Raw genomic sequence first — 60948 nt, forward strand, 5'->3', positions numbered from 1 at the left:
GTGTGTAGAATTTCTGTTCCACGTCACATATCATAGAGCTATATTAAACACTTGTCTTTATTCAAATTGTGAGTCTTGGTTCTGATATGGTCTCTGGTCCCCTGGTCAAGGGGACTCATTTTCAGCTGGCATTTTGCTGCCATTTTGTTGAAAATATTGAACAACTTTTCTGTGCTCATCCACAGTAAGACTGGCTTGCTAAAATATTATCCATGCAACAGCTGAAGAAGAGGCAATGTGGTCTGTACCAAAAAAAGAATCTGTTTCAGACGTATTCACACTTGGAAAACAGCTCTTGATTTGTTGGGTGAGGAACAATTATGTGTTCCTAGTTGGTTTGTTCTGGGTGAATTTCTCTGCATATCTATGCATGCACAAGTTCTGTAACCAGGAAATTCCATTCTATAGATCTTTGATTACCCAATTCAAAATGTTTCCACTACTATTTAATGGCCACTTCCAAATTTATAAATATACCATTGTTTTAATCTGAACCATAGGGCACATAACTTTTCTAAAAATATTTTCCTCAACTGGATATGGAATGAGAGTTGCCAATGATTTGAATTTTAAAAGGCAAATGAAGGCAGCCTGAAGCAAGAATCAGCTCCTGCATGCAATGCGGCACAGACCATAAATTTATAAGGAGTGTTCCCAGCTCAAAAGCAGAGAAAAGAGGTTCAGTTCTCAAACTTTCAGCCGTGGAGAGAGAGAGAAAAGTCATTTTCGCCACTTCTCCTTGAATTTTAAAGATGATTTTCTAAAGATTTAAACATAATATTGACATTTTATGGAAATGGGTTTGTATGTATTAGGCCCATCTCTGAAGGCCTGCTTTTCCATCATGCAGGAACAATAATAGTATTTTAATCTAGAATCTAGATCCTTCTAGATAATCTAGAATCTCCTTCTGCTGTTACCCACACCCAATGAAAGTATTAAACCTAATTTCTCATTTTACAATAGCAACTGTCATGGAATGCAGTTACTATATTTTGGTAATCTGAATGAGGCATGCTCATTTACTCAGGACTTGTGGACATGTAGATATGTGAAATGTGTCATATACACTTTCAACAAGGCCTGCTGGGATCAAATGACAAACATCACTTTCCACAGCATATTCCCTAAATCAACTGCCATGTAGATTTAACAGAACACCCATATCAAGTAGAGGGGACTGCTGGGTGGTACATCCAGCTCCAACACTACCCCTTCCACCTGCAGTGGCAGTCCTATGGTCTGGAATCAAGCCCTGACCATGCTGGTGCTGACTCCACAGGCCATGTACAACTGGCTATAGCATGAGAAGGAGGGAGAACCTCAGAGAACAGCGATCGGGTATGTGTTGACTGCCTGCTCCAGCTGAACAAGTTCTCAGGAGCAGTGGCCTCTCAACTCAGCTGGGTGGACCATGTACTTGGTTGAAAAAAAAGCCCTGTGGTTTACAAGATGTGCTTGCTAGTCTGCATTCTACCAGATGTACTTTGTAGCAATGGAATACGCTTGCAATGGAAACTCAGCATTACAAAATATTAATTTGGAATAAAGAAATAAATACATAAAAGGTTAGAATGAAAGTATTTTTTTGCCACTTCAGTAACCAGTTGGCTTCTTTCACCAAATTTCCAGAATCATGAGTGAACCAAAGAAAACATTATAAAGCAAAACATAATACTCAATTTACGTACTCATGAAATAAACACGCACGTATGGTCTAAATTATACCTGACCATATAGCCTTACCACTGGGTAAATTATCTTATGTAACATGTTAACAACTGGGGCTAATTTGAACAGTGTTTTATTGCGCAATATCCTCCGTTTTTGTTAAAGTGTTTTACTCCCCCCACCTCAAATGTCTCAACTCGACAGTAGGGGGAGGAGGAGGTGTGAACAGAACATAGCCAAAAGGCATGTGTTAAAAAAACTCATTCGGTTTTCTCCCTGCCTTGGCGCTATTGTTTCCCTCAAACATCTGACACTGGGCTGCGTTCCTGAACTGGCTCCCCTCTTCCGCAAGGAAGACTAACATGGGAGAGGGGATAAGAGGAGATGAGGGGGAGACGAAAGATGACACAATAAGAAGATTATCTCTGAGCACCGGCAAGCAGGATTGCACCCTAGTGCCCTGAGGGTATGGGTGTACAGGACGTAACACAGCACCCTGATACAGTTTTTTCACTCTCATGCCCTCACTGTTTGACCTCATTCTCTGCCTCCAGTAATTGTTATCAAGAGCTCAGTGTGTCCCCCTACCCTGCTCTTCCTGTTGACTCATGTTACACACATGTATCCATGACTCCTCCACCTGGAGCAATGACCCAGTGGAGCAGAAGACCACGTATGAAGCTGAGACACCAAAGAGTCAAGACTGAGAAATATGTGCAGGCCATGCAAGCCTAAGTCTGAGTCCAATGCTATACAGTATAAGTTAAAACAAGTCTTGAGGACAGTCAGAAAAATGACTGTTTTCTTAAGGTCACATGCTCCTCTATTGAAAAAAAAGAAGAAAAAAAGCTCCCAGCCAAATTCTGTGTTTGTTTCATCAGTGCCTGTTCTCTCTGACTCACAGAAGACAAGCTGGGAGCTGTGTGCTTTTAGTGATGTGTGCTATGTGCTAATCAGTGTTTGCTTAGACTGCCAGAGTACCAAAGTTATGAAGGGAGTACTACACTTACATTTTGCAATGACTAAAATGAAAAGAAGACAATAACAAGGGGGTGTCTGGAACAGAAATTATTCATTGAGGGCTTACTGTTTTTTGAAAGCTTGGCTACCATTAATTGTATGACATGTATTTCTAATAGCAAATATAGAAACTCAAAAAACAATCACTTGAAAAATAGATCTAGTAAGAGAGAAATCCTGCACTGAAGACAGGATGTTTTACAACCATTAAACAACCTAAGAAGATGATGACGACAAAGAAGATAGCTTCTTCAGCTATCTTGTTCTTTTTCATCGTCTTCTTCTTAGGTGGTTTAATGGTTGTAAAACAAGCTTATTGGTGCATTACAACCACCGACTAGACTGGAGTGTCTGGAGTAGATTTGGCAGAAAAAAACAAAATTCTTTCAACTAGACCAGTTTCCTTTAGTTGATGGTGTAACAAAACATTTATATATTATTATTATTATTATTATTATTATTGTTATTATTATTATTATTATTTACTGTTCCAATCTTCACGGCATCATTTACCTTGTAATAATATAGTTCTACTGTTTTTGGCTACAAAGTTACAGTGTATGCAATTTCCTGTAGGATGCATGCCCATTTTATGCAAACTATAGTTAAGTTTTGTATGACCAATTCTTAAATGAGTAATGTATCTGCTTGTACTTGGTTTATGTGACGTTGTTCTGTTGTAAACTCAGTGGCATTGTAAATGAGAGTCTCTTCCCTAAATACATCTCTGAGATTTAAATAATGGTTGAATTAATGTTTTCTACCTTCCGATTACAGCCCCCCATTCTCCCAGCAACAAGGTGTTTTATTCCATACAAGGGTCTAGCTGTTTCACCATCATTCCAGTATTCTTGCAGATTTTGTGCATGTGAAATTTAATATAAACATCGGACTAAGCTTTACTTAGTCGAACTTGTAAGTCTAGGTTTTGGAGTCTTAGAGTCCGTCTGACTAGTATATCTACTTTCATTTCACTCTACACCAACATGGGCAGGTACCCAGAAGATAAATGCATATGCAACTTATTTGGGTCTATATAATATATCGAAAATATCAAGCAAATATCCTGCCTGCATGGGCATTTGCCAGATCTAAGGCTAGACAATGCAGAGAATCTGTCAGAGTCAATTACTGCACTGTTTATTCTGTCTTCTTATACCCACTTCAGAGCTACAGTTATTGCCAGCGGCTCAGCAGTATATGCAGTACAGCCAGGTGATCCGATACCCGCTTCTTTATGGCTGAGTTATGTAGAGGAATAACTACTGCAGCACCTGCTCACCCAGAAACAGGATCCTTAGGCCCGTCTGTGAATAATAGTTAAAATATCTGAGTAGAGTTGGTCAATATATCTCTGAATTATAGTACAAACAGGTAGGAAACTGGATTTTTCTTTCAATTTCTGTTGTAAACTGAAGTCTATGCTTGGTATTGGGAGAAACCAGGGAGGAATTGTAGAAACTGGAACTGTAGGCATATTCTGTACATTCAGCAATCATACGTTTTCCTACTTTGGCATCCCCTACCCGCCCAAATAGCCTTAGTGGGGTGCGAATGTCCGTGCCCCTGCAGATTAACCCATTATGCATGCATTAGTTTGACTCACCTGATTCGTAGGCACTTCTCCCATTTCAACCTAGATTGCTATTACTGGGGATGTCTTAAATGAACCACTGCAGATTCTAAGAGCTTGAGCTTGTAAGGTATCTAATGTCCTGTGGTTAGTTTCTGCTGCTGACATATACACTATCGATCCGTAGTCCAAAACTGATCTCAAGAGTGCCCAGTATATATGTAGCAGAGATGTTCTATTTGCTCCCCATTCCGATCCTGTATACAGTATATTGATAACCTTCTTACATTTATTTTATTTTAATTTATATGTCCATTCCAAGTGAACTTTTCATCAAACCAGACTCCAAGAAATATAACCGCTTTCCCTCGCTCTAATGGTTGTCCATACATTTTTAAGGAGATATGTCTGTGATGTCTTGAAAAACATATCACTTGTATTTTTGCCATTGATAATTTAAACCCCCCATTTGTTTTCCCATTTCTCTACCTGGTCAACTGCATCTTGCATTTTCTTTATCACATAAGGGACATTTTCATCTTATCCAGAGATCCTTATCATCATTATACTCCGGTTTCCTCCGACGGTCCAAAGACATGCAGGTAGGTTAATTGAAGACTCTAAATTGCCCCTAGGTATGAGTATGTGACTGAATTGTGTATGTGCCTTGCGATGGACTGGCGAACTGCCCAGGGTGTATTCCTGTCTCTTGCCCCAATGCATGCTGGGATAGGCACCAGCACCTCCCACAATCCTGACCAGGAATAAGTTACACTGTACTGTTATATCTTGTGCCTCTACCATTATTAATACATACTAACCATTGAGCATCTATAAATTCCTCAATAACTAAACACTTGTATCTTTTTTATAGCTCCCCCATAATGTACTATGTGCATTAAAATTCCCACACCGTGTAACATTTCCTTATATCACTCCCCCTACAGTTTCATATATCACGATTCAATCTATTACATGGGTTGTAATATTTTTTTTCTAGACTATCCCTCCCCGTGCTTTAATCATTATTGCTTCATGTTCTTTTCCTATATTGACTACCTTATAAGTCAATCATTTTTTATGAATGTAGCAACTCCTCCTCCTTTCCCTGATACAAATTTCTTGAATTCCTGCCCGTTAGCTATTAAACTTATTGCATTCCATTGAAAGGTGATTAAAATCATTAAGATAAGCAATCCCATGACAGTGAGCTATGATTATCTCAATTCAGAATGTCCTTCACTGTTTCCCAGTGAAATCCTGTGACTCCAAGCTGATTTCATATAACCGTAATGCTTCCAGTTTTACTTGTTGACCACGTCTACCATAAACAACACAAATTAATTATTGTCCACAGTTAGTGTTTCACCCTTCACCTTATCACAACCATTTTCCTACACTATTAATCATGACACCCGTTCGTTTAGCATCTTCAGATACCTTCTTCACCGAACAACCTTAACTTTCTGCACGTCCGTTGCTCTCATACTGACCTCGCATCCACGATAAGCAGTTATGTTCTCCTCCACAGTTGGAACATTTCAACTTTGCTCCCTCTGCACATTTTCCATATTCATGTTCCCCGGCGCATCACCAACATCTTTGTTTGCCCTTATATATTGCCACAACATGTCCACATATCCACACATCTAAGGTCAGACATCGCAGTTCATTTACCTTATGTATACTCGAAACCTTTCCTTATCAAAGTTGATCATTACTGATAAGCTATCGTATTTCACTCCATTTCTCACTGTCGTCAGATGTTAAGCCTATATTACTTTTGCATTGGTCACATTGTCTTTAATTTCATCTATTGGTACATCTGTAATAACTGCTCTAACAAACTTTCTTTCGCCAAACTTTGAACAGTGTACATTCTTGCTGTCTATCTTATTCTTCCTTAATGTTTTTTCTTGGTGTCTACCATCTCTACATATAATCAGCAAAGATCAATCTCTTCAGGCCCATCTCCCCAACTCGAAGCTATAGCGACATCTCGTGATGTTTCGAACGAGTGCATGTATATTTCTGCTGTCAAAGATAGGTGACGCGCTATCCACAATGACAACCATTGAGCCATGAACTCATGTGACACACTGGTCATGTGATCACCGTGAACAGGAACTGAAGAGGCAAAATAGGTAGGCTATGTGGAAATGAGGCTAGTTGATCAATGCCTTATGATTCATTTTATGTTTAAAACTTGGGAGTTGTACAATGAATATATTTGGTCTAATCTAATATCTAACGGACGTGTATTTGCAGCTGATTTTACAAGCAACGTGGATTCATTACTGCTTTGCCTGACGATGGAATGAGGACTTGCCTTTTGCGTTGATGCGTCCGGTTCATCTATTTTCTCCCACAAAAAATAATTCGGTATTTTAAAATGTTCTTATCGTTCGGCGAAATATATATTCATGTACAACCAAATTGATTGGTGTAGGCTACTGCCATTTAGAACGAGGCATTGCGTAATGCTACAATGTACCATTAGCGGGCAACCGCTGACATCTCTGCAAATGTTTTGCAAGAGTTAGCTGGTCATCAATACTCCAAACTAAAAACGCATTTAAAACATTATTCCGTACATTGTTCAGAATTATGTTATGCCGTATAAGTAAATCTCTGACTTCCAAACAAGTTTCCGGCTGTTGTGAACTTCCCTTTTACACGAAGTGTCAAATTAGGGTTGAGAATCTGTTGTAATTATTGTTGCATCCAGGCGTGATGCAAGGATTTTTTGTTGTACCCCGCATACTAGCTAGGTCTATAATTGTAGTAGCCAAGTTATCAAGCTGTAATGTAATATTAGAATTCAGAAAACACTAAATTTTTTACAGTTAGTCTACATCCAATAATGTCAGTCTCCGTTTATCTGTCTTCTCAACACAATATATTGTGCATTATGACAAACAGTTCAGCGCAATCATTTTTAATCGTGTCAGTCCCCCTTGTGAGTAAAACCTTTGTGAATGAGGAAGCATTTCTATTAATAGGATTGTATACATTGTGTATCCTGTCCAAACTAACAATCCGCACAATTTCAAATATTCTTTGTTGAATAATAGGCTACTCACTAGGAAGTAGCCTGTGTCTCGAAGCAAAAATGTGGTTGAAAACTCGCATGTTGGGGCTATGTGATGAAAGCAGACTGGAGTGACTGATCGTGGGCTGTTTTGATGCGCTTTCATTAAGCCGATGTCCTCTGATTTGTTTTGATATAGGAGCTTGTCCTCCTGCTACATTACACCTCCACCTATAAGGTGAGATGCATTTGTAGTAAGGACACATTTTCCGCTGCAGATGCTGCACAGTACACCGTTATGCCCCGATTAAATATTTACATTTGCGTGTGTAATTCTCCCCCTAGTTTTAGTACAGCTTAGGCAGCGCTGTCATAATGTCATAGCAGTATGAAACGTGCAATTGTAACATTTGTAACGTGAAATATCATTGCATAATACACTACACTTGACAATGTAGACGTGACAGTATCGAAGTTTATTAGCAAGTTACCTTGAATTCCCTTTCTGTTGTTAGGACCGGAGCTCATTTTGGATGAGGTTCCGCTCTGCCAACAACTCCTCACTTCTCCAATCGGCGCCCGACAGAGTCAGAGAGGCGCACCACCCAGCTCCTGGGATTCTTAAGGTTCGCTTGGGAGCCTCGTGTCGTTTGCCGACATGGTGGACTTTCTAGCGGAGAATAATTTGTGCGGCCAGGCTATCCTCAGGATTGTGTCCCGGGGAAATGCCATCATTGCAGAACTCCTGCGTCTCTCCGAGTTTATTCCGGCCGTATTCAGGCTCAAAGACAAGAGTGATCAACAGAAATATGGAGACATTATCTGCGACTTCAGTTACTTTAAGGTGAATAGCACAATGGAATTTTTAAAAAATTTTATTAAGACATTAGTATTTACTGGTACTTATACATGGTCATTTTGTGGGTTTCTGCCTTTCAGGGCCAAGAATACTATGAGAGCAAGTTAGAAGCCAAGCCAGAGCTTCAGGATCTGGACGAGGAGTTCCGGGAAAATAACATTGAAATACTGTCACGATTCTACCTGGCATTTGAAAGTGTCCACAAGTACATTGTGGATCTAATAAGGTAATTAAATGTGTGTTGTACGTAATTTAATAATAATTTAATCAATAACCATGACCGTATCGAAAATAATAATAGCTTTATTGGTACTGGTTAAACAAATAGAGCAGTCTAACTGTTATGAAAGTAAGGGAATGACAAAAGAAGGCAAAAAAGTGAACATAAGATGTGAGACAAAAAATGTACTGTACTGATAAATAAATAAAAAACCAGTGAAATATGCATGAAGTTCTATAAAATTATAATAAATACAGCGATTACTCTTTGGTAAAAGTCATAGTAAAAACATACTCAAGGATTGAATCCGTTATGTATTGTGGTAAAAGAGTTCCATAATTTTGGTGCATAAAACCAGAAGGCAGCTTTCCCTCAACGTTTAGTTTTATCGGTATGGCTTTGTGATAGTTCATTACTCAACTTACTGAGTCAGTGTCACTCACACCTGTTATATTTTTTCTTTCAGGTATCTGGATGACCTTAACGAGGGAGTATATATTCAGCAGACTTTGGAGACTGTACTATTAAATGAAGATGGGAAACAGCTCTTGGTAATTGTGTTACTTTATAAGCAGCTGAATTTCACCTCAGATTAATGATATCTGTGGTACTTGTATGTATCAATTTGTTCATCCCGAAAAGACACATTGAAACACTGGAAATCTGTCATTATGTGCCCCTCTAACCACAGTGTGAAGCTCTGTATCTCTATGGAGTCATGCTGTTGGTCATTGACCAAAAGATTGAAGGGGAAGTCAGAGAACGAATGTTGGTGTCTTATTATAGATACAGGTGAGGCTTTTTGTTATACTTCTGTTGTCACCATTATATTGCTCCTCATTATTTTGTGTTGCTGAAAGGCATTCATTATGTAACAGATACATTTGGCTTCCACATGTACCCTTTGGGGTAGATATTTGAGTAAAATTAATTCAATCCATAATGAATGACTGTCAGCACATAAGTATTATTACAACAGCTTCACTGCATTCATTCATAGAGAAAATGTTGACTTGGCTTGATTGACAGTGCTGCTCGCTCCTCGGCGGACTCCAACCTGGACGACATCTGCAAGCTCCTGCGTAGCACAGGCTACTCAAGCCAACCAGGGGCCAAGCGTCCCCCTAACTACCCTGAGAGTTACTTTCAGAGAGTGCCTATCAGCCCCACATTTGTCAGCATGGTCATTGGACGCCTCCGCTCTGATGACATCTATAACCAGGCAAGAGCACCGGCGACCACAGGCCTGACCCAGGCCCCAGCTCTAATGCTATCCTAGACTTTGACCACTCCGCCAACTTTCTCCTTGACAATCAACAAAACCCCTAATGCCACCCAGGACCCTGGCCCTGACCGAAACTATACATTTGACCTTGATACAGAATCCATCCCTTAGCCTAGCCTTGACCTCTACACCCACAAAGAGATTTCCCATATTTGCAGTCATTTAGGCAAGACTTGGTGTGGTACATTTTTGATTGACATGAATTAATCAAAGTATCTGTCCTTGCTCCAAATTAATGAAACCTTAGTCTTGATTGCTGCATGCTTAAGTGGAAATTCTGGACATTTTGAAAGCACAAGGAACACTAACTAGAACACACAAATAATAACATGTACCACAGAGAAATGTCTACTGTATGCTTGGATCGTGAAGTATGGCTCTTTTAGATACAAAAGTAGAGGGAAGGTCTGCAGAACTAATATAATTGAATATAAGCTCATGGTTTGATTAGAGTGAGTCGTGTGACGTTTGACAGGGATGTGTGCTCAGTGTATCTCTGCGTCTGGCAGGTGTCTGCGTATCCACTGCCTGAGCACCGCAGCACTGCTCTGGCCAACCAGGCAGCCATGCTGTACGTGTGCCTCTTCTTCACTCCCTCCATCCTGCTCACTCAGCAGGCAAAGATGAGGGAGATTGTGGACAAGTACTTTCCTGATAACTGGGTGAGAAAAAAAACATCACATAGACTTACACTTGGAGTAGACATTGACCATAGATGTTTTTTTTCAACCTGGGTCTTCTTCTCTTAGATTTTTCCATCATCCCTATCGGTTCTGGTAGTATTTTACACACCTGCTTCTTTGTTTTTTTTGTTGTTTTTGGCTGGATCGCAACAGCAGGCCCAGCCCTACAAACACGAATGTCTGTGACTGACTGACTGACTGAGTGAGTGAAGTTACACCATTGGTCAGCCGAGTTATGAAGTTACACCATTGGTCGGCTGGATCACGTGAGTTAGGTCCAGCCATATGCTAGGTTTTAACCTGGTCTTGTTTTTCTCCATGTCAGTAGCTTCACAGTGCCATCAATGGGCATTATCAAGATGCAGGTTCAGTTTAGCTCAAACAAGTCCAGTTTATCTAACCCTCCTTTTTTGGAGTAAAAACTTGAAATTTGTGAAAGTTTAAATTTATTTTCTGAAATAAAAGTAAAAATAATTTTCAAAAAAAAAGTTTTAACTTGCGGAATTGACCTACTGTCTCTAGACTATTCTGTGCACACAAAAATGTATTGTTTACAAGGGTGGCTCACCTATAAGATAATGTGGAAAATCCGAATCCTAAACCTCTTGCAATGGCTGATTATTCATTGGATTATTACAAAGATGTTGTGGAGTCTCTTCACATTGATTTCAGCCCATACTTATTTGAACAGGAATACACAGAAAAAGAGCTGAAGTTAATTTGTGTGCGTGTGGAATAGTTAAGTATAGTGGGTCAATTCTGCTGATTGAAACAGAATTATTTTTGTTTTTAATTTTGCTAAATAAATTTCAACTTTCACATTCATTTTCACTTCCAAATAAGAGGTTTAGATAAACTGGACTTGAACTTGCATCTTGATATGTCCCATAGACGTTGTTGTGAAGCTGTTACATGGAGAACCCCCCCCCCCCCCAAAAAAAAAAAAAAAACTCAACAATGAAGCCAGTGAGTAAAATACTACAAGAACCAATATGAATGATGGAAAAATGCTTTGAAAATAAGGTTGACCCAGGTTGAAAAAACCTTTCAGTTCATATTGGTAGCTATTGGTACTGTGGCTTATATGGTGAAGGCATTTCCATTGACCACAGGTTGATGCAAGTTATAGACTATGTCATTAGCTGACCATTGCAATGAGTCCACAGCAGTGGTTAGCTGCCAGTTCAGTTAGCTATTCCCGGTGTGAGTAGGGCAGTGTCTGTGGTTGCTCAGATTACAGATGAGTTGTTTTCAGTGATGAGGGTTGTTGCTTTCCTCTTATGAGTGGAAAATGTTGCTCAGTGCAAGCGTAGCAGAGGCTTGCAGTTTACAAAGGCATAGTTAAATTGGTGATTCCAAAATGGGATTCCACCACAAAAAAAAAAAAAACGAAATCACTGTTTTTCCCCAGACGTTTAAGTTGTATTAAACTAAATTGGCGTAATTTACTTTAGCAAGGTCTCTTCAGTTGTTAACATTGCTTTTGTACTCTAAACTACTCTTCGCTAACACATTAGGTCATCAGCATCTACATGGGGATCACTGTGAACCTGGTGGAGGCTTGGGAGCCTTACAAAGCAGCCAAGATCGCACTTAATTACACGCTGGACACAGCCAACATCAAAGAGCAGGTATGCGGTGCGCCGCCACAGTATTCATATATTCATATTCATTTTGGGTGGTGGTGACACCTCCCTCTACAGTGACCCTGCCCCCGCTGCCCCTGTAACTCCGCCTCCTCCACGTGTAAGTGCCTCACCCGCCCTTATCTCCGCCCCCACAGGCCAGTCGGTACGCGGCCAGCCTGGACACCCTGAGGCCGCAGGTGCAGCAGCTCCTGAAGGAGGGCTTTCTGCGGGAGGAGATCGTCCTGGACAACATTCCCAAGCTGCTCAACTGCCTGCGGGATTGCAACGTGGCCATCCGCTGGCTGATGCTCCACAACGCCGAGTCCGGTAAGGAGGATTCACACACCACACGCTCATCTGAAGACCACACTGCTTACTGACCGCGTGTCATGGCTCGCTTGGGAACGCACTGCAATAAATGGGAACGCAGTGCAATAAATTTTGTCCCTGAGTAGTACCTGCAGGAAATACTGATCTACTAGGGGGTAGCCCCAGTAGACATGGAATCAATTAGTCCGGTATAATAACTTAATTTAAGATACCATAGGGCTCAAGGAGTTGAGAGCAAAAACTTCTTTGATCACGATTTGATCAGGCTTTGCAAATCACTGGCATTTTAATTTTTGGGCATGCTTGGTTTTGGTGGCTCTTGTTGATGTTTTGCTTTATATAGCTGGAGGAATTTCCCTTATCGCCTTATCGGAAATTTTGAATTCCCGTCAACCCTCTGTGTACTGTGTTATGTTTCAGTCTATGATCCAAACAACAAGAGGCTGCGTCAGATCAAAGACCAGGTGATCAACGACTCCAAGTACAACCCCAAGATCCTCTTCCAGCTGCTGCTGGACACTGCTCAGTTTGAGTTCATTCTGAAAGAGGTGAGTGAGCCCAGCAGTCCAAATACTAAAGTGCATTTTAAGTAAGTGAATCAAAAGGGAGGAAGAAAATGTGGGCTGGATGTACTGGCCATTTATGAATGTGCCCTGACTTTGGGACATTGACTTAAGAATACTTTCTTTCACATATACCACCAATATTAACTTCATTTGCGATCAGATGGTGTTTACTGGGGCTGATTTAAAAAGAGGACCAATAATCAAATTAGCATTGGTTGTGATGTGATCTTGGAATCTAGCAGCACCTCCCTTGGCCTGTATACATGTAACAAAACAATAAAACAGGGAGCCAGCTATAGTTCAGTGGGGGGTCCTACATTACATATGTTGATGGCAGTAAAACGGATTGCATTTTGACAGACAAATTTTTCATGTCTAATTTTGCACCCAAATCATATTTCAGAATGGGAAATGGCTGAATGCCACCTGTGATATGTGAAGCAAGCACTTTTCTGTGGTTTTGATTTCAGACACCTGATAACTTCCAGGTTTCCAGGAGACTTAAAATAAATCTCCCGTCACATATTAAATAATAAATGGAAACTGTGAGCTAAGCCCCCTCAGGCGTACTTATTATGCGCATTACGTGGTTCAAAGCAAAAGGTGGCGCTGGGAAATATGTGCCCTTTCTGAATCACACGTCTGTGTCTTTCTTCCAGATGTTCAAACAGATGTTGTCCGAAAAGCAGCTGAAATGGGAGAGCTATAAGAGGGAGGGCTCAGAGAGGATGATGGAGCTGGCTGAGGTCTTCTCCGGGGTCAAACCCCTCACCAGGGTGGAGAAAAATGGTAAAAAATTCCTAAATACTGCCACTTCCATGGTCAGGCCTAGTTTAGCCTTGGACTCTCCACAGCTGAACCAAGAACTTCAACCAAATCTCCTATTTAGGGGTGCACTGTAATATCGGGGCAATATTCGTATTGGCCATTTTTGTTAAAAATAAACTTATAAGTATCAGCCCAGTATAATGGACCAATATGATGATGCAACATACATGCATCAGAGCTGAGTAGGCTTATCATAGTTATTTGGACCTCATTTATATATTATTTATATACTTTATTATATATTTATATACTTATTTATATCAGCCAAACCCACAAGCAAAGCTAGATACTCAGCTCTCTAGACTCATGCCCTTTGCTGAATAATAAAGTAAGCTGTAAGTAAGTTGAAGTATTTTGTTATACAAATAACATTTGAGTTGATCATCAGTCTGTATGGTGCATGTGATCCACAGAGAACCTGCAGGCCTGGTTCAGGGAGATCTCCAAGCAGATCCATTCCCTGAACTATGAGGACTCCACCGCAGCCGGGAGGAAGACGGTGCAGCTGATTCAGGCCCTGGTGGAGGTAAGGGTCGCTCAACTCAAACAGCAACCCTTTAAGAGAAAACACACCTTTGAGAAGAGAAAGTACTAGAACACTACTTTGCTTTTGGGTTTTTTAAATTAAAATGAAAAAACAAAAAAAATAAAAAAGGGTGGTCTTTGGAGTAAAGGTCTTTTTAATATTTGAAGCTGTGACCAAAACATTCTGAAGAAAGCCAAGGCATTCCTTTTTGTGAAAATTGAGTTTTACTATTTATCTACCCAGTTCATCTTGTTATTGACATTTTTGGGTCATTCTTTCTGCTTTTTGTGCAGGTGCAAGAGTTCCACCAGCTAGAGTCCAACTTGCAGGTGTGCCAGTTCCTGGCTGACACCCGGAAGTTTCTACACCAGATGATTCGCACCATCAACATCAAGGAGGAGGTGCTGATCACCATGCAGATTGTAGGGGACCTGTCCTATGCCTGGCAGCTGATTGACAGGTAACTGCCACCGGATTCACCTGGTCAATGGCGGTCGAGACATGGTTGTTTAGCCTTGACAAGCTGCCTGATGTACAACATAAATACTCAACCAGTACAGTGGAGCATCAGTCATACGTACAGTAGCATTGCATTGTGGGTTTGACAGCACAGCACTCCAGAGTTGTAGCTCAGATTTTTTCTGACACTGAGCCGTCGCCATTTTATGACACTATTTTACTTTCATTTGTAGCTTCACATCTATCATGCAGGAGAGTATCAGAGCTAGCCCATCAATGGTGACAAAACTGCGAGCAACTTTCCTGAAGGTAAACAATAGAATCGATTACATAATTATTATTTTTGCTATTCAACTGATCAGTAGACAGGCTTATCCAGGGTCACCCTGCATCCATAATTTGTTATAAGACACTTCCAAATGGCATTTCGGTTTCTGTATTCTACGTATTGGTCTGCACATTACTGTAAATTTCATTCATGGAAATATGTAAACAGGTATACATGAACACCTGTTCTGTAGTTCGTCTGCTGTAATTCTCTACAGTATATTGTGTTGAATAGTGAGAAACTGTTGAACTATTGCTTCTTGTGTTCACTGTGGTGTGCTGTATACATTGACGCCATTTTCCCTGTGAGCAGCTGGCCTCTGCACTGGACCTGCCCCTCCTGCGTATCAACCAGGCTAACAGCCCAGACCTGCTCAGCGTCTCCCAGTTCTACTCTGGCGAACTGGTGGCGTACGTGAGGAAGGTGAAAAATTTGCGTCAAAGAGGGACGGAGTGTGGTGTTGCATGAATCACATTTTTTATACCGTATGTAATACAGAGTTTGTTCCCATTTATGTTCCTCCGCAGGTGCTGCAGATCATTCCAGAGAGCATGTTCACCTCCCTGGCCAAAATCATCAAACTGCAGATCCATGACATCATGGAGGTGCCCACCCGGCTGGACAAGGACAAGCTGAAGGACTACGCCCAGCTGGGAGCACGATATGAGGTGGGGACGGGGCCTTCCTAAGAGAATTGCCGCGATAATGGCTTTTGACGATGGAAGAATTGTCTAATTAGCTAACGGGGTTAGCTAACTGTTGATCACATTAACATTCACTTCATCACATGGCTGATCGAAAACATCAGCAAAATATTTTTGAGTAACACAGTGGATAAAAATGGCAAAATATCGTCTTCACAGTTCCCCTATTGCAGTCTTTATTTACCTGTGTGCATAATCAGTTACCAGGTTCACCGCTTAAAAACAACAGCGCTCAAGGAAATCATAAAAACCCTCTAAAATATTGCACTTCAGAAGCTCTGACTTTAGAGACGTTTGACCATGTTTAATACGCTGGTGCAATTCCTAATAATGTGACAATAAATCAAATGCTTTTCCAGAAGCTTTTCCCGGTCCATTAGTTGGAAGTAATGGAGCCGTCGGTGTTGAAGTTGTTGTTGTTGATGTCATGATTCTCGTAATATAGCTAATAATAGGTATGATCTCTCTGGCCAGCTTGCCAAATGGAATCTCTAGACCAGTGTCTACAGGGTGGCAGGACACTCTAAGGCCTCTCATCTGCTTCCTATAGTGTATTCAAAACCTCTGATAAAATCTCCTCCCTCTTTTCTCAAAGGTTGCCAAACTCACCCATGCCATTTCAATTTTCACGGAGGGAATCCTGATGATGAAGACCACACTTGTTGGGATCATCAAGGTAAATTAAAAAACACAAGCCAGTTATCTTTCTTACTGTTGCAATACTTTCATATCAGTTTACCTAGTTTTTATGCTAAACTTTTGTTTAAAGTGATGGAAATGTACCTGTTTGTTTATGCTTGGACACAAATAAACAGAAATATGTGTAGGAAAGGGAAATTAGTTTTCATAACTGGCTACTGTGTCAGTTGCAGTTACGATTCAGCAAAAATAAACAGGATTTCCTACATAAATTCATCATTACCTGCTTGTGCAGAGTCTTAGCCCCACAGAATTGTTTCCTTTAGAAATGACTTCATACCCATGGTGGTGTTCTGTGTGCTTTAGGTGGATCCTAAGCAGCTCCTGGAGGATGGCATCCGGAAGGAGCTGGTTAGGAGGGTGGCCTATGCCCTCCACAAGGGCTTGATCTTCAACCCCAAAGCCAAGGTGAAACCTTGTTTTTGCATTTTAATTAAAGTCTTTTTCACATCATCAAGATGGCCAGTATTTTTATGGTAACACTCCTCTGCCTTTTTTTCCAGACCAGCGAGCTGATGCCAAAATTGAAAGAGATGGCGGCCACCATGGATGGCTTCTACCGCTCCTTTGAGTACATCCAGGACTACGTCAGCATCTACGGGCTGAAGATCTGGCAGGAGGAGGTGTCCCGCATCATCAACTACAACGTAGAGCAGGAGTGCAACAGCTTCCTCAGGACAAAGGTCAGTCAGATGTTCCACTTTTAAGTGGCATGATGTGGTGCATCTGTGTAAAGCATGGGGGGAGGGACTTTCAGTCTGCAAAGAATACCATACCTCATTGCACAATCTCAGCTTTTTCAAAGTTCTGCACTGGAACTGTAGCTGGTGTGTTAAAAGTAACAACAGCACAGATAGCTGGTGTCAGTCACATACTTTGTTGAATCACTTTGTGCCAGTTTGTGCTTATTTGAGAATATAATCGGATTACTCCCTATTTCCAGATCCAAGATTGGCAGAGCGTGTACCAGTCCACCCACATCCCTATTCCCAAATACCCCTCTGTGGACGAGTCTGCCACCTTCATCGGGCGTCTCTGTAGAGAGATCCTGAGGATCACTGACCCCAAGTGAGTCTCTGCAGGCGGGAGGGTTGAGCCAGGTTGGGAAGGCCCTGTGCTTCTGCAGCCTCATTGCTTCAGTCCTCCAGCAGCAAGATGCAAATAAGGCCTCCCAACTTGTCGTTAGTCTCTGTTACTTGAATCAATCACAGCTATGTCACAGTCAATTACCTTGTTCAGAAGGTATTAAAAAGAGTGACTGCAGGGATGCTTGGTCAATTGAATGTGAATTGAAGGCAAGAAAATTGAACTGCAGAAGATGCGGTAGTTTCTTCAGAAAATGCCTTTAGCATCAGTTGCTCCAGTAACAATTCAGCTTAAGGCTCCTAAGTGGTTCAGCTGCAGGTTTGATCTTTGAAAATGTCAGTCGCTGACTATAAATTGTAATTTGGTTAAATTTATTTAAATGAAATTGTTGTTTGGCTCCATCCTTGTTTCAGAGTCACATGCTACATTGATCAGATGAACACGTGGTACGACATGAAAGCACACCAGGAAGTGACGAACAACAGGCTGTTCTCTGAGATTCAGGACACACTGGGGACCTTTGGACTGAATGGTCTCGACCGCCTTCTCTGTTTCATGATAGTAAAGGAGTTGCAGGTAACTGATTTTAGATTTTTGTCTTTCAGTGCATTTACATTCACAGAACCCCCTGGACAGAACTACACAGACATGCTGATTTGAACTGTAAGCAGCTTGTATTTTAGGCTGGATATTTAAGCACACTATATATTTTGTGTTGTCAAGGTGCGCCCCACAGTCTGGTATTGAGTCCTGACTATGACTGTGGACAGCAGCCTCACAGGAGATTGCACAGTTGTCCTGAGTGTGTACCCCTGGGTCTATTGGACAGTACTCTTCCAATGCAGAGACCGCTCGAATTGCAGAGTGAAAAAAATGGTGGCTGTGTTGCTATTGTTGCTGCATGATTTAAAAAATAATGTTGCATTTATGGGTTGGGCCTAAGAACACCACTGGGCATGAGACAAGAAAATAGTGGATAAAAGTGTATTATCTACATGTCTGAATATTCTGGACTTCAGCTTTGTGGTGGATGTGCATACTGTAGTTTATGAAAATACAATTACTGTAATGCATTAACTGACATTTGAAACGATGCTGGTTTTTCTGTGTGATCTTTTCACTGGCAGAACTTTCTGACTGTGCTGCAGAAGGCCATTCTCAAAGACAAAGCTGTGGTCGATGTTTTCAAAGCCCTGTTGAATACTGTGAATCCAGTGAAAGGAATTGTGGGTGAGTTCAGTGAACCTTCAGTGAGGTTGTTGTGTTTGCAGACGGGGTGGACGTTGTGTAATGTTACTACATGTTTTTTCCATTTCAAGCAAATGCCAGTAAGGTCTACACCAATGCAGTTGCCAAAACGCAAAAAATCTGGCCGACTTATTTGGACGCAATTCTGAAGGTATTGTGACCCTTCTCTTTCTCTGTTAAAGTACAATCTTTGTAAGCTTGGCTCGGAAGTTATCAAAGCAGAGTTAAGCCAGTTATTCCTCTCACCACAGCAATGTCTTGCATTAAATATACCTATTCTCTAAATGCCTCAGGTTGGACAGATGCAGATTCTGAGGCAACAGATTGCCAACGAGTTGAACTACTCCTGCAAGTTTGATTCAAAACACCTTGCCGCTGCTCTAGACAACTTGAACAAGTCAGTCTTATTTCCATGCTCTGCCTCTTGTTCTTTTAATATTCACTAATACCTACTATATAGAAACCCACAAATAACACCATATTACAACAGGTCTTTGCTAGCTGACATTGAAGCACACTACCAGGACCCCTCCTTGCCCTATCCCAAAGAGGACAACACCCTCCTGTACGAGATCACCGCTTACCTAGAGGCCGCTGGAATCCACAACCCTCTGAATAAGGTCAGTCTTCTTCCTGCCAGCTTTCGTTTTCAATTTGTCTTTGGAGTTAACCAAAACTAGACTCAAAAACACCTTTTCAGGCAGGTCCTGATCTCTTATATCTCAAACCACTTCAGGTTAATAGCAGCTTTGGAACCAAAGGTTTACAGTTACAGCTGCAGTTATACCACTTTCTTTGTTTATCACTTTGATGTAAGAGCCTTTTATTTTTATTGTTGTATCGATTGATACTAAGGGCACTGTGTCAAATAGAGTGCAGTCTGCTTCTAAGTGTACTGAGGGCAGGAATAGCCCAGATACAGTGAAGAAAATGCCTAGGAGCGAATTGTTCCTATTCAGATGCAGCCCGAATACTGTGTTTGAAAATAATTTGATTTGGTTCAGAGAAAACATTAAATATTCATAGAATGTACAATTTATTTATGCTGCATAATAATTTATTTTTAATTATTTTGCTTCCAGCATAATACATGAGCTAATAAATGGCATTTTAATTTAACATTTTTAAATTTTATTTTAATTTTATTCTGCAGCATAACGTAGCTAATTTCTCACTGTTTCATATAAAATGTTCAAGCAAACAAGCTTGCATAAAACCAGTCTCTTTTTCAACATAGCAATAGCAACCAAAAGAAAGCTTCTTCCTGCTGACCTAAAAATGTCTGCTTGAATCGGATGCCAGTCTTAAAATGAGCTGAAGTAAAGGCTCTGAGACTCAGAGCATCCTGCAGTCTGGAGTCACAGCTTATTTCGATCCTAAAATCAGATGAGGTTAAAATAAGACAATTTATGTTTTAGTTGAGTGGACTCAACATATTGCTGATATATTTTTTCCTAAGTTTAGATTCAAAATCATGTCTGCAAGGAAATTTTTCCTAAACAATTTACACAATATTATTTTTCTGTGCAGTACTATAACTGAATGAATGAAACATTTAATTTATATAGCACTTTTCCAGACACACAAAGTGCTTACTGTGATGAGGGGGAACTCACCTCACCCACCACCTATGTGTAGCACGGAAGCCATTTTGAGCCACAATGCTCATCACACATTAGCTGAGGTTGAGTGGGAGAGAACCATTTTTAGCCAATTAAATCAGGGGGTGATTAGGTGACAGGTTGAGAGAGCCAGGTTGGGAGTTTAGCCAGGACACCAGGGAACCCCCTGCTCTTTGCGGTTTGTGATGAGTGATGACTGGTAGGACGTTAGCTCTGCCACCCCGGAGGATGGTGGAGGAATCCCCTTCAGAGGGCTCCACACTGAACTCTGCGCTTTGTGTCTGTCCTTTCACTTGCAGATCTATATCACAACCAAACGGCTACCTTACTTCCCCATCGTGAACTTCCTCTTCCTCATCGCTCAGCTGCCCAAACTGCAGTACAGCAAAAACCAAGGTAAAGCTCCATCCTGTTCCATGAGAAGAACATTTTCCTGCCATATTTTGTGACGGTACACTAGAGAATTTAACGTTTTTTTCTTATCCTGTTCAGGAATGACCTGCAGAAAGGCCACTGACCCTGTGGACTGGCCTCCCCTGGTGCTCGGCCTGCTGACCTTGCTCAAGCAGTTCCACTCCAGATACACAGAGCAATTCCTGGCTCTGATTGGCCAGTTCATTCGCTCTGTCATGGAGCAGTGCACCAGGTACATTACCTTGGCTCAGCTGCTGGCTCTCAGTGCTGTGGCAGGTGTGACCCACCAGTCATGTGATCTTTGTGCAGCATGGTCACAACGTGAGGTTATTTTAGAGAGAATCGGCTCCTTGCAAAAAGGATACATCCCCATTTTCATGTTTCTACAGCTACTAATGATTTTCATGTCATTTCATTATTCATTGGATTTTTTCCTCCCTTGAAGTCCAACTTAACAGACACAGTTGTTCTTCAAACTTTGTCTTTTCTGGGGGGTGGTTTTGCTTTAATTTGTGATGCCAGTTAAATTTGTTGCTATAATAGCCTATAATAGCAATGTCAGTGGTGAAAAAGGCTTTCTTATTTTATATTCATCAATAAATGGAGTTTATATAATCTTTACAGTCAGCGTATTCCAGAGATGCCCTCCGATGTGGTAGGAGCATTGATGTTCCTGGAGGATTATGTGCACTACACAAAACTTCCTCGCAAGGTGAGACTAAACCAGCGCTCCTCAAAATGTTTCCCTGAAGATTTTTTATTTATTTTTTATTTTTTACAAGCATGTTGTGTTTTCTGTTTTTCACCTCAGGTTGCCGAAGCCCACGTGCCAAGTTTCATCTTCGATGAGTTTAGGACAGTCCTGTGATGTGTGGAGGATGAATGGAATTTGAACGGTTCCTCTTTTTCTGAAGACAAGTTCAGCATCCATAATTTAGCCTTCAATGTCTGAATGCACTAATTCAATTAATAAAAAAGTTTCAATTTTTTAAACATGTTTGGAATATATTACTATAGGCTCATGTGCAGTAATATGTCACTTTGTATGTGTCTGTTAATCAATTAAATGGAAATAATTTTCTGAATAAATCCCATTATAACTACTGTTGTAAATTGTCCCCCTTTGATAACTGATGAGGGTTTATAACTAACTGAGATTTTACTGGTGAAACATGACGCAGGCAATAAAGTGCACAACCACTAACTGTGGTGGTAATGTATAATTCAACAATGTAACTGATGGTCATGCTTATTTCGTACAGCTAATAAATTATAAAGTTTAGCAGTGAAAAGTGTGTCTATAAAATCGGGAGGACTTTTATATGTAACTACTCTTTCTAATGTCTAGACAAAATGGATTAAAACGTGAAAGCCAAAATTAAGATATACAGGTACTTTTATCGTGAAAGTAAGTAATTGGAATTTTTAAGTTGTATTCTGGGTGAAGTTCTCCACACTCAACACATGGTGGCTCATGGTATTGCTAATGAGCTCCAATAAAATGTATACATTGCAACATGGGATATGTAGTTATTTTGAATTCCCAACACTGAAGTGAATGAGCAGAGCTCACTACAAGTCCCACGATTCAACACGAAGGGGAGTTTCGGGTCTTGCCGGACGTTTTGCCGGAAATTTTGAACAGCAGGGTATTTCCTAAGGTAGTGGAGTGTTGTATCTTCGATTTGCTCATCATTCGTATAGAACTATTTATGTAGGTATTGATATTTGTTGATTTTGGTTTAGGCATATACTTGTTATTCTACAGCCGATACAGCTTACTTTATGGTAGATACGTTGGCTAATGTTAGCCTTCCCTCACGTTGTATCAGGCGTGGCTAACAAACGATAAAGTGCAAAACTTATTAGTTCCAGTATGATTGATTACTCCAAGATAATCTACGACATGTGATGTTAATTTGTCAGTGAGACAGTTTCACTCATTTCTCTCCACTAAACCGGGCTGCTTGCTATTTACCGGTAATGTCAGCCGATTCAATTGTTGCTAGTGCTATGTAGCTAGCGAATAATTGTGCGATAGCTGGTGAACGGCGTTGAGAAAGTGCTGCTGCAGCTAGCTAACCAACGTTAGTTTTGTGTTTTTGGAATTAGCGAGATTATCCACTTACACTGGTTTGGGAGCATACTTATTGAAAATCAGCCACCTAAAAATTGTCTCTTGTGTCATGCAAATAATTGTATCGATAGTAACAAAATGGGTTTGCGTTTTTATCAATGTGCTTGTAGACTCCCGAAACGTGCGACACAATGTCCATGAGTGTGGTGAATTCCACGGTCTCTGCCCTGAAAGGCTGTCAGAACGATATCGGCACGGCGATGGACATCGTCACTGACGTGGCTCTCGACCTGGTAGAAACTGAAGGTACAACGGATAACAATGATCAGATGTGTTTTTCTTTCGTAGCCACTGAACACGTTTGCTACAACATTTGAAGGAAACATTTAAGGAACATTTAAAATGTAACACTTTTTTGTATCATGTATTCAATAATAAAAAATAAAAAAACAAGGTGGTATAGTTTAGAGAGATTGCATTGCCAGTTTACAAGTAAAGTCGAATACAGGGGCCTATACATGAGCTTTAGCTTAAAGCACCTGGCAACTTATAGCCTTTCTGCATGTGTGAGTCACTTCATACCAAGATATCAAACCATCAAGACACTCCAGTTTTCAGTGCACAGATGGTGTGGCTGGTTAAACAGGGTTTTGCCATTAAAAGTCACTTCATTACAGGAAATGAGGAGGACATCCAGAAACTGGAGGACATGATGCTGGACTGTGCGAGACTGGACAGAGAGATTAATTGCTTTGTTGAAGCTGTTGAGCAGATGACTGCACAGGTGGGATGTTTTCTCCGTCCTGGATCCTAACATTGGTTGCATATCATTAAACACCCCTCCCCAAACCCCCCATGAGCTGCTGTCAGTCATACATACCAGCCTGTGCTGTAGATTAGACAGACGATACCACCAATGAGTGCCATGCATTCGTGCCCTACGTTGACCTTTTCTGAGCAGAGTTTGTGCAATCCCATTTTAAAGGGTTCTACCTCTATGTGAAAGAGCTATTTCAGATAAGAAGTCAAGAAAAATTCTTGAAAGTGTTGTCATCTGCAGAGAGGCTGATAATGAGGTCTGAGAAGTGACTGTACACACACAAACACATAGAATGTTGACTTTGGTGTACTGGCTTTGTCACAAGGACCTGAATGGCCAGCTGTGACTCATCAGCACTTTGTGTGCCTGTGTGAGTCACAGAGGGATTCTCCATCTGTGACTCATGGGCAGGCCCAACCAGTTTCCCATGATTCCTGGGCGAACCAAAGACGTGGGATATGTGGGGTGGCCCGAGAGTCAGCCGCACTTGTTCTTTGTGGCAGAGAAAGAGAGCAGGGCACCCGTGGGCCATGCAGTTCTATAGATGCATGTCTCTATGGTTGATTCACTATTGTCTAACTTTCTCCAGTGTGGGAAATGGCATTTCACCCTTTGGCATGTATTTAGTACACAATAGGATTGTTTCCATTGCTGTTAGGCATTTGCCATTCTGGTCACTGTTTTGACGCAATAATGGTAAATTTGATGATGCAAATGGCCGAGGAAATAGTTTCTGGCCACAGATCTAGGTTATAGCACCATCTGGGCAACCCCAGGTCTGGAGAACTCCAACGGTGTAGAACATGGATACTGAAATCTGGCCCTCATGTATTTTCACCCAGTTAATTGGCTGAACAATTAGTGCTCCTGATTGGCCAGACTGCCTTCACACCTGCCTCCCAGGTAAAGGGATGGTGGAAAACAGTTTTCAGTCTTCAACCCTCGAGGACCATGATTTGAATAATAGAGGCGTACAATATGCTGGGTTTTCTTCAACTGAATTTCTTTGTTGGTTTTGAAGTGATTATTTGCACAGAAAGCCAACACACCTGTGGTGCCAGATGCAAATCAGGTGGTGATTGAACGTGTGACTTTGAATCATGCAAAGTTCTGGCTCTCCAGTCCTGGAATTCTCCAACCACTGTTGCGGTGTCCTGAAGTGTACACACTGATGTTACACTCTGACGTATTTAACACAAACAGTGTATTTGCACTAGGAAGAACTTATTGGTCTTTAGAAACCAGAATGAACAAGAGATATTCAATAACTTTGTTGGTTGAACAGATACAGATAGTCCTCTGCCTGCACACCCCACCTGGCAACATTCCAAATGCCAACGAGTACTATAGTAGCTACTCTATCGAAATTCCCTCTGATGCCATATTTCCATCCCTGTTTGGTGGCAGCTGTGGTTCATTCATGTTCTTTCCCTGTCTCATTGCCCAAGCGCTGCTTCCCTAACTCTCTCCCCTTCTCTCCGACTGCCAGGCCAGGCTGCAGCTGCAGCCAGAGGCCATGTTCACCCTGAAAAACCAGGTGGAGGAGCATTTCGCCAAGCTCCAGGGCTGCTTCGTCGACTCCGACCTGCACAGGCACAGTAAAGTGGTGAGCTTCACCGAGAGCGTCAGGAATTCAGGGGCGCAAGGTGAGAACCGCCTGGTCGAGCTGTGGCCCCGTTAACCCCCACCCTGCTAACACGAGGTCATTCGGGTCTCAGCCACACTTATTATATTTGCACTGCTCAACTGGGTGAGAAGAATGAATTGTCAGTTCCACTCTACAGAGTTCAGCTGTGGTATTTTCTACATTGTGTTGAATCTTTGTTGATCCTATAGACTGGATTAGTTGGAAAGGCCTTTTTGACATGCGTATATTTGTCCCACCCAATACAGTATCCCAAACAAACATGAAGGGCAGCAGTTTCTCCCTGGCATTCTATAATCACAGCAGACTCTGTCTGTAATGAAGATATAACTTTTTATTTGAACAGACTTGTTTCTGCGCATTAATTCAGTTAATTCTGTCTCTATAGTTGGCCCGTTTGAAAATTAGGGTTATATGCGCTTGCTTATTTTGTATAAAAACTTTCTTTTTGTTTTATATTTTAAAAAAAATTCCTCTTGCTTCCACTTGGGGGCAACTCATTTAGGAAATGATGCTGTCTCAGGAAGCGAAGCTCAGTGAAGCCAAACTTTGTAGCTTTGTATTGGTAGAGTTGACCTCTCTGGTTTGTTGTCCCTCCCGTTCGTCCTCATTCCTCCGGCTGGCCCTTAACGGCTGCAGTACAGCAGCAGGGCCGTTTGGTGAATGCGGGGGGTCTTCTGCATGTGAGCCTGTGAGATCCAGAGTCCAGTTTCCCACATGGATGAGACCCAGCGGTACGGGGGGCCCTGGCTTTAGGGAAGGGATCAACGTTAAAATTATTGCCAGCAGGATTGAGAAGCCCTCCCTGTTTATGTAGGCTGTACCCAAAATCTTCTCCCTGGTTGCTTTCAAAAATTCAATATCCTGTGAAGGTAATTTCAGATCTTAAATGCCCTTGAATGCGCACTGGTTGTTATTGTGCAATGCTTCCAGTTTACTTGTGCGCATAAATGTTTGCAATTTGTTGAGTGTAAAATAGACAAAAATGTGCTGAAATGAAAAAATAGTCACTGTGATGTATTTAATTAAACAACCAAATCATACAGTGCGTGTTTATGACCATTTGCAACTGCAGAATAAGTTTTGGGATTCACGCTTTTTCTCAGTCTGGCTGGAGGCGAACGGGCATCTGGCTGTTTTTACAATCCGGGTCATTCATGTGGACATCCATGGAAACCAGTGTTTTCATGAGCCACTGCGCTCCCAGCGCATTGAACATTAACCCAACGCCTGGCAGCACTTAAAGGGCCGGAATAGCTGGAGCGTGAGTCAGAGAGAGTGAGTCATTAACAGAGAGAGAGAGGGAGAGAGGGAGAGCGAGAGAGAGAGTCAGGGGGAAGGCTCGCAGGCCCACAGCCCCCAGTGCCCAAAGCACCATGTCAGTGCATTCAGGGAAAACTCAGCCCTGATTCCTTCTCGGGATTTCTCTGTTGAAATGGTACTCGTGAAGTTACGCATGCAGCTCTTCCGTTTAAACTCTTGGCTGCTGCAAGCCCTTCGATGAGCTTTTGCTCTCTTTTTCCTGCAGCTGCTGAATAGAATTGTGCTCTACCAGTTCCAGGAAACTTAACTGTATTTGCCGGTGTCCTGTTCATTCTAACAGAAACTCTGCCACCATAATCCTTGAACATTGTGAGTGCAGCACACTGTTTCATCGGCATGCTCTAGTATTAATGCAGGGGTAACAGTGATAACTGTGTTGCAGGGTGGTTTTGAGACCCATAGCCAGGTAGTTGCATGTTCTGAGACAGGGCAGTGCCTTTGCATTTTTTAGCATTTGTTTTTTGGCTATATGTATATATATGTAATGATATACCAGTGTATATGTATCTACCTGTTGTAAAGGAAATTACATCAATAATTTATTTCTTCAGTCTGTATATTATGAGATTGCTATATCTGTTAACAAGAAAATGACATCACTAATTTTCATTCTGCTTCCCACTCTTTTGTAATATTGTATTAAAAGAAAACAACATTTTAAATGAACTGGAACCCAAACATGCTGTACTATTGCTGAGATGTTTGCAAGTCAGCTAATATTTAAGTTGAAATATGTCAAAAGGGAGTTTTCTAAGCTGCTTACTCTCACAACAGCAATTCCACCGGCCATTTGTTAGCCTTGGAACACTGTGTAGTTAGCTAATGCAGTTATGCAGCAAGCCAGTTAGCTCACAATGGGAATGACCTAACCCAGGTAACTGGGGCAACACCACTGTAAGTTGCAATGCATTACCCCTTCTGCAGATACCCCTTTAATTCTGTTTTTTCATGAAGTTGTACGACAGTGTGCCTTTGGGCATTGTATGCACTGATGCTATTGCTGCTAATTGTGCAGTTTGAAGTGAATGTTATCCCCTCTACCCTTTCTGGCTAATAGATTTTAACTTCTCTATTAGCTGGTGTAACCAGATTTTTAAAAATAGAGCCAGTGACTTAGGCATGAAAGTGCCTACATCACGTTGATTGCGGGGGACACAAACTGTGAATGTCAACATGGCTACTTCCTACGCCATCACTACCCCTGCTATAACATCTGGAAAAGTTGTTTTTTTATGTTTTATTTTGTGTTCATTAGCTATATGCAAACTACTTAACTAGTACATCTGCATTACAGTGTTCACATTCCCGCAAACATGCCAGAGTTGATTGTTGAGGTTATTTTCATTCAAAGTCACTGGGTTCAAAACAGAAAGCAGCTCATGTTATCATGTACCAACCAGTCTGCTGTCAAGATTAACAATGTTATTTTTCAGCCAAGTCACCTTGTAACATTACACTAAAATTAGATCAGTTAATGGAGTGAATCGGTAAAGACGCTGACTTTAATGTATGAATTAACTTGAAAAATAAGTGTCTTGCAAAACAAGATCATTTCGCAACCTACAGGTGAGGTTTTGCCAGTTTGTGCAGGTAAAGGGATTCAAGAATTCATACTCTTCTCATCAAAATAATCTGTGGTTTGTACAGTCAGGAACTTCCAATTCAGTGAAGGGAAACCAACTCCACCGGTTCATCCAACAGAAAAGGCCAGTACTGTTAGACAATCAGTTTTTTATTTCTGTTTTTGGAAACTGTAGTCCAGGACAAAATACCGGTAGCCACAGGCATGAAGACTGAGAATTATTCATGCCTGTCTTAGCCCAAATCAATGGGCCAAAATGATTACTATCGATTGCATATAAATCAAGTTTTTACATAATCTCAAAGAGCTTTGGAGTAAATGGGGGAAGCTCACCTCAACCACTGCCAGTGTGTAGCAGCACCCACTGGCGCTATGCACAATAGTGTGTAAATATTAGCTGCGCTAGGAGGTCTGCTGAGTTAAAACACAGAGTAACATATGGATGTGCTGCGTGCACACATCAGGTGTAACAGTATTGAAACCGAATTCCTTCTAAATTGCGTAAGCTGTGTTTTCCCCCCTTAGGGGCCATTTATGTCATCTGCATTTAGTGTCCATATTTCCTACGGGCTGCAAATCCTGTTATTTGTGCTCTGCTGGCTCCCCTTTCTCTCTCTCCCTGCATGTCTCTCTCTCTCTCTCTCTCTCTGCCTGCACATCTCTTTCTCTGTTTCTTTCTGTCTCTCTCTTTCTGCCTGCACATCTCTCTTTTTCCATTTCTCTCTGTCTCTCTCTCTCTTTCTCCCTGCACATCTGTCTCTCTCCCTCCCTCGCTACACATTTTTGTCTGTCCCTGCACATCTCTTTCTCTCTTCATGGATGTCTCTCTCTCTCTCCATGTCTCTCTCTTCCCCTGCAGATCTCTCTCTTTCTCTCTGCAGATATATCTCTCTCTCTCTCTGCACGTCCCTCTCTCTCTCTCTCTCTCTGCATGTCTCTCTCTCTCTCTCTGCATGTCTCTCTCTCTCTCTCTCTCTCTCTCTCTCTCTCTCTGCATGTCTCTCTCTCTCCCTGCACATCTATCTCTCTCTCTCTGCACGTCTCCCATGTGGAGGTGATCTCTGTGTTCCAGACTGCTGTCCCTCCTTTCTCATCACAGCGCACAGAACATCATTCAGAAGAAACGATGAGTCTCATTACACCAAGGAGAGAGCGGCCAGTTGCCGGACCCCCTCCCCTGTTCGTGCTTTTACAGTTGCCAGTCTGTTTTTTTTTTTTTTACACACTGGATGTTTTGGTCTGACTTTCACATTCCGTCTGCGAAAGCAGGTTGTGGCAGAAAGCGTGGCACGAGCAAGTGAACGAATCTGGTGTGACTCAATGTGCAAAGGAAGCTTTTTTTTCTACTTCATCTTTTTTTTTTTTATAGCGGCCATCTGCCGTTGCTGATGTACGTACCCGTGCGAGACCGGTTCCCTTGACCACGCTGTGTTTGTGACAGCCTCGTGGCGTGTAGCTAGTAGCAGTTGAGGGCCTCCCTCTTACCTCGTCTGTGCGTAAGCGCAGTTGAGTTGCTGCTAGATGTCTTTGGGTTAGGAGTGCTAGCACCGTCTTGTGAAAGAGGGACATTAAAAACAGGTGATTGAAATTTTTCCTTTTTCAGGAAATCCCCTGTTTGCAGTGTGACATGATGGCGCTATGAACAGGAAGTAGGCAGACAGCGGGTCTTGTTTGTTTCTCTGTGCAGACCCCTGCTCAGGTGTGGGATGTTGAGGAGAAAAGGGGCCTTCCAAAGTGCGCAAATGAGGGTGTGTCTCGCTGGATCTTTCATTCGTCCGAGAGAAGAAAAAAGAAAAACTTTGGTTTGGCCGACGTCTAACTATCTAATACAGACAATAAAACAGTTATTACATTGTTGACTAGCAGGGGTCTCTAATCTTGTCTGAAAAGGGCCAGAGTGGGTGTTTTAGTGCTGGGCTAAAACAAAAACCTGCACCCACACCGGCCCTTTTCAGATTAGACTCCCTGGTTCACTAGGGTTTTACAGGGTTTTGAACACAGTGGTGCTAGAGATTTGTGGACCTGGTCGTTTCTTTGCCAATCCTGGACAGGCCCTCTGGTTTTCGCTCCAGCGACCTGGTTTTTGCCTTATCTGTGCTAATAATTAACGCAGTTTAATTGAATAGTGATGAGGACCAGGGATTTGTTAGCTGCCAATCACAGGGGCGCCCTCTGGAAGCTCGCGCAGCGCGGTCAGGCTTCCCGGCCTATCCCTGTCCTGCGGGCCTCCCGGGCGGCGCTCCGTCCACCCGGCTGCGATTCCGCGCCCTCTGCCAAGGCGAGAGCGGAATCCAGGCCGTGCGCCATCTGCAGTACGGCCCGAGAAGGCAGCGGGAATCTCGGCAGCGCGATCTAAACCGCCGCGGCTCGGCCCGTCACCGCGGGTGCGCGCGAAAGGCGAGTGAGCCAAGACGCCTCGCCGAACGCGAGCCGCGAGAGCTCTGCACACGCACGGCCGGCCGCTCGAGCACAATCAATTACAAGGTGTGCAGACTTCCTGCATACCACCCCCCCCCACCCCCCAGCCCCCAGTGAGCCGTGAAACACGCCAGAGCAGGCGTTCTGGTGGCTGAGCTTGTAAAAAAAGAGACCCAACGGCAGACTGCGCTCAGGAGACCTGATAATTACATTTGAGGTCTGTTTGACGACGGCAGACTTCACTCCTACCTGCAAACAGGATATTAATTGGGGAAAATCCCATGTGGTTTATGTAACCAAACAAAAAAAACGAGGCCAACTTTTTCTGACCGCACACACTTTACACCGTCTGTTTTTTTTATTACTGTATTTCATGTTTTGAATTTTGGGTAAAGCTACCGTTGGATGTGCAAATAAGAATGCATCCAGGCTTTGCGAAACAACGATACATATTGTATGCAATGGATTATGAACAATGAGTAATGTGTGCCAGTCTGCTCATACAGTATCTGTGTGGAATAACCACACATGGGAAAACATGAATCTTTTGGTTTAGCTGTAACCTGCAATGCCATAATGAGTAGTTGGTATTCTCGTAACATGGCTACACGATGCAATACCACAGTTCCTTAGTTCCTTATAATTATTTTATCTGGGTGGTCATGAGGAAGGATATTGAAAACACAAAAAGGACTAGACCCTTGATTTTAGGTCTTTAAATAATAACAACTTCTTTACAATTATTATTTTTAAAGTCCATTTTAAATGCTAGTCTGTGTGTGGCGTTAATGCCGCTGAATAAAAATGTTTCCCATGTAGCTTGTGCAAGAAATATAACCAGATACAGCTTACACTTAACTGGATGATTGGCAGGCAGATGTTCAACATGTTAAATGGCCAGAATATTTACAGTGATGTTAAAATAATAAATTAGCTTGGCAGCATTTTTTCCTTCTTTTCCCATTTTTACACACAAAATTTGCTTTTATTTGTGCATTTCCCAGATTTACTGTTGTTCACTTGGACGTGTATCTGAAAATTGACAATTGAAAGCATAACTGTCTGCGCTTCCATTTTAATCTAAAACCTGAATTATGAATGTTTTCTTGATGCGCAATACTCTACTTTTCCAAAAGTATGTGAACACCCGTTCTGATTAGTAGTTTTGGCTATTTCAGCCACACCTATTGCTAACAGGTACATCAAATCAAGCATACAGCCATGCAATCTCCATTGACAAACATTGGCAATAGAATGGGTCGTAATGATGAGCTCAGTGACTTTCAACGTGGCACTGTCATAGGATGCCACCTTTTCAACTAGTCAGTTTTCTTCCCTGCTTGAGCTGCCCCAGTCAACTGTAAGTGCTGTTATTGTGAAGTGGAAACGTACAGTATAGGAGCAACAACAGCTCGGTCGCAAAGCGGCGGGCCACACAAGCTCACTGGACGGGACCGCTGAGTGCTGAAGTGTGTAGCACGTAATCATCTGTCCTCTGTTGCAGCACTCTCTACAGAGTTCCAAACTACCTCTGGAAACGTCAGCGCAAGAAACTGTTGGTCAAGAGCTTCATGAAATGGGTTTCCATGGCCGAGCACCCACACACAAGCCTAAGATTACCATGAGCAAAGCCAGGCGTTGGCTGGAGTGGTATAAGGCACACCGCCATTGGACTCGGGTTGCCAGCAGCGGAAACGGGTTCTCTGGAGTGATAAATCACGCTTCACTATCTGGCAGTCTGATGGACGAGTCTGGATTTGAGAGAATGCGTAGTGCCCGAATGTGGCTCGAGTAGTGCTAACTGGAGTTTTGGTGGAGGAGGAAAAATGGTCTGGGCTGTTTTTCATGGTTTGAGCTAGGCCCCTTAGTTTCAGTGAAGGGAAATATTAATGCTACAGCATACAATTACGTTATAGAGAATTGAACGCTTCTAACTTTGTGGGAACAGTTTGGGGAAGGCCCTTTTCTGTTTCACCATGACAATGCCCTTGTGCACAAAGCAAGGTCCATAAAGAAATGGTTTGCTGAGTTCGGTGAGGAAGAACTTCACTGGCCTTCACAGAGCCCTGACCTCTTCCCCATCAAACACCTTTGGGATGAATTGGAATGCCGAGTGCCAGACCTTTTGCCCCAACATCAGTGCCCAGCCTCACTAATGCTCTTGTGGCTGAATGGAAGCAAATCCCCTCAGTCATGTTCCAAAATCTACTGGAAAGTCTTCCCAGAACAGTGGAGGCTGTAACAGCAGGGAAGGGATGTCCAACTCCATATTTATCCACATCGTTTTGGAATGAGATGTTCATCGAGTACATATGGGTGTGATGTTCAGGTGTCCACATACTTTTGGAAATGCAGTGTACGAATAGCAATTTATTCATGAAATGTTTATTCATCATGAAATTTCATAATCATATTGATCATAGATTTATTTCCCATTTGTTAGGTTGAAAGAATTACAGACACTGAAACATTTGACACAATTTTGTTTTCATACCGATAATCATTATTGAAAGGTCAGAACGTTTTTGTTGGTATTATCTGTAAATGCCTTTGTTCTTCAGTCATTCTGATGTTGTCAGAAGGATGAAAACAGCTGTACTTTATCTTCCAACTGTCACCAATCTGAGCCGGTAATCACTGCCAGTAAGTGTTTGCCTAGAACAGCAGCCTTGGGCTCCAGTCACTGGAATTTCCTCAGAACATCACAGATGGGACCACGTCTTGTGGAAGATCTATAGCTTCCATTTCTTGACCTGACTTTATACTCTGATACATGTGCTTAGTGCACGTAAGCTGAATTGCTGCATGCATAGTTAAGTGCATTAATAAATGTCCGAAGGTAAAAATGACAATATAAACAATATACCTGATATTACATTGCATTAGCATATGAAAGCATAGCCGATTTAAGTTCGTTGGACTCCTGTTGCTGTCTTTTAAATCTTCACATTTTAGTTTATTAGCAAGAGTTTAATTTATTTGCAAATTTTGGGTTGCAAATAATTTTTTGCTGGATTGCTGTATTTGAGTTGTTAGTATGATTGACTACTTGAATTTGTTTGAAGGCACATCTTTAATCTTTAATGGTATACTGATTTCACAGTGGTCTCTCAAGCTAAATTAAGGAATTAATCAGTGTAATTTTTTCCATCATTTTTTGTGAGATTCTTGCTGATTGCTGATAACATTTGAGTCCTGGAAGGCCTAACTAAATCGTCATGCAAAAAAGGAAGTTTCGTTTTCTTCCCTATTTTCACGCTAAAGTGAATTTTAATTTAATTTGATAGTAGTGTTCTGCTCATTCTCTGTGTATTGACAGTACAGGTCTCTGTAGAGATGGTTTGGCCACCCTGGGAGTTGTTTTGCAAGGCAAATCATTGTCAGAATGTCACCTGGTTACTGATCTAATCAAAGTGGCAAGATGCAATTTTGACATTGTTGGCCAGAGTTGGATACTGATGCACAGATCTGCCTTGAGGTTGGTGGGGTGTTCTGTCCATTTTTCTGCCTTTGACTTACTGATATTCCAGAAGCTTCTGATTTGGCTTGTCAGGTAGGAATGCTTGTGAAGGCAGAGCAGTGCTGGTGTGTGCCATTAGCAATACAAGTAGACACAATGCTCACTATAAAATGGCCATGATTGATAGTGCTGCATGAATTTTAAAAGTTGTCACTGCAGAGGCATCACATGCCTATCTATAGACTTGTCAAACGGAGATGATAAGTTTCCCAAAAGAAAATATTGAATATCACCTACAGTGAGCAGAGAATGCTATTAGCATTTGACTCCAAGCAGGCACTGTTTCCACTCCAAGCATGGGTTAACAGCACCTACGCTGACGCACACAAATACACACACACATGCAGATTACGTGTCACAAAGTTATATATATGTAAACACGGAAAGGGGACGCTTGTTTTGGAAAACAGGGACTCGTTGCTATGGCTACCACTATTTGATCTCATTATAATTAGCTGAGGGCATTGATTGCACAATAGTTTCCCAATACCTCTGCGGTTAGTTCATTAAACAAAATGTGCCACTGTTTAAAGTTTCACAATACCTGCCCTAAGATGGCTCTTCAGACAAACGACATGGGAGAAAAAATAGAAAATTAGCCAAGAGAAGGTGCAAAAGGGGGGCCCTTTTGTTGCCGTTCTCTCAGATCCCATCTGCATTGTGTTCAGATATTGATTCCTGCTCCCGCTTGCCTTTTGTAGCACAGAGACACCAGACAAAATACGCACGCCGGTGCCTTTATCTTTCAGATTCTTGAATGGGCAATCAAAAAGAATGTTCCGGCAGCACAAAGGCTTCTAAAGCATTGGTTGCAACAATGGGTTGTACGGTTCTCGTTATTTAAAACATTTTTCTAATACCAAAGGGACTGAGTTGGGGATGGGTGTGTTTGGAAGAACTCCTTGAGTCATGTCAAGAAGGGGACAAGGTTTGAAAAACGTGTGCGCTTCATCTCTACACAAGAGGTCCCTCAGAGAGTGTTTCTTATTGTAAAATTCCTTCTTAATCTAAGCTTTGGCTGATAAAAACAAAATAACGATGTACCTTGAAAACAGGGATACCCTCCAGCCTTTACTAAAACAACCTCTCGCCTTTGTGTTAAAACAACAGGCGCTCTGGCCTTGTGTAACCTGAGCAGTACATCCCTGTGAAGTAGGCCAGTGTGCACACTGTCAGTGTGGCAGCGTACACTGAATGCATCAGTGCAAGTCAACGTTGCCAATGAGGCGTTGTTGACACGGATCCCTTTTGTCCACCTGATCAGATACAGTGCGGGACAGAGGCTGGTTCCCGGATTCAAACACAATAGCGCCAATCTCCTGCGGGCTTATCACAAGGCTCCAACTGGACACGAAGGCCTGCTCAGTCAAACGGGAGAAAGAAGCGTCTCGTAATGATGTTTGTGGTCTTACCAAGCTTTTAGGAAGCCCTTGAGTTTGTGGCGGCTTACGGTAACTCTCCCGCAGCCACCACCGAGGATATGGTGACCAATGTTGCGCATTGTGTGAAAGCTTTGGGTTAAGCGGAGACTCACAAAAACCTAGCAGAGAAAGTCTCTCTGTAATAATGGGGCTTTATGAAACCACCATGGCAGATTTTTTGCAAAAGCTGTCTGCTCATCTTTGGACTAATATTTACAGCAGCCTGTGTGGGAACAGTTTGAATAGCACTGCAGTTGTGCAACTGGCTCGTTTGCCAAGTGCAAACAGCGGACTTCTAAGAAGGCAAGGGGAGACAGAGGAGAGAGGTTATGCATTGTGTCTCTTGCTTTTCTGTGTGTGTTTTTCTTCTGTTATTACATTCTGGTGTTATTGCAGGACACCAGTATCCCCCTCGCTTACTCACAGCAGGGCAAGATGCATTAATAGCTTGTGTTGTTATTGACAGACTCGTAGAAGTACGTAGCTGTGTTTCATCATTGTCATGTAAAACATTATTTTTTCCATATTTTGGTCCTTTAAATGCACATTGTAAGTTCTCATCCACCTATTTGTACTGGATAGGTCATAACTCCCCAGTCTTTTAAAACTGGGAATTCAGGACAGTGGCATTGAAACATCAGATATTTCCGTGCCATCTACCTTAAGTGAGTCTGTGATGATGCCAGTAATATAGCTCCAGAGCTACAGTTACTCAATTCAGACATGCTGCTGCTTACCTGTCTTGTCATTTTAGACTCCATAAATTCAAATATGTAAATATCAATTGTGAAATACCAGGGGACCTTAAAGAGGCAGTGCACTTGAAAAACAAATTCAATGAAAAGTTCAATTAAACATTCTTAATAGAATTTGGCTCTTACAACCAGATTAAAATTAAGAAATTCATTCAATTGCAGCAGTATACATTGTTTAATCTAAAGATGAACATCAACTACCTTAAACAACAAATGTTACAGACATGGACAGAGTCAGTCACAAAAGAAATGAATGAAGGAAAATACCAAAACCACAGCCTGTTTCTCCCAAAGTAGTCCCAATTAAAACCAAGATCAAAGTTTAAAAAACAAAAGACAGCCGAATATTCCAAAAAGTCAGAGGTGAAAATGTGAAAATGCAAAATGAGCTGTAAGACAAAGATGTCAGACCCAGCACACACACACACCAAGAAACAGCAGGCCCAGATGCAAGGTTCAGATTTCTCAAATGGCAACTGCAGATATCAACCCCCAAATGTCCACCGCAATACATGTTGACTGGCTGAAGCTAAGTACTCTAGAACTCTCAGTGTAGTACAGAAATGTCCACGTTTTTCTGTTGTTCTGAGGGGGGTGGGGGTGGGGTGGTTGAGAGAGAGGAGGGAAATGGCTGTGCAGATGGCTTGAGGTGTGGGAGGAGAGTCAGGCAGGGACTGAAGACTAGCAAATTCACATATTAAAGTGGCATTATGTTGTTGGAAGCAGGGCTAAGCACTGTGATATTCTCTAAATATTCATCAGTCTTACGGTCTTTATAATGAGACAAAACATGAAGGAGGTAATCCAGCTCAGCTGGTGCATGTCTCTTTAAAAAAACGTGGAAGTTTGCTTCTGTTTCCAACACAGAGGTGATATTGTATAGACAAATAATTGTCAAATCTCGCCAGTTGCAATCTTTACCATTAGGCAAAATATTTTCCTTGTTACAAAATCTAATGGTCTAACTGGAACCACTACAAAAATATAGATTTCAGTTAGCAGGCCTCAACAACCATTATCTATATAGACATTAAGATTTTCAGTCTGTGTCTTCAATTAAATGTCACTGATTGCATTCAAACTTAAAAAATCTTTTTTATGGGCATTCTTGAGCCAGCTGGGTCTCTGAGTCCATATTTTTGGTGTCCTGTGTCTTCAAGTAGGCTAATAAAGTAATAAACTTTCCTAGGAGACTCCGTACACCCCAGGTTTGTATACAGAAGACCTTTGGTTGACCCTCACTGCCAAGTATTCGATGCTTGAGGTGGGGACAGATACAGGGAAAACAGATGCATTCCTATGACCACACGGAGCAAGTTTGCCCGATCAAATTTTATTCTCTGTTTCTCAAAGGTGATAATCTAAAAACTAGATATCTGACATGTGTAAGGAGAAATGGATCTGCCTTTGGTATGCAGTGACAGGCCCTGAGCTGTCACCTTGTTTGACTCTCTTTTAGAACATGAGTCTTGTCTCTAGGCAGGATGACTGTTTATGAATCAGTGCCCATTTCAGGGCAGTGCGCACAGGTCAGTGTGAACCACAGCAGTTTTATTATATGGAAACTGAGCTACTGTGGCATGCTGAAAATACCTTACCTGTTGTCGTTTATATATATATATATATATACACGCACGGGTGGTACATATCTACAAAATCGCACCCTTGCTTTAATGAGGAAATACTAAATGACCTCTGCCACCAGTAGGTGGAGTGAATGTTATGTTGCCGATCCTTCGCTCCTGTGTCTGCCTGTCTGTCTCTTTGGGTGTCTGTCTGTCCGTGCGGACAACAGGACTGAAAGTGTCATGGGTGAATTTAGGTGAAAGTCAGCGAAAGCAATGTCTTTTAGGGGCGATGCAGGGATCTGGGCGAGCATTCAGAGAAACATGACAGGTTGTGGTGAAGTGTTTACAGGGGGAAATCATGCTGTACCAAGGGCTAGTTGGCCAACACATGTATTTGGTGCATCTCCATTGTCAAGTGAAAGGGAGGGGGGAAAATTATACAACTGCGCAGTCTCTTCCCTTCACATTTGTGTCCTAAAGACACTTCTTTAAACATTAGTTTTGCACATGCTGTTGCATAAAGTAAAATGTGTTTTCAATTTCTTTATTTTAAAATCATGCAGTCTCTCTCTTTCTCTCTATATATCCCTCTCCTCTCTGTCTGTCTCTCTCTCTCTCTCTCTCATGTAAACAGACAGGTGACAAATTGAAGGAAAAACCTGACTGAATAAGTGGAGAAACATAACAAATGCAAATGCTTCCGTACAGGTGTACTGCTTGGTGCAGTTAAGCAATTAACATCCTATCATGCTCTGTGGCATGTATAGAAATGCTGAGCAGGCCCAGTTGACCTCGATTTTGGATCAAGATGCCAAGAGGAAAAAATATAAGTGACTTTGAAAGAGGGTCCATTATTGGGGCACTGATGGAAGGAGCTTCAGTCACCAAGACTGCTCAACTGGCTAGTGTTTCAATAGGAACGGTGACTAAAGTGACATCTGCATTTAGATCTATGGGAAAGACATTACAAAATGAGGTTGGAAATTGTGGTCGAAAGGCACACATTCGATGACCGTGATGCTTGTGCATTAGTGCAATATGTAAGGAAAAACAGAAGAGCAACTCTTTCTCAGGTGACTGAGAATGTAAATGCAGGACGTACTCAAACTGTGTCAGCAAGAACAGTCCGTCGACAACTACATAAAGAGGGCTATTATAGTAGGGTTGCAGTATATAAACCGTTCATTACAAAGACAATGCACATTTGAGAGTTCAGTGGTGCAAAAACCATAGGCACTGGTCTACAGAAAAGTGGGGAAAAAAGTGATATGGTCAGATGAGTCATCCTTCACCATATTCTTGACAACTGGGCGAGTGCATGTGTGACAAACACCAAAAGAATGGTACAGGCCTGAAATGCATGAGCCCTACAGTGAGCAGGTCCAGTGGCTCTGTTATGCTGTAGGGGACATTTTTCTGGCATGGTTTGTGTCCACTTGTCTGCTTAGAGGAAACGTTCACTACAAATCAATACAAAGTTATTCTGAGTGATCATCTTTATCATATGATGAAACATTTACAGCATGACAATGCCCCCAACCACAGGGCACGAGGAGTCACTGAATGGTTTGGTGACTGTGAAAAGTATGTGAATCATATGCTGTGGCCTTCGCAGTCACCAGATCTCAACTCAATTGAACACCTATGGGAGATTTTGGACCGATGTGTTTGACAGCACTCTCCACCACCATCATCCAAGCACCAAATGAGGGAATATCTTTTGGAAGATGGGTGTTCCATCTCTCCAGTAGCGTTTCAGAGTCTTGTAGAATCTATGCCAAGGTGTATTGAAGCTGTTCTTGCGGCTTGTGGTGGCCCAACACCTTACCAAGACACATGTTGGTTTTTCCATATAGAGGGTATATAAGATTCTCAAGAGTAAACATTTTTGGCTTTCAGGTTAAAATCCTTGAATGGTCAACCTTGTTTTTCCTTCTCTTGACACCCACTGCCCCCCAGCAAAGGTGCATATTGTGACATTAACCCACCGAAGGCCACTGCTGGTACACTACCATGGCTTCATCCCTGTGGCCAAACACAAGCTATCTCCGGAGTGACGGTCATGTCTGAGCAACGCTCAGTTACCGGCAGCAGGAACAGTGATGTCATCACAGCCTTTAAAAGTCCGTTGCCCCATCACCTGTGTTTTTGATGGCTTGACTGTTATTTGTTTTCAATTTTCGAAGGCCTCCTCTCCTAGTATTAGCAAATATTTCTGACAACGGGAGTCACTGCAAACAGCAACGGTCGCCTACGAATCGGAAGCACCCCCCCGCCCCCCTACACCTGGATTTAATGCATGTGTGTATTGTTGGTGGCGTGGAGACGCCGCTCTGTCTTTTCAATGGGACGGAAAATACGCTTTTATGGAAAGCAAACACTGCGCGGCAGATGGCGTGGGGAAGGGCGGGCGTCTTCGATTGCGTAACATCAGCATTACAAAATGCTTACTGATAGATCAGCTGTCTGCTGCCTGTTATTAGAAACCAACGGATGTTGCTTTCAGGGAAACACACAAAAAAAAAACACTTCCAAACATTAAAAAAGGAAAAAAAAACCTCCTGGCTGCCGGCGCCATGTTTGCAGATTGTGCAACGTAGCGATAATTTCACAGAAGGACGCTCTCCCTCCCGCTTCCCCACAGTCAATATTTTGGAGGCAGGTGGAAAGCTTCCATGAGGTGTTTTTCCTGTGTCTCTGGAGAAGGGAGAATGTGGGACGGTTGCCAGCGGTTGTCAGGAAGTAGCTCTGGCCTGTAGGGAGCCTGCTTTAAGGTCCCACAGATCTAGGCTTTTCTCTAGTCAGCGGCAGTATCTCTGCAGATGTGGGTTTGTCAGGAGTTGGCCTTGGCGGCGGAGCACGCGTGCCAGTGGTAGTCTTCGGATGTGTCATAGCTCATTCGAGGTTCGAGTCGAACAGCATTATTGCAAGGCCCTCGGCAAAATGACTCCACTGTAACCCTGTTAACCCTGTTGGTGGGAAGCGGGCTGAATTGGGGGGGGGGGAGTTTGAGCTGTGCTCTGGCATCCTCACTACAGCTCACACCAAGCAGTCATAATCCATGCTGGAACAATTTTGTTAATTAGAAGTGCATTCACAAATGAAAACAAAAACGAGAAAGAGAGCCTCTTCATCTTTGTTACGACATATCTGATCGTGTCGTCGAAGCTTTGCGCCATACCGTCCACAGAAGGGAACTTGTTGTTCAGCGACACGCTCTCCTTCGCATACTCTGTGACTTGCCTTTGCGGTGAACGACCACATGCCGGATGAGTCAACAGGCTTTGCGGATTTTTTTCCCCCTTCCCTCCCTCCCTCCCTCGAAGCAATCAGGTTGAAACAAGCCCTGTTTCATTCATTCAGTTTTTTTTTTCATTTGAGCATGTATCTAATCTATGAAATGACAAAAGTGTCCGTTTATTCTTGGGGCAAATGTTTTGCATTGTGCATTCTTTAAAATTAGTGGAGTCTGCAGACATAGAAGATATCTGTGCGTTCTGTTCATAATGGGCTCGCAGTTTATGAACCGTACACAGTATAATGAATGTTGACACATGGACATCTGGACCTCATCGAGATGCGCTCCAAATTAGCATTTGCGTTACTTTGGATCATTGCCAGCTTGTATGTTAACATAAATGATAAGATGGTGGAAACACAAATGTCCAATTACAGTAAAGTCTACTGAGTCGTCATAAAATATTATTCCGCCTTTGCTTCCCCTTTGAATTGTTTTTCCCGCTCGTAATTCTGCTTTGCAAATTGTTTGGAAGTGGCATTCTGCAATCTGAGATTAGCCTCGGATCAGATTTGCATTTTGAGGTCTCAAAAATATATGCACCCTTGATGCATGTTCTGCTTTTATGTCTGTCTCAACCACTATCACTATCTTCCAAATCTCAGGAGGAGGTTGAAAGTACTTTTTAAAGTTCACTACAAGATTTTTAAAACCAGTTTTATCCCTTTTTTATTTTGTCCAGATTTGGAGTGATGAGTCCGCACTCTCCTTCACAGGGAAGTCCTGCCGGCCAACCGCTTCTTTTCACGCCCTAGTCCGCCAACTGAGCTGCACAGTCAAACTGCACAGTCGTTGCGTTGCGCAGTCAAACTGCACAGTCGTTGCGCTGCGCAGTCAAACTGCACAGTCGTTGCGCTGGAGTACGCTTTATGCACATTCGGCACGCCGAGAATGCTGGTGCCCCAGTGGACCAGAGGAGGAACTCTAGGGCGATGAATCGGGGACGACTCCCGCCCCCCCCCTCCCCCAGCACGCGGCCTGCCTGCTCTAATGGGTGGGGTTAGGCTGTTCCGTGTGGGGTTGCCGATCACTGCTGCCACCGGCACAGTCAGGGTTCGGTAGCAGAACACAGGTGGCGTCACAACACCAAATCTTTAAAAAAAAGAATTCATTTGGTGTCCAACGTGGGGCTCAGCATTTCCAGTTCCCACCCCTATTTGGAATGGCCAATCGTTAGCAGCCATGTTCATGCTGTGAAGCCCCCTGTTGATTCGGAGGAGTGTAGCCATCTCCGTAATGTGGCGTTGCCAGCTGCTGCTTTTCACACCGCAGCGAACGAGGATGCCTATCTGACTGAACCCTCCCATACGCTGGGAAATCCAATCGGCAGTTCTGCATCACCCAATTCTGCAGCACTTGCACGTTCTGGATTCAATCTGAGGCCATGAGGCTCATCCTTGAACCTTAACTGAATAAATCTATGAAATTATTATAACAGAAAAGTCCCCAGCAGTCCCCTGGAACAGTTTTATTACGAGACAACAGACCTCAGAGTGTTGGAGTTTGAATATATTTGAAGTAGACAGTCTTTACAAGGGTTGTTTGTAAACGTTTGTCCAACCAAAAGCATCCCTTTCTGAGAATCAATTAGATTTTTGAAATCCTATGGCAAAAGCACCGAGTGTAACCAAACAGAAAGAGAAAAAAGACAGTTATCTTGTTGAGAGGAAGTGGCGGAAATCTGACATAAAAGCAGGCAGCTTTTCCCAATTCTCAAAATTCTTGTAATCCTGAAATCGTTGTTCCCCTTGTAAAAAGCTCCCTTAATGTCTAAGCTCGAGCTACGTGTCTGAAATCCTTATTTTGGTTGCAACATGTATTCTTCTAAATTCACTCCTTTAGGTTTTTTCCCCTCATTCTGTTCAAACCCTGAAGGCATGTTTTAAAAAATAAAAAAAATATCAAATGTAATATAGGAAACTCCCAGGATCTTTAATAATTTAGATTTCTTGTCTAGACTAGTGTCAAAGAGATTTTAAAAAACTCATCTGAAAACACAGTGCTGTAATGGGTCTGGAATGCTTCCATCTACAAAAAGAAAAAAAATGAGCTTTGGTAGAAAAGAGTGTAATATTCCTAGGTGGTGACAACGTATCCAAACTAATCCAAACTTTTTCTTTTTTTTTTTTACAATTTAAGAAGAACACACCCCTGCTTTTCAGAACTGTCTTCCTCATGGCCACTTTTTTTGATGAAAGTGACTTTATGATTGACAGTTCCTAAATTGGCGAGATTTATGGTTGTGTTTTTTTTTCTTTGTCTAATTCAGCTGTTGTTTTATGTTTGGCTGTGTGTTGTAACAAGAAAGATCGATGTTGGCTTAAGAGGGCAGAGGGTTTTTTGTACTGTAGCCAATGTGAGACAAATTACGTGAAATGGGCCACGGTTGTTTCCCATTAGGGTCGCACGGTTAGCCTGATGCCTGACCAGGGCGTTACATTGTGGGGACAGTGTACCCCCTCAGTGCCTAACAGCACATGCACTGCATGTGTTACTGCAGCCAGTGCATGTGAGCAGCGCATTACAGTACAGGGACAGCGTACCCGGTCAGTACATAACAGCGCCTACACAGTGCTGTTTTCTTCTTATTTTTTGGCATATTCAGATCAGCGCACGTAGTGACGTTCCTCGTGTAGACGAGCACGCTGTGACCCCGCTCTGTTGAGTCGGAGCTCTGCGGAGTCGGAGCTTGCGAGTCAGGAGTCGGAGTGGGAGCTCGTGGAGTGCAGGAGCTCTAGGGAGGTGCGGGAGCTCTCGGGGCAGGCTCTGCGAGGAGGGAGCTCGGGTGTGGACTCGTGGAGGTGCGGAGCTCGGGGAGGTGCGGGAGCTCTGCGGAGGTGCAGGAGCTCTGGAGGCGGACTCTGGAGTGCAGGAGTCTACGAGGTGCGGAGCTCGCGGAGGTGCAGGCTCGCGAGAGGGACTAGGGTGGAGCTCTGGGGGAGCTTGCGGAGGTGCGGGAGCTCTACGGAGGTGGGAGCTTGTGAGTGCGGGAGTCTGCGGAGTGCGGAGCTCTACGGTGTGGGGCTCTGTGGCGGGAGCTCTGTGGAGGTGCAGGAGCTCTACGGGAGGTGCGGGAGCTCTACGCGTCTCCTCTGAGCCCGCGGGGCTGATGTAATCCTCGGCTGCGCTGTAAAGCTTCTCTCCCTGTCAGGGTTTTTCCCAGTCTCCTTCCTGTGGGCCAATGCTCGCCGAGGGGCTCCGTCCCGCTCCCCGCCCGCGCTGTACGGACGCGCCGATACCAGGGCTCTGCAGGCCACGGCAGCCATCTTCTGCTCCCCATCCCGCCACCCCCCGCCCCCGCCCTAATACTCATATTAGTCTAAACGGTTCGCTGAGGCTACAGCTGCCACCTGGGGAACTGAACCACTCGGAGGGTCGTGCAGTCGGCAGCGAAATCCAGTACATTTGCATTTTTAAAAAAATTTGTACGATGCATTTGCACTTTGTAAAATTAGTTCTGAGGTTAATGTCTCTCCTGTGGCGTCCCGGTGAAAGACTCACGGCGCGTATGGTTTAAGCCGGCCGCCCGTTGGTCGCAGACGTGCTGACCTGCCCGGTCTGTCAGGGTGGTCCGTTCTTCTGGCTTCGTTCTTTTATTGCGGGTATCGCGGAGACCCGCGTTAAATAACATTTTATTTCCTCTCTCGCAAACCCGAGCGCCGAAACAGCGGGAGCTCGGCGCTCCCATCGCCCCGCCGCGGCTGTTTCCATTTACCTTAGAGACGTTCGCTCCACCCCTGCCGAAAAAAAGGCAACTCCTGAAAACCAAGAGGATCATTTTCCATTTATGATCCCGGACTCTTCCAGACACATCTGTTCTGCATTAAAGGTTTTGTGTGAGGTGGGAGTGGCACAAATAAATTTCTGCTGCACATCGAAGCACGTCAGCAAGGCATCTTACTTTCTTTTCTTTTTTCTTTTTTTTTTTTTGGTCACCGAACTGAAATGAGTCACCGCAGTCTTAAAGCAGTGATTATGGTGCCGTTGAAAAGCCCGACATTGGGCAGCTATTGTTGTAATTGTTCTTTGTTTACCGGGCTCACGCTCTTGCCCAGGGCGACTTTGTTTTCTGTCGCATGATGAACCAGGAATGGTATTTGCACAGCTGAGCTCTGGAGGCGTCCCAGCTGCGTGCGTACACGCCGCTGACAGCAGAGCTCGGGCTCCAGGTCACCCGTCCGGAGGCCAGGCCGCCCTTCCACACCACCGTCCTGCAGCCGCTTTCACACGCGTGCCTCTGCGCGTGCCCGACTGCCCGCTTAATTGAATGTACAGTCAGTATGGAAGCTGTGTATTCACATTGAGTTTGGGTAGGTATGTCTAAGGCTGGGATGTCACACTTAAATCCTGGAGGGCCTTCGTACAGTACGCTAATTTTTGATGTGCACTCCTGCACTTTAGTGCTTAATTACGTCATTGATTAAGTCATAGAGTCTACACACTTTGTGTACAATCTTGGTGGCTGATTGAAAGGAAATCACATAAACCAGCAGACTGTGGACCTACAGGACTAGAGTTGAGCCCCCTGATCTAAGACATCCCTAACACTCAAAAAAAAAGTTTAAATGAGGTGCCAAATTTAATTGTGTTTTTGTTTGTAGCTAACCCCTCTGCCAGCGAGAACAGAGATGAGGACATGGACGAGGACATCCAGGTGACGCAGAGCCAGGTGAACTTCACCTGTCCCCTCACCCAGGTACGACGGAGTCACTCGGAAGATCTTTTGAAAACCGCAACTTCCATGAACTGCCACGGTATCTTATCATCTGCATGTTTCATTGGTCGATGAACTGTTCTCCTGCGACCTGCAACTTGTCTTTGCTCCCCAGGTGGAGATGGTCAATCCCGTGAAAAATAAGAAATGCAACCACTATTATGACCATGATGCCGTGCTGGGCATGATCAGGAGCAAACACAGCCAGAAAAAGAACTTCCGGTGAGTGATGTCACAGGTGCTCCTATTTAGAACACACGATGACAGAGAGACAGAACTGAATGTGAAGCACACACAGCTGACTGTTTGGCCAGCACATAAAATATCTATGCTATGTCCATCCAAGGGCACCGCAGAAAATGATATTGTTATTGGTTGTGTTAATATAATTATTAACAATTGTCATAAAAAGTTAAATACACATTTATTCATCCCTTGCACAATGACAGCTTTTACTGTTTTTATAATGTTATATTCTCAGACACATTTGCACCATTGAGATTCAAGGGAAAATAATTATTGTTAAGTAGCTTGTTTAGGCACAAAGCAGTAAAATCCCAGGGTTGAAAGAGAAAAGGGTACACACGTAGTTTTCATTTTATTCAATGTCGTCAGCATACCCTGTGAAAAGTCCAAAACCAATAATGTTTCTGTCCAACTCTCAATGAATTTATCCTACGAACAATTATTGTCCATCTAGCCAACGCTGATATACCGGAGGTCATAGAACTCTATTGTTGTCAAGAAAAGTATTAAAATAAGCTAGACTGTTCCTTTGGGCAGCATCAGGTTTTTCACCCTTAGGAAGAACCTGGCTATTGTAAATTCTACAATTACAACTTTATAAAGTGATGATTGCATTTTCGATATGTGGAAAGTAGATTGTTGCAGCACCAAAACACTGGAAATAATCACAATCAAAAGGAACAATTTGCTGTTTGCACTAAATTTGGTTTAAAAAAAACTACACCTGGCCATGTTTTTTGTGATAATAGGTTGCATTTTCAGGAAAATGAAAATTTGGCTTTCTGAGCTGTATATGACTTCAGCGCACAACCAAAACGAATAACTTTCCTGGTTGAACGCTAAATAGGGTAGGAAAATGTCAAAAAATACTGAGAGTTGGACAAGAAACATTTTCTGTTTTGATATTTTCATGGGATATGTTGAAACTGAAAAAATGAAAATTGCTGTTGTTGTCCTTTAAGATGCACAAGCCCTCTGCATTCAGCGCTCGGCATCCTGACCACGGCCCCATTACTCAGTACTGCTTTTATCATCCCCACATTTCGCTGTGCTGTTTCTTCTTCACAGTACAGTCCAAATCAAGACCAGCTGAGAGCTCAACACAAAACGGTGTGCTGAAAACGGTATACTTTGAACCGTACCGCCATTCTCAGTGTTTTATGCATATTCATGTACCTAGGTGATCGAGGTAGGGGCATATTTGCCCTGAATGGGCCTCCTCAAATCTAGTGACACATCTGATACCAACACCCCTTTGGCAGTACCCAAGCGAGTTTTCTTGAAGTAAACTTTCCCTTCTAAACGATCGTCACGACACTCAAAAGTCGTGGCCACTGAATGTTCCAGGATTCTGGATTTGGCTGCGAAGTGTCTGACAAGTCTGGCTACTAAGCAACAGTGAAAAGTAACACAAGCCCTTGGAGTGGTAGACACGACGGACCGCGCACAAGTCTGTTACTCTAATTCGTTTGTGCTTATATTTTATTAATTCAACCCATGACAAGATAAAGTGCCTCGGTTGTTTCTTTGAAAAGAAAGAAAGAATTATAGAAGTTTCCTCATTTTCAATTGCTTATGAAATTTAATGTTGTCGCAGCTTGCTGAGTTGAGCAATGTCCACAAGATTAGATTTTGTCTTGTCTCCCTCTGTGCCTGGTATTCATTTTCATCGTAATTTTCTCAAACAAAATTAGTATGTTATGCTTGTGAAATTATTTCTTGTTTTCGTTTAACGGATTCGGGGAGCAAGTTTGTCTTCAATGGCCATGTGACCCCCTCCCCCCAGCTATTGAAGTCCTGTTGCTCTTTAAGAAAGAAAGCTTTTGATGTGGCAAGATCATTTGACTCACCCTCAATAAAGAAAGCGTTTGAAAATTGCGCAGGACGACAGATAACAAGTAGGAAATTAAACTGACGGGTGAACATTAAGCCAACTTTCATCTCCAAGAATTTCATTACCATGAATATGAGCAGCAGAAGCCTGACATGCTCCTTCATTCTGGTTGCCACGGAAAAGTGAGAGAGAAAGTTGACCTGGGAACAAAACAAACCAAACTGATGCGCTGGTGAGCTCGTACGAATGGAATCTGTCACTTTCTCATTCTGTTTGACGTCATTTCTCTCCTGCATGCTAAAATCATGACAGATAACATATTTGATGCCTTGACGTTAATTCCACATTCTTGCTTTGGGAGGCAGTTGGTTTTACCTGTTTCCACCGCGCCTGCCGGCCCCCCCCAATGAATGTCACCAAACTAGTAAGGCCGTTCGGAAGTTGATATTTCCTAATCTTTTGTGGGATGTCTGGGGCCAGAGAAATGGTGCCATGCTCTGGATAAAAATGTCAAGAGAGGTCAAGACGTGGCATGGTCTGACTCTCGAGCCGCGTGCGATTCCCTCCGCACGGGTGGGGGTTCGATACCCGCCATGGCTACTGCTCAGCTTTGGTTCCTTCTCTGTCTGTCACAGAGCTAAAGCGTGCTCCCATTTTAGTAGCAAACCCTCCTGAAAATTGATGTGTGCTAACTGGAAAAACAGCGTAGGAGCAAATTTTCAACTTCGAAGCACATGTGCTCTTTGGAAAAAATGTTGGCACAGAGCCCAGTGCTACTCTCTCCGCTTTCTACCTCTCTGAGTAAAGCAGCAAATATCAAAGGGAGATTGACTGTCCTGCTTTCCTTTAAAAAAATGTCAAGAGCAGACAACCCTGTTATAAATGGGCTTTTCCTCAGAAATAGTTTCTGAGGCAAGTCTGAGGACAACACATGCAGTCACAGTGCAGCACAGCTCGCTGTGTTATTCATCGCTTTATTTTAAATTCATGTATTACCCCCCCCCCCCCTCTCTCTCTCACACGCTCTCTCTTTCTATCTCTAACAGCGAGAACTGTGACTCATCCAGCTCTTGGGTGTTGACAATTACACAGCCCAGTGTTCATAAAAAAAAAATACAGTCTGACTCAGGTCAGCTGCAAAGAACCTTGAATTAAAATATAACACAGTATTGCCCTTCCTGAATAGAACTGAACCTGTGAAAACACACCCTTTGTAAGTGCTTCCTTTAGCTTGCACTATAGATTAAAAAGTAAAAACCAGCAAGCATTGAAATTATAATGGTAAACAAGTTATTTTTCTTGTGAAAACCAGTTTCTGAAATAAACAACTTTGAGGGACAGTTGATTTTCTGGACTTTCCTGATTTTATTTCGGTTTTATTGTATGTTTTCAATTGCCCTGGGAAGTTTCTGTATAGAAGACAGATACTCTAGGTACTTACAGAATTTTCTGGTGGTATTGGGGTTTTTATAGGGTTGTGGTTTAAAGTAAGAAATTACACTCAAATAACAACAAAGCAGCTTGGACAGTCATGTTATAGTGACAATGTCTGTCTGTGACAAGTGACAATATCTGTAATATCTTTCATTGCCTGGGCCTGTTGAAAACATTAAAACAGAAACAATTTATTTTAAAAAACTCCTCAAAGTGAACTATCCCAATAAATCCCTTGTGAAAAGTATTATGTTCCTTTGCACATATGCCATATTTCACCAGTGCGTTTAACTGTACTCTGTAGCCTGACACCCAAACCACTGGACAATCATAACTCTTCCTATGGTCAATAGTCTGTAATGCGTCCCCATTTCACTGTGAAATGGCTTTCTGTTCTTAAATTAGGGTGATAATGTATTTCCTCCCGAAGATTCAAGGAAATCCACTTTTCCACTGTCTTGTATATTTTCTCTGCAGACGAACATGTCCATGCCAGCTAGCTGCTAATATTGCGCAACATTGCATAACATGCAACCCATTTATACTCGGGGGGGGGGGGGGGTTTAATGGAGACATTGAAATGCTCCATCTTACTGGAGGGTACGTTTTAAAAATGTCTCGCTATCCAGCGTGCGCCCTTTCAGGTGGCGCGCCGCGCGCTGGGGTTAATCCCGCCGCTGCAGCTGTCCTCGGGGGGCAAACTGAGCAGGCGCTGAGCACACCTCGTTTTTGACGAGCTCCACCTTCTGTCTCTCCCCCTCTTGGCCGGCAGCTGCCCCGTGGTCGGCTGCGGGAACACGGACGTGAAGCAGTCAGACCTGGTACCGGACGCAGCCATGAAGAGGATGATCCAGAAGAACAGGGGAACGAAGAAGTGAGTCAGACACAAACCGCCCCCCCAACCCCAAAAAAAAGAACTCTTCAGGCCGGGCTCAGAATGACATCACAGATGGATGTTTTTGATTCAGCATTCCGACACATCCATTGTCCCACATATGGATTCTACGAACTGATCACTGTTTGCAGCAGTGTAATCTAAACTCCAGAGGAGCGTACTACTTATGTGACAGTGGGTCTGGGCCAAGGCTAGTTTTTGTCGCCTTTTGTGCATTTCTTTATGTCCGGTACTTCAAAGGCCCAGCAGCAGATTGTTATCTTCTGTACCTAACTTTGAAACACACTTTTTATACTTCCTATAACTGTTTGTACTCTTGGCTTTTTCCTTTGTCATAATAAATGCTGTTATTTATGCTGTATGTGCCCTTTTCTTACAGTTTGTGTGAAGAGAGACGGCTGAGGGCCAGGCCCACTCTTTTTTATTTTGTTTTTATTGCAGTGTGCATTCCTCACCTCAAGGGCAAATTTCACAAAACAGAAGTTTGTGAAAATTTCCCACAGCATGTACATACGAAGTCTTGTGTGACCGGTGAGATAATGTAATGCATAATTACACAGCCGTAATTTACCCATTTTTGGTTCCATATGCATCAGAATACGGCTGGTTTTACAGAGCAGCCGTTCCACTCTGAACTCAGTGTCTCCAGGCAGCTGACTCACTCACAACAAGCCTCCTGGGAACACTTAAAAAAAGAGAAGAGAAAAAAGCTTAGTACTGAATTGTAATGTTCTGTACTTCCTGAAGAGGATGAATGCACACACAACAGGCACGAAATGACAAAACAAACAAAGGCATTTCCTGATACCTGATCATGGGATGTTGTGTGCAGACAAAGGAAATGGGGAAGATAAGGATTTCCCATAGTAACCACTGTGCTCAGAGCCTTTGCTTCAGATGGTGAAGACAGACAAACCTGTTCCGCGCCTGTTTCGGCCGCATGGCAACCTCCCCTCGCGTTTGGTGAGTCAACAGAGTGAATGGCAACGGTGTGCAGGACCCAGGGCCGCTAAAAATACTCTGTAATTGGTCGGGGCATCGGGCTTTATGCCTCCATTTTTACACTAATGGCATCAGTTCCCAGTCGACAGCTGCGTGTTTACTTGGGAGTGCCGGGAAGTCCAAATCCAGCCATTTATTCTTTTCAGAAATAGCACCCTTTCCATCAATTAGACACCGCGCCTGCTCGCTCTGCACCTTTTCAAATGAAAATGCACCGCACCAGCGGGGTGGGCAGTCACGGGACAGGTCACGGTATTCGTCAAATTTCTTTAAATGCGGAGTATCAGTTTAATCCATTTACATTATCGCACATAACTGGGGGGTGACACGACAGAATAACCTTATATTGTAATAGCAAAATTATCTTTAATTACATCAGCCCATTTCAGGCTACGTTTCCAGAAGGCTGTTTTCAGCGTACTAACATGTTCGCTCCTGCTAATGGGGGCATGACTAATTCATTCCAATTTGCTGGGATAATTAGCAGCATGTTTTATAAGAACTTCCAACGCGAGACAGTGTGCCGGTGTCGGTCTATAATTGTTGAGCTGCCCCTACAGTTCCGGGTCAGAATGTTCCATTTCTACTGCCTCCCAAGGCCCCTAATCTTATTACTGCACACGCAGTACTCCCATTCCATGTGCCTATGTCATAATGCACATGCCAGAGTTGGAAGGAACAGGGAGACAGAATGCAAGCTGACCGGGTTAAGCTGCCATGTAATCTCACATTGCACTGATGTCGGCATGTCTCTGGAAATGGAGCCTTTAATATTCCTTCAGGCTGGCCCATGTGTTTTGCCTTTATTGTGTGTTTCCAGTAAGGACGGAATGTTATCGCTCCTGTCAACAACGTCACCTAATACAGCCGCCTGGTCTGCAGAAGCGTGTTTTTTTGTGATGTGCCGATGGAAATCTCCGAGAACAATTTGTTTCGGGGCATTTATGCTTTCTGAATTACATTTAGATTAGGCTTTCAGATTTTGTTAAAGGGATGTCTTGTGTCTAATCCCTTCAGGGTGAGATGCGGGTTCAGACAAGGACAGGAGATACTGGAGGTGGGAGGATGGCACATTGTGTGATTGCTTTGCAGGGACATCTGGGTCTCCAGCACCCCCTCCCCTCTCCCCACCAATAATGCTCCACATGGAGCCTCATATGAGTGCGACCTTGTAAGCCATTCCTGAAACTGTATCTCAGGCCCCTTGCCTAAAGGATTAGTTGCACATATTAGAACAGTTGCAATGGTTTAACCATTGTGACATAACATTGAATTCTGAGAGGTGAAAATTCCCTTGCTGAAAGGGGATATGATGATGTTTGCATGTTTCACAGAACTGTGGCCTGTGATTGCAGGCATTAGCCAACCAGAAAAATAAACTGCTTGTGTAGACACCCTGCCTTTAGGTTAAATTCCTTTTTTCAGAGCCAGGCAGCTTGAATGTAATGTGAACAATTGTTGCTCCACATCACACCATTGGACATAATAAGGTTATAGTTGCTGTAGTTACAGCCCTGCACTGTTCACTTGATGGTTAAGAAGCTGAATGTAGATTGAAACGCTTCACAAAGAGGGAATTTGTGAAGGATTAAATTATTAAATATGTTGGTTCAGATTAAATATGATAATATATTAATATACTGCTGAATTGTGTATTGTATCTGATGCTGGTACATATTGTTTTGTATCATTATGCTGCAAAACTATGCAATGAACAATGATGGAAAGCTTTATTTGGGAGGAATTAAAGTCCTGTGTTACACAAAGCCTGCATGCACTGACAACCCGAGCCATTTTGAAAGCTTACACAAATTATACATTGGTCTGTCTGTACGTTATCTTTGTATCTTGTTTTAGCAGCGTGTTTCTCCGCTGATTCTGAGTGCACAGACAACCTGCCCGCATTTCACCTGCAGTCTGAATGCACCGTACGTCACTTGGGCTCCGTGCGATGGTGAGGGAGATGTTTGCGGATTGCACAACCGCTGAGGCCGGTTTCATGTAGTGTGTCATCGTAGAGGCAGGACCGGGCGGAGTTCCAGTTGTGCCGTGCTTCAGACGAGCGCTGTGGAAATAGCATCATAGTTTTAGACAACTACTCAACTGCCGAGGTCACTAGAGCTCTGTGGAAATCCTCACGTACGGCGCTCGCGCATACCTCCTGCCTCTATCGAAACGAAGTGCAGCGATTCTGCTCATTTCGGGAGGTAGCGACCGTAAGATACTTTGAACAACTTAAACGAAGAAGCATTAAATTCAGCAGTAGAACAAATGTAATTAAAATTTTGTTAAGGATATTTTGCAAAAAATAGACCGCGGTAATATTTTTGTTGGCATTAGGGTATCGGGGAATACGGCAGAGTTTTGCAAGGACTGGGACTAATTCATTCCCATCTGAGGGGAGTAAATTTCCAGCAGTTTTATGTTAAGCGACTGCATGCACTGCGTTTATTAATAGCATTTTGTTTATAAACTGGTGCACGTTAATATGAACGTGCAGTGGACCAGTCCGGTGACATTTGTACGCAATGGGAGAAACAAAAGAATTGACTCCGACGAGCCGGTGTCGAAGTGTCCGAGGTTGAGCGAGTCTTCGAGTGATGCCGGTTACCTCAGTAGCTCACCCGGGTCGCCGGTGTGGGCGGCTCCCTTGAGCGGCACCCCAACTCACCAAGGTCCGTCCCGCATCGGCCAATTCCTGCTGATACCAATCGCGGACAGGGATGGAGTTCATAGTGCTTTAAATGTACATACCGGAGAGGAGTCTGTGTGCAAGGTAAGCTGCAGACTTCTAACTATGACGCTCAACTAATATTTATCATTAAAATTATTATTTCTCAAACGTGCACAGGGGTTTAGCTATTTTACGAATGTACTGTATGCACATTTCGTGTTATTCAAATTGGTTAGTCAGTTTTACAATGTCGCAAGTTTAAAATGGTTCCAGATGACTGATGTCAAAGTCATCTGCGATTCGGCGAACATATGGCTTCAATGTGTTTCACCTTTAAAGCGTCGGATATTTAAATCCCGTTGATGTACATGATGAAATAGGAAACCCTAATAATGTGGTGCGTCTACTAGCGTACTACTTCGTACAGTAACGATTCTAATCCCGATACATAATCAAATCACAAATTGTAGAGTCTCCTGGGCATGCATCTTGTTAATGTGTTGCTCATTGAGATAAATGCACCTCTCCCCCCTGTGCCCGTAGCAATGACGTCCAGTTAAATTCACGACCTTAAATGATCCCTCTCTGGATAAGCGAGAATAATTTGCGTAACAGTCAGTCGGGTAATTGACGCTAAACGGAAATATGATATGCCAAGGTACACCAGGAAACAAGCGTGTATGGAATTTGAATTTGTCTGAAATTACCTTTGGGCGTTTGTACTGGAAGAACATAAATGGATACACTATTGCCGGCCTTCACGTAAAATAACCCCACCTTCCCAAAAATGAGAAAATAATAATCTCTGCAGTGTGGTGTTGCTATGTTACAATATTTTTTTGGAACAATGGATGTTGTTTTAGAAGCCTTTTTGTTGCAGCCATGAATTGCATAGCCTATTTAGCTCCGGTGCATGTATAAAATTGTATGCGCTGAAGTTGAATCAACTTTATTCACATCAGGAAACATTTGTTTCATTTGGGTCAGCTACATTGTCATTGTGTTGAAAATAATTACTTTTCAAGCAAATTAACTCACTAGATCCAGTCCTTTCCAACTCCGGCATTAAAGTTTTGCTAATATTTGCAAGCCTAAATATTTCTGGTGTAAGATTGCATATACACATGAATTTCCCAATTCTATCATTTATTCCAAAGGTGTTTGACATGGTCCACTACCAGGAGAAGATCAGGGCTCACAGCATTCTCCCAGCACACAGGAACATCTCTCACATCAAAGACATTGTCCTGGGGGATCGGAAGGCTTACGTCTTCCTGGAAAAGGACTATGGTGACATGCACATGTTCATGAAGAGTTGCAAGAAGCTGGACGAGGAGCTGGCATCCCGGCTCTTCTATCAGGTGGCATCTGCCGTGGCCCACTGCCACCAGATGGACATCGTCCTGGGTGACCTCAAACTCAGGAAGTTTGTCTTTTCTGATGAGAAGAGGTAAGGGAATATCCTCTTGTGCCTGCCTTTTAAAACATGATCCATTTCATGGTGCAACTGTAGGGTTAGTGCACTGGTTCTTCCAAACTGTGGGTGAGGTACCATGAGTGAGAACATAAGGTGGGTCAGGAGAAAAGCAAGCTAAGAACATTGTACACCCCTTCCACAGACATTACTAATTAAATGAAGCACTGGCCTGTCAGTACTTCCACAGACATTACTAATCAAGTTAAGCACTGGCCTGGGTTGCATATCTGTAGTTGTCCTGAGATGTAAACAAATGAGTAAGTGAATAAATGAATGAAAGATGTAGATGTAGGGTGGCTCAGGGGTGGGTTACCCCTCAGACTGGAGACCTTTGCCATGCCTGTGGGTGGCTGGACACCTGGGACGCTCATTAAAACTGGTTGTGATCCTCCCATATCTACACAGTGTTTCTCTTCTGTAACATGTCACCTTGTAGGCCAAAAGAACAGAAGAAAGGTGTCCATGCACAGTTCTCTGATTCATTAATATGTGTTTTCTTCACACAGTTAGGTCATTGCTTATATCTTATGGCAAAGATCAAATTCATCAGTTGTGAGGAATCTTTGTAATGCTTAATTTTTGTTGTAATTCTACCAGTGATAAAGCCCTGAGCAGTTTACCTGTGTTCTGCTTACATAACATCCTTTTTTCCATTCTGATCTTGGCCTCTGTTTTGAAATGTGGCCATTAAGAGGAAAGCTGCTGATAAGGGAGAGAGTGTGCTTTTGGAATGAATGGAGTGGAGCAGCCGGGAGCGAGAGAGGTGAGGAGCTGCACTCCCTCTCTCTCTCTCTCGCCGGTGCAGCTGCAGTCTCATGACTCACTCCTGTGCATGCTAAGCAGGGAAGTGACAACGGCGCAAGACCATAAAGCCCAGAGACTTTGTTCCCTCAGCCCCGAGATAAGCTCACGTTGATATGTCACCCTACCGCCAAAAAGCCCTCGCTGCTGGCTCGACCCAGAAAGCCCGCCTTCACCTCCTCTGTTTGTGATGTAATCACGGAAAACTTGAGCTGGGGATCTGATAAATGTCTGGAAAAAGTGCTAACCCTTACCATTTTCCTTGCAACAGCATCACATCACAGTGGAGACCCATACATTTGGACCATATGCAAATTATATATATATATATATATATATATATATATATGAATTTAAACAAATTGCCTTCCTGTTTTCACAATGTGGACTTTCTTATGAAATAATGATAGGCTTTAACCTCTGGCCCGTGTATGTGGGCCAGTGGCCATTCATTCTCAGTACTCATTCTCAGTAAGTGCTAATTTCGAAATAACAGTGCATTAGCCTCTACCTGAATTCCGCGGAGGGGCTCCTGCTGCTCAGAGCACAGTGCGGCAGCGGGCTCGGGCTGTTGAAATTCAATATTGCAAGCTGCCATGCTAATTTTGAAATGTGTGTGTGGCAAAGGCTGATAACGTCATGCGTCACTAATGTGGCAATTAAGCACAGGCCGGGCGGGCGCAGTGTGCCGGGGACACAGGTGCAGTGTGTGGAGCGAAAGGAGACGACACCCTTCCCGTCTGCCTGGCTCATAGTTTCCACCCCTATCTCTGCTCGCAGGAACGGGGTTTGGAAATTGATAACCTAACGGGGGGCCCTGCCGTGAATTATGGTCTGACAGGGAAAGACGGGGGGTTCAGGGGGGAAGGACGGGGGGCTCGCTCGCGTTACACGGCTGCTGAAACGGCGAGCGCGAAATTATATAGATAATAGTGTATTACATTACAGTGCGTTCATTTAGCCGGCCCCCTAATCCAGAGTGGCTCTCAGTGTATGACTGACAGTGCAGTCACCTGATTAGCTGCATTCCCGGACCAGCTAGTGGTGGTGCGACATTACTGCAGCTGTAGTGCAAGTAATGCTAACAAGAACCAATGTACCAAATCCATAGCAAGCCTTTGGAAGGACTACATCCATAATAATCTGTTAGCAGAGACACATAAAACCATAAAGATGTAACCTGAAACTATAAAATGGTATAACCTGAATGTATACAGAAGGAGACATGTATGGGGTCGTAATGGGCGGGGAACCAAGATGTGTCTGAAATGGTGGGTCTACAGTCTGCGCTGGAAGATAATTCTGCTGTCCTGACTCCAGGAAGTTTGTTCTCCTACTGTAGGGCCAGTGCAAACCGGTGTCTTAACTGTGGAGAAGTGACCAGGCAGGCAGGGGAGAGCTAGTCACCTCCAGGTTGCAGAATGGAGAGATCTGGCTAGGGACAGATTTTTAAGATTTAGTGTAGCATGGTGGAGTTGTTCCCTTCACTGCCCTAAAGGTTAGCACCAAGGTTTTAAACTTGGTGTGAGCTGTAACAAGGCATCGGCGAAGTGAGATGAGGAGGGGTGGGGCATGAACTTGCTTGGAGACAAGTTCAGCATTCTAAATTAGCTGCAGGGGTTTAGTGGTGCAAACAGGGAGACCGGTAAGAAGAGAATTGCAATAGTCCGGACAAGAGAGTACCAGGGCCTGGAGTAGGAGGTGAAAAAGGGGTATATTCATTGGATACTGTATAGAAAAATCTGTTTGCTTGACTCACTGCAGCCATATGGAGAGAGAAGGAAAGCTGGTCATCTACGGCTGTGTAAAATGCATGGGATTCAGAAAGACATCCTATTACTGTAACTGCTGCTATATATCATTAGCAAATAATGATAATGATATATTTCTTTAATTATTTTCAACTAATTATAATGGAACTTGTTCTGTCTTTTTCTAAGGACACAGCTGAAGCTGGAAAGTCTGGAGGATTGTCACGTGCTGGAGGGGGACAGCGACTCCATGTCGGATAAGCACGGTTGCCCTGCCTACGTCAGCCCCGAGATCCTCAACAGCTCCGGCTCCTACTCGGGGAAGCAGGCGGACGTGTGGAGCCTGGGGGTCATGCTCTACACCCTGCTGGTGGGCCGCTACCCTTTCCACGACTCGGACCCCAGCGCGCTCTTCTCCAAGATCCGCCGGGGCCAGTTCTGCCTGCCGGACGCCCTCTCCCCCAAGGCCAGGTGCCTGATCCGCAGCCTGCTACGGAAGGAGCCGTGGGAGAGGCTGACGGCTGCAGAGATACTCATCCACCCCTGGTTTCACCATGCACAGGAAAGGGGAAGCGGAGAGCAGGAAGCTGGTGCCACCGACCAAACTGTGCCCACATTCTGTCTGGAGAATAATGAATCTCTGTTCTGCTGAAAAAGACCCAACCTCATCAGCGTGGATCGAAAGTTTCAGTGCTGTTTTTTTTATCATGTACTTTAAAGTTCTGTCTCATAAGTACCATACTGTCAAGCGTGGACACTGCGCAGCTGCGAGACGATTTTCGAAGCTGTCCAGCTTATTTTGTGGTTAACTTAAGGTCCAGTTTATTGACAGGTTTGGGCAGGACGTGAACATTTCTCCACGTATTTTACAGGGATTTCACAAAGCGCAACATCCGCTTCCAAAATGCACTCGGGTGCACAAGGTAGCCAGGACTTGCTAAAGTGGTAGCAAACCTCAGAGAACCTCAAGACCACAGTCTCCTGGATATGAAGCACAGCAAAGCGAAGAGGGAGGAAGGAGCAAAGCCACGCCCGTTTGAGACCACCGAGCGCTGTATGGTGGGACAGAGGCTCCGGCCGGCGTCTGAAGGCCATCGGGGCCCATCCCACTTGGAGGCAGAAGGAGATGGAGGGAATGAGAAAGAGAAAGAGAGCACACGCACCCACGCACACAAGCTGTCCTATATCAGGACCACCCAGGCGAATGGCTGTCCTATTTACTCAGACGAAACGGTCTTCAGTTTCTAGCGGTGGCCCAGAATGCCTGTGGAGAGCAGCGGTGCCGTCTGTCATTTCAAGCCCCTGACCTATGAAGTATCAAGTGGCTTCGGTTCACAGGGCAGCCAAGCCCCCAGTTCCAGTCTCGGCAGAGACCAGGCCAGTAACGGAGACAGAGAGGGCTGATCGCTGACAAAACTCATCTTTGCAGCACCTACCCGCCAACCAACTACCGCGCTCCATGTTACCCGAAGCCCCACAAGGACCTATTTTTTGTCACTCTTCCTCTTATTTATTTCTCATTTCCGCTTGTGTGCACAGTCAGGTGTCTTTTTGTTGACTTTGAAAAACTGAAAATTAAATCTGGGAGGTCGGTGCTAGACTGTTTCTTTGTGCGCAGTAATCCTGTTTCAAAATGTTTTGGGCATAATATAAAATCCAAATTTTACGGAATAGTTTGTTAATATATACCAGAATGTAATGCATGTATTAGAAAGTTATCCCACTTTCATTAATGCCATTTTGTACAGATATTGCAGAATATGTTGTACAGTTAGTTATTAGGCTACATGAAATATACATGAAAGCGGAAAATGGCAAAATGTACGTGTATTGTCTCTAACATATGCACTTATTTAATGTGTATGAAAAGGTATTCCTTCTATTTTGGATTTTATATTTTGCCATGAAAATATATGTTACGCTTTCATAATGGCACAAACGACTTTGAATGCCATGATCGTATGGTTTTCATATGGGTTTCTTATAATAGCAACGATGATCTATTGTATCCCCCTACTCCACCTCCCACCTCCCAGACTGTTTCCTGTTTCCCATAGCTTTGGCATTATGGCCCCCATGGGCAGAGATGGTGGCTCTCGTGTCTCGCCTTTGCACACCACACGTACGTAGCGTACAGCACATCCGGGGGCGCACAGCTCTCCTTGCACTGCAGCTTCCACATTCACCCCCAGACCTGCTTTATGTGACACAGTGCTTGGCAAGTATGAGAAAAGTGGAACGTCACATTGTAAAACACTAAGTGTAAATATGTACATTTTTTCAAACAGTATATGGTCAAAATGAATAAAGTAATTTTTTTTCATTTTCTTTTCATTGACAATATCATTTTAATGGAAAGCGATATGCATGATCTGGAGTGTATCTATGCTTCACACCCACGTTCTTGACTAGTATAGGTCACATACATTCTGAAATGGTATAGAAGGCCATTGTGTTTAAGTACAATATGGGGCAGACTGTGCATTCTGTACAGTGCAATCCTGCCACGACTGTGATGAGAACTTTGGAGCAAAAATAAGTGCACAAAAAGAAATTCACTACAGATTAATATAGATACTTATCATGTTATGAAAAACCAAATTACATTATTCTCTTTGAAAAATGAGCCAACGGTGAATTCATGTTATGCGATTCACAGCGTATTAAAAGATTAATATTTCCTTTTTGTCCTCAGAAGAACTTCTAAGATGCATTTCAGATTCAGTCTCGCAATACGTGTGGTTTCTACGCCAACGGCGCGGTTTTGAAATGAGAATTAGGAAAGTTGGAAGCGATGAAAGTAATGAATTACATTCCTTGGTTCAAACGAGTGTCAACACTGAGTGATAAGCAGAGACATTTCTTCATCAGGCGTCTCTCTCGTCAGTTTCGACAGAGGACAGCATGAATTAC

At 43.1% G+C, this 60948-nt stretch overlaps 3 protein-coding genes across 6 annotated transcripts; all 3 read left to right on the forward strand.

Moving 5' to 3' along the window:
• The first annotated feature begins 6316 nt into the window (after window positions 1-6316).
• Window positions 6317-21884, forward strand: washc5 (WASH complex subunit 5). Of its 4 annotated transcripts, XM_064340149.1 has the most exons (30): window positions 6415-6646; window positions 7495-7533; window positions 7811-8139; window positions 8235-8380; window positions 8841-8925; window positions 9066-9166; window positions 9404-9596; window positions 10169-10321; window positions 11860-11973; window positions 12126-12297; window positions 12721-12848; window positions 13526-13655; window positions 14108-14220; window positions 14514-14680; window positions 14913-14988; window positions 15320-15430; window positions 15535-15675; window positions 16307-16387; window positions 16717-16818; window positions 16914-17093; window positions 17354-17478; window positions 17910-18072; window positions 18624-18726; window positions 18816-18895; window positions 19038-19141; window positions 19235-19364; window positions 20666-20762; window positions 20859-21012; window positions 21405-21492; window positions 21592-21884. In XM_064340149.1, the coding sequence occupies exons 3-30, from the start codon at window positions 7954-7956 to the stop codon at window positions 21646-21648; spliced, it is 3480 nt and encodes a 1159-aa protein (XP_064196219.1). In that variant the 5' UTR covers window positions 6415-6646; window positions 7495-7533; window positions 7811-7953; the 3' UTR covers window positions 21649-21884. The 4 variants fall into 4 exon arrangements, with proteins under 4 accessions (XP_064196229.1, XP_064196219.1, XP_064196211.1 ...); XM_064340159.1 differs by lacking the exons at window positions 6415-6646; window positions 7495-7533 and adding an exon at window positions 6317-6408; XM_064340141.1 differs by lacking the exon at window positions 7495-7533.
• Window positions 21885-22329: 445 nt separating this feature from the next.
• Window positions 22330-50689, forward strand: nsmce2 (NSE2 (MMS21) homolog, SMC5-SMC6 complex SUMO ligase). Its single transcript, XM_064340192.1, has 7 exons — window positions 22330-22494; window positions 23028-23163; window positions 23535-23641; window positions 25167-25323; window positions 45809-45903; window positions 46037-46143; window positions 50208-50689. The coding sequence occupies exons 2-7, from the start codon at window positions 23049-23051 to the stop codon at window positions 50311-50313; spliced, it is 687 nt and encodes a 228-aa protein (XP_064196262.1). The 5' UTR covers window positions 22330-22494; window positions 23028-23048; the 3' UTR covers window positions 50314-50689.
• A 2528-nt stretch (window positions 50690-53217) lies between these two features.
• LOC135257443 (tribbles homolog 1-like) lies at window positions 53218-60358 on the forward strand. Its single transcript, XM_064340180.1, has 3 exons — window positions 53218-54108; window positions 55164-55456; window positions 58225-60358. Exons 1-3 carry the CDS (start codon window positions 53821-53823, stop codon window positions 58685-58687), a joined length of 1044 nt encoding a protein of 347 aa, XP_064196250.1. The 5' UTR covers window positions 53218-53820; the 3' UTR covers window positions 58688-60358.
• Window positions 60359-60948: the final 590 nt, after the last annotated feature.

This window comes from Anguilla rostrata, chromosome 1 (genome assembly GCF_018555375.3).
Source record: "Anguilla rostrata isolate EN2019 chromosome 1, ASM1855537v3, whole genome shotgun sequence".
Classification (NCBI taxonomy): Eukaryota; Metazoa; Chordata; class Actinopteri; order Anguilliformes; family Anguillidae; genus Anguilla; species Anguilla rostrata.

Excerpts from the sequence above, each read along its gene's own strand:
- washc5 (XM_064340159.1), top strand. The coding sequence starts at position 7,954 with ATGGTGGACTTTCTAGCGGAGAATAATTTGTGCGGCCAGGCTATCCTC. Across the intron at positions 9,167-9,403 it reads GTGTCTTATTATAGATACAG|TGCTGCTCGCTCCTCGGCGG; the intron begins GTGAGGCTTTTT and ends CTTGATTGACAG. Across the intron at positions 18,727-18,815 it reads TCCAGTGAAAGGAATTGTGG|CAAATGCCAGTAAGGTCTAC; the intron begins GTGAGTTCAGTG and ends TTCCATTTCAAG.
- nsmce2 (XM_064340192.1), top strand. The coding sequence starts at position 23,049 with ATGTCCATGAGTGTGGTGAATTCCACGGTCTCTGCCCTGAAAGGCTGT. Across the intron at positions 23,164-23,534 it reads CGACCTGGTAGAAACTGAAG|GAAATGAGGAGGACATCCAG; the intron begins GTACAACGGATA and ends ACTTCATTACAG. Across the intron at positions 45,904-46,036 it reads TCACCTGTCCCCTCACCCAG|GTGGAGATGGTCAATCCCGT; the intron begins GTACGACGGAGT and ends TTTGCTCCCCAG.
- LOC135257443 (XM_064340180.1), top strand. The coding sequence starts at position 53,821 with ATGAACGTGCAGTGGACCAGTCCGGTGACATTTGTACGCAATGGGAGA. Across the intron at positions 54,109-55,163 it reads GAGAGGAGTCTGTGTGCAAG|GTGTTTGACATGGTCCACTA; the intron begins GTAAGCTGCAGA and ends TTTATTCCAAAG. Across the intron at positions 55,457-58,224 it reads GTCTTTTCTGATGAGAAGAG|GACACAGCTGAAGCTGGAAA; the intron begins GTAAGGGAATAT and ends TCTTTTTCTAAG.